The 66,746-nt window shown below is 28.2% G+C and overlaps 2 protein-coding genes across 3 annotated transcripts; both read left to right on the plus strand.

Moving 5' to 3' along the window:
- Window positions 1–12,084: 12,084 nt before the first annotated feature.
- Window positions 12,085–14,999, plus strand: SdhB (Succinate dehydrogenase, subunit B (iron-sulfur)). The gene is made up of 4 exons (XM_065512167.1): window positions 12,085–12,333; window positions 12,686–12,984; window positions 13,939–14,073; window positions 14,138–14,999. Exons 1-4 carry the CDS (start codon window positions 12,271–12,273, stop codon window positions 14,529–14,531), a joined length of 891 nt encoding a protein of 296 aa, XP_065368239.1. The 5' UTR covers window positions 12,085–12,270; the 3' UTR covers window positions 14,532–14,999.
- Window positions 15,000–17,545: 2,546 nt separating this feature from the next.
- koi (klaroid) lies at window positions 17,546–37,331 on the plus strand. 2 transcript variants are annotated; one of them, XM_065511374.1, is made up of 8 exons: window positions 17,546–17,898; window positions 23,183–23,375; window positions 28,529–29,113; window positions 29,174–29,634; window positions 29,719–29,907; window positions 33,920–35,497; window positions 35,594–35,706; window positions 37,004–37,331. In XM_065511374.1, the coding sequence occupies exons 2-8, from the start codon at window positions 23,221–23,223 to the stop codon at window positions 37,214–37,216; spliced, it is 3,294 nt and encodes a 1,097-aa protein (XP_065367446.1). In that variant the 5' UTR covers window positions 17,546–17,898; window positions 23,183–23,220; the 3' UTR covers window positions 37,217–37,331. The 2 variants fall into 2 exon arrangements, with proteins under 2 accessions (XP_065367446.1, XP_065367447.1); XM_065511375.1 differs by lacking the exons at window positions 33,920–35,497; window positions 35,594–35,706; window positions 37,004–37,331 and adding an exon at window positions 30,393–30,785 and having other exon boundaries at window positions 17,553–17,898.
- Window positions 37,332–66,746: the final 29,415 nt, after the last annotated feature.

A 66,746-nucleotide genomic window follows, 5' to 3' on the forward strand; every position in this document is an offset into this window, starting at 1 on the left:
TGTAATTGTGTTAACACGCTGACGTCATAATAGATTACAAAAACTAAACTTCGGATTGCTTTGAGACACTAAGGTGACAATTGACTTCATGCTAGATTACCTGGGATGTATAAAGTAATCAATTGACTTCTATTTGCAATACAAAGAACACATACGTTTCAAATTATCCAAAAATATATAAATTACTGTTTAATTATTTTGACTACTTTTAAAACTGCTGGGATAAATTGAAACATTCTTACATATGTATTTAGTCACATTATGTACTTTGTGGTTGACATCATATTTGACTTTTACAATATTTATTTATTTGTCTTTCATTTTATTAAAATAATTTTCTATTATCATTATTTAAATCTAAAAATTACTGTGTTAATTGAAAATCAAACAAAATATTGTTCTTTACTTTATGTCATGTTTACATGACTTTTAAAATACAATAATTATTGGAATTTAATTATTTAAAGATTAGTTTTAGATAAATAAACATAAATACATGAGTATAAAAACAAGTAAAAAAGTATAGTCGGTCCATATAATACCCTATAACGAGTATATGAACAAATTATGGACCAATCACAAACAAATTTAGTAGTTTATTGGAGTTAAATTTTATCTCGTTTTTACCTTTTGAAAATAGTGGTTTATTTCCTTTAAATAAACTGGATAATTTTGATTGCAAATAAAGGTAGTTTAGTAATTTAAAAATTGTAGCAACTCTTTATTTATTTAAATTTATACAAGAACAGTTTAAATTAGTCAATCAGTGTTTTTATAGACGTTTATAATTCGCAGAAATACACACACTTAAGTTGCACACTTTATAATGTACAAGTATACACTGGAAATGCAGTTGATGTTTACTCTAACAGCGTATATGATAAACTGACTAACGACTGCAAACTCCGCCATCTTTCAAGCAGCTTCTTAACGGACAAAACTAGTATATTCGAATTCTAGAGTTTTCAATGTTGTCATACTTACAACACAATGCTAATAACTGCATGCTATCAACATTGTTGACAAGTAGAAGCTTCTACTGATGGACATGAATGTTGCATTTTTATTTTCAAATTCAAATCACTATTGCAATACATATTTTATAAAAATTATATTAAACAAATATCCATGGAAAATATTTAAGTTTCAAACCTTTTTCCAGTATTCTTCATACAAATTTCATATTAGGCTTCGAAACGTTTCGATTTAAAATGAGTCCTTAAATTAAAATTGTTTAATTAATTCTACAAATTTTGAGAAAACAAACCAAATTTCATCTAACTAATTTCTCGACATCATTTGGTGTTGTTTAGTTTACACAATTTTTTAGTTGTTCATTTATTTGCAATAATTTGTGCGTCCACTTGTTGTTGTTTATAGAGTGGGTTTATTTGCATTTCCATTTAAATGAGTGTTTCTCGGTGTAATGTTGTAGGTCCTTTCTTTACTCTAAATAAACTTTGGTAAAACCTCGGTGTTGTGTACATTTATGGTTTGTTATCTAAATGTACAAAAGCATTTATGTATTTTGTGGTTGTGGTTGGTTGTGTTTTTTTTTTTTTGTAACATAAACAACAAATGTCAGAATTTATGTGTGTGTACTTATTAGTATGTTTGTATGTATATAAGTCCTTTGACATTTATGTGTGTGTTTGTATGACAATGTATGCATATTTACTAAACAGAGATGATGCACAGTGGGTCTATCGAAAAAGTAGTAATATATCTGAATCGTTCAACTACTGGTTCGATTGCAAAATGATGTATGAATGAATAGTAGATGAGGACATAAGTTTTAAGAAAATTTAAGAAGACAAGGTGAGTTACAGGTTATTAAATTCGACCAACTCTGGTTAGGAAAACTTTGTACAGCTTTTAAGTAAATAACTTCTGTTTATTACACTAACGGCCATTATTACAACTTGCCGTTATAGTTAAAGGTAACTTTAAGCAATAGAAAAAGGTACCCTTAAAGGTAACTTTAACTATAACGTTAAGTTGTAATAATGGCCCTAAGTTATTTATCTCTTGTAGTTTAAAATATATTTTGTTTAAATTTTGAAATGTTCGTTTTTTACCTTGAACTTATTTTGAATCAAATCAAAATCAAAAATTTTAAAATGAGTTTGAACAAGTAAGAGAGCTATATTCGGCTGTGCCGAATCTTATATACCCTCCACCAAATTATACTTACAATTATTTTTTTTAATATTTTTATTTAAACAAAATTAATTAAATAAACATTTTTTTTTTGAAAATAAAATTTAAATTTTTTTTTTTTTTCAATAAAAAAAAAATAATTTTGTTTAAATAAAAATATTTAAAAAAAATATTTTTTTTTTCAATATTTAAAAAAATATTTTTTAAGAAAAATATTTTAATAAATTTTAATTTTTTAAAAAAACTTTTTAAAAACAATTAAAAAAATTTAATTTTGTTTAATAAAAATATTTAAATTTTTTTTTAATTTTTAAAAAAAATTTTTTGTAGGTCCAACTTACTATGGCCCTATATACATTGTTGCAATGAACTTTGAAATATCTATGATTAGATAGATATCCATATTGTCTATATTAATGACTTAGTAATATAGATATGATCAAAAATAGGGCAAAAATCGATGTTGAACCGGTTTTTTCCTTATATCTAAGCCATTTATGGCTCATGTATATAAGTTATTTAGGGGCTACGGAAAGTTGATTTCAACATACAGACGGACATGGCTATATCGACTTCGCTATCTATAACGATCCAGAATATATATATATACTTTGTGGGGTCGCAAATGATGGCAGTTAGTTCTGATGAGCAGTTAGTTCTATTATAGTTTAAAATTATCTTTTAAACTATAATAGATAACTAGGGTATTCAATTAATCTGGTTTCTGGTTTAATCTGTTATTTGAGATTTAATCTGTTAATAGGACATAGTTCATCATAGAACATTCTACACAGAAAAAAGAAATTCATAATTGGAATGAATTTTGTAATAAATATTATTAATCGAACTTGACTTTTTTTCACAAACTTATTTCATTCAAAATAAGAACATGTTCATAAATATTATAAAATTTTACATGACGGAAATTTTTCTTTTTTTACTTAATTTTTTTAATAAATTGCATTATAATTGTATTATATAATGAATTAGTGCAAGAATATTTGCATAATAGCCATATATTGGCCAATATTTTAAGATGAATCAACAATATCTAAAACTTAAAAAATATCATTAAAAAATATCCATAAACATTAAGCATATCATCCCCTTAAACAAATTCAATAAATTTCACGCATATTTTCTCATTTTGTAGATGAAAATCATAAAAATAAATAAAAAAATTTCAAGAAAATTTCAACAAATTTTCAACAACATAAAAGTTTAAATGAAAATTGATATTAATTATATTTTTCAAGCCTTCTAGATTTAATTTGAAAACATAAAACATGAAAAAAATCTTAATATTTAGAAAATTACTTATAAATGTTATGAATTGAAATCAAATCATAATATTTATGTTGAAACTTTTTTCTGTGTATATTTCTATATAAAGTGCAAAAAAGCAATTTCGGTTAATCGACAATTTTAATTTGTTAATCGATTGAATACCCTGGAAATAACTTATAGTTTATATGTACCCACTTTTTTATAACAAAGTTTAATTTATTGAAAGTTTTCCTTACCAGATGTAGTCGAATTTGACACCCTGTATATAACCTGTTTCAGTCGGTCTAGGCGTTTAGAAAATTCAGATTTATTACCACTTTTTTCGATTCACACCACTGTGCGATGACTGGTTTCACATTTTTGATGTTATTTTAATTCCACTGATAGATAGTGAGTTCCTACAATCACATTGGTTCCCGCTCACAATTTGTATTCTCTGCTACTTAATTTTGTTATGCTGTGATGTTTATTTAATGTAAACATACAAATTCGCCAGCCCAGTCATCCAGCCATCGCACGCAAACAGAGTGAATATTACATACAAATATACATATGTATTTCCTTGTGGCTTTACACTAATCACTAAACGAAATGAAAAATAACACCGCGAGGGGTTCAACATCTATTTTATGCTTCGTTTACACTCACAAATACGTTTGGGGAATTTTCAATATAGACGCCAACAAATATTGCATAAATATATTTGTGTATTTGTATTTTTGGGTGCAGACTAGGATGAAATTAAATTTTTAAAATGTAAATATAAATTATAACCTTTTAAATTCTTTAAACATAATTTTCATTTCAGTAGACAACGGTGGTTTCCAAAATGTTGTCCTTAATGTCCTGAGGTCATTTCTTTGGAATTACTTTGCAGATTTTGTAAAGCACCTGAAAAAATCTCTTAAGCTTTAATTGTCTTAAAGATAAATGTTTAACTAAAAGTTTTTGTACAATGCCAAACTCAGCAGGAGAGAAAATATTGTATTCGGCTGTGCCGAATCTTATGTACTCTACAATAATGTTTTATCCATTTTGAACTTACATTTTTATATCACACACTACTTATTGACTAAATGGAAAAAAATTGTACAAATTTAATTTTATATTTCTGTATTCTTTTGTTTAATCCTTTAATAAGAAGACACATTGACCTAGGACAGCCATTATTGGGATTTTTTAAAAGTTTTTGACAATTGTAAACAATTGTGTATTCTTTTCAAAGATTTAGCCGTTTAGAAGTTTTTGATTTATTTCCCCTTTTTTCTTTAGTTCCTCTGCACTTTGCAACTCGTATTACTGGCAATTTTGTTAAAAGAAATGTTTTTTTTAAATCAGAACTATGTATTTTTAAACATTTTTTTATTTCTTTTCCAGCATAAAAACCGTTTATAGAGCTCGTTAAACTCATTATAGTCTCACTTGTAGTAGTAACACTTTTAAAAAGTTTTTGCTTGTTTCTCTCCTACACAAGTTCTTTTTGTTTTTGCTTTATTTCCCTCTCTAACTTTCTTAGCAATTAACTGTTTTGATTATTGTTGTTGAACTAACATTGTTTCTGTTTTTTTTGTTTGTATTTGTTTTAGATATTTCTCATTCTCTCTCCTATTCGTCTTCTTTCCAATATTATGTCGTCGTATCCTTCATATTCCCCATTAACGGTAATTGTCGTGTAAAATGTTGTTAAATAATGTCTTCTTTATAAATGTATGTAAAGCCGACTGTTTATCTGTAAATAGCTGTATTTTCTTTCACCTTCCTGCCTTCATATTTTGCACATTCTGTTCATCATTGTTTTTCTTAGTACTCGTTGTTGTTGTTAGTATTCTTGTTTTGTGTACATGTGTATTTATTTGTCTCCTTTAATCACCTTGTTTAGGCTAAAAAGTTTTCTTTTTTTTGTTATTGGTATCACTAAAAAAGAACAATAGCCATGGTATAAAAAAGCTGTTAAGGCAAATTGTATTTAAAGAGTTTTGAAACAAAAGAAATTTACACTTTTAAAACAAAGAACTTGTGTGTAAGTAAATAAATAGAATAAGCAGTTGAATATACAATGTAAAAAAATTACCTTAATGCCAAAACTAAAATCCTGATAATTAGGGCATAAAAAAGAACAAAAACACAAGTTTTTAACCATGAATCTTCCTGTTTTGATCATATTCGTTCGGTAAACACATACACCCCTTAGAGTCCTTATGGAATTTCTATTTGCATTCCTTTAAATTTCGAAAAACTCTCGATTTTATTCACAATTTGTTTTTAAAATCGAGAAAATTACATGAGATGTAAATTTATGTTCGTTCTCATATTTTATGATGATGTAGTCGGATTTTATTGATTTAATTAATATGTATTGGAATGATATATATATTAATTCAATTTAGACATCAAAATTTAAAAAAAAGCATATATAATATTTGTTTTAATAAGATGCACTCTCGATGCAATTTTGGAAATAGAGTAAGTACAACTTCAAATATACATAAATAAACCATTATCGAGAAGTCGGATTTTATTGGTTTACAAAACCAATGCAATAATAATAATCACAAAGTATACAGAGGTGTCAAATTTGACAGTTCAAAAACACTAAAATCAGCTTTTTTTGAAATTGTTTCGATAGAAAGAGAAAACAAATTTGCGGTTTAATACAGACAGTGGGTTAAAACAAACAACTATAAATAAGCACAAAACCAAACCAGTTGAAATTGTTTCGAGCGAAAGAGACAAATATATTTTTTGTCATGTCGCCTCTGTATACTTTGTGATAATAATAATTGCATTTTTAAATTTTCCAAAGCATTTTTTTAATTTTACCTAGAGAATTTTGAAAATTTTATAAATATTATTAAAATTTATCATTTTTTTAAATTAATTCAATATAATAATGATATTCTTGTTGTGAAATATGCATTCTCTATTTAAAAAAAAAAAAACTAAAAAATATGTGTTTACCGAATATGATAAATATCGATCCAAGGTGGAATGAATACACATGATAATATCCACGATGGAGAATACATGATATAAACTAACGATTTGCTTTACATTATTTATTTTTTAATGGGTTCATTTTACAATTTGATGATTCCAGAATTATTTATAAAAAGTTTTGAAATCAGAATTTTTTGAAACTTGAGTTTTTCAAAAAAAAAAAATCAAACATTTTTGTTTTATGAAAGAAAGCTTTTTTATCTATCTTCTACTCAATATTTAAGGACTGACTAATTTTATAAAACGAAATGACAAAAATTTAAAAAAAATGTTCATCAAACCTTTTAACAATATTTTTTATACAATTTTTCTTATGTTTAAAACGAACTTAATTAAAATTTCTAATTAAATTTTATAACTCTGTTATTTATTTATTTCAAAGTCGCAAAATAAATAATAAATAAAAATAATCTTGGAGATTATTTTCTTAAAAAATTTATGTTTTACTTACGTTTTTTGGTTAAAATTATATGAGTAATAAAACTAATAAAAAACACTTAAAATTTGATTGTTTTTTTTTAAATTTAGAGATTTATTAAAAAATAATTAAAAATTAAAAAAAAAATTCAAATAAAATTTGGTTATTTATTAATTTGGAACTACATGAAAATAATTTGTTTCAATTCATGTTATATTCCTAAATATTATTATATATACATACAGTATTGGCCATAATTAAAGCACCCCCTCAATAGATTTCTTCAAAACATAATTAATTTTGTTGATAAAAATTCTTTTTTGAATTGTGATTTGTATATATTTTATATATGTAACTAACATTCATTTAGTAAAAGATAATTTTATGAAAAATTAATTTAAAATGATAAATCATATAAAAAAAAACATATAGCGCAACGGACAAAACAAAATCACCCTCTTATAAGATGTTTAAAAATTTGACTACGCTACTGTATATTTGCATTGTGAGTTAACGGGACTGACAACGAATTGATTTAAAAATTCCTGAAGATAAAAATAAAGGAAGTGAAAAAAACAGTGGCATGGAAAAAGTAAGTAAATTAAAGTTATTGAAGACTGAACGTGTTACGGGCCGGTTGCACAAGCGAGGTTTCCGACTAACTCTTTTCTTTCGATGACTCTCAGGAGGTCCCAACCCTTCTCGCCTGACGCGTACCCGAACATAAAAGAAGAAACACTTGAAAACTGAAACTACTGATACTAGAACATAACTTAACAAACACAAGAACCAATACTATGAGACAGTTGTTATTCCCATTAATTGCCCTCCCAACCTGGTCAAAAAAGAAATTGTCCATTACAAATTGATTTTCAACCCCAAATCCCACCAGACCTTGCCTTTACTTACCGGTCTACCATTGGCTTAACCTTAATTAATTAAGCCAACATATTTTTATTTTTAAATTGTAAACTACAACATATTTTATTAAAATTTAAAAGAGTATATAACCAAAACTAACAATTTATTTCCTTTTCTTGTTTTTTTTTTTTGTTTCCTTTTTTTTTTATACTAATAAAATTCAGAATAATACTAATAATAAATTTAACGATAAATCTTACAATACAATATAAAGATATTCTTTTGTTTTTAAATTTATTTTTTTCAGCCGTTACTTTTTTTATAATTTCTAATTTGTATATATGTTTAACTTTACTTCAATCAAACAAATGATCTTTCTGATTAACAATCTCTGACTTTATATATTTCTTCCCTTATTCAGAGCTCAAATTATAGAATTTTCTCTTATATATTTATTCCTACGGTGTTCAAATTTTCTGAGACTTAAAGGAGCTCCCTGAAGTTCACTAATCAAATCTATTTCCTTGATCTTTCTTGCTATCATTAATTGTATTTTTCGCGATTAATTTGAGCACTAATGGAATCATACATATGTATGTTTTTTTTCTTTTGGGACTCGCTATATATACAAACTAATATATTATTTTTTTGTTTCTTTTCAGGCTGTTTTTTTCTTATTTTATAACACAGATACAACACACTCACGTAACACACAATATTTTCACACAATTACACAACTCACATATATTAAATCTATCTTAAAAAAAAACTAAATTCTATAATAGCTATTTTTTTTTAGATTTTTTTTTTTTTTTATTATTTCTTTTCTTATATTTGGCACCTTTATCTATACCTTTTTTAGCACTGTATCTTTGATATATTTTGTGTTTTCTTTCCAATTAAGACAATAAATATGTTCTATACCTTAATTTTCAGTGCTTTTTTCATTTTTCTTTTCAAATACTGGTAATTTAAAGATATTCCTGCAACATTTCTCTTCTCATATTTACAGTTTTGGAGAGTCTCAGGACTTTATTTAGATTTACAATAAATTTGTTACCTGGCTATTCCTCTTATGGCTGTCCTTTTCCTTTTTTGAGAACATACAACAATTTGCTCCTTGGACACAATATTTTACTTAGTCCCAGTTTATTCCTCTGTGTGATTGGGAGAATAGCCAGCTATGTATGTGCAACAGCACAAAAGAAATTTGGTCACCAAAAAAAATTCTTGTTAATTTTGAATTATTTCAATGTATTTAACATCAATATTAAATATCTATCAATGTTTTAAACACGAAATTTCTTATACAAAATTCGCAAAACATTAAGAGATATTAGTGTTGATTGTAAAATAAATATTCACATTGAAATTATCTTAAACACTTACGTTTTTCTATTTTTCTTGTTATATATAAAAAAAATTATTAAAATTTAGTTTTTACACAAGCATTTATAGGGTAACAATTTTTCTTTATGCTTCACCACACACTCGATATATGTTGATAGCCATAAGACTTGTAAATTAATACTGACCTTAACTCAAAGCATATCTCCTATTATATTATTTCTACTATATATTTCCAACTTCTTTGCCGCCTATTTTCTTTTCCAACATACATAAGTAAATATTTATCAGCCTATTTTCGCGCTGCTTTTTAAACATGGACAGCTCAAATGTTTTTCCCGCTGTTTTTCATCTTACATAGGGAGTATATATTAAATAAGGTAAAAATTTAAATATATTAAATTTTCCAAATATCCAATACTTTTTTGGCGGATTTTTCCCAATTATTTATTATTAGGCCTTTATCCCCTCCAGCTTTATTATACCGCCTACTTTTCATACTACTCCCCCTTATTCTACCAGGCTGTCAGCAATTTTAGTAACATCAGATTGATTTCATTCATAACATATAATTTAAATAATTTTCAAATTTTCAATATTATTTTCAATGATAATACAACCCTGTTACCTTTTAGTACTACTTTTTTATACTTACTAAACACGTCTACAAATATTTTTACTATCAGCAAAGATGCATTTAATAAGGAGCACAGCTGATTACAGACCTAGCATGCGATAACGTCAAACTACATATATAAAAAATATTCGGCGGATCACCATTATGTCAAACTTCATATATAAAAAAATAAGTGAATTCGCTTGTATTTATTTCAATTCGCCACTGCTGTCACCTTGTTCAATACGCCTTGCTATCAGCTGTATACTGCATTTTCTTAATTGAAGACGATTTTCAGCACATAAACATGTAAGTATCAATTATACACATTAATTCTTTTGCATTTATTTTTCCTTACAGGATTTGGACCAACTATTCTGGCCTTCGGAATCAAGGTGGTAGAAGGTATCGTTCCAGAATTATTGTTTCTCCCTTAATTAATATTTTTCTTCCCTTTTTCTTTTCTTCACAGGTAAATTCACATCAAAAATCCACTGGGATTTGGGCAGGAGTGGTGGCTCCATAGAAATAGGCCCTTTTCCATTAATAATATTAGAAATCCACTGGGATGTGGCAGGAGTGGTGGCTCCAGATCAATTAGCCCCTCCCAAATTAACATCAAAAACCACTGGGACTTGGGCAGGAGTGGTGGCTCCAGAGAAATAGGCCCTTTCCCATTAATATTATTAGAAATCCACTGGGATGTGGCAGGAGTGGTGGCTCCAGGTCAAATAGCCCATCCCTAGAAAATTTATTACCATTTGGGGGACATTGAGGCAATAGGTGTCTCGTCCCTGGCGTTCCCTTATGGTACCCCCACGCAAAATTTTTTTTTAAGGTCAGAGGCGGGTGCCTAAGGGGTAAAGCAACGCCTCCTTGCCAGTGGCGTAGCTGCCAGACGGGTTTGGCTATCCCACCCGCAACAAACGGGCTTATTATCACGACATGAATTGAGTAAAAAATATTCAATTAACAACGGATCAGTTTTCTTTCAGGCTCATTTCAAAGCATTAGCAGACTGCTCGCATATCAACTGCAGGACGTCCGCGGAAAAAACACGATATTATTTATGATTCTGATCAAAAGAGCAATTCAAAAAGATCATACAGCATCATCAATCAAGTATGAACAAGTTTAAGATTATGCGTTAGCGAAAGAACAATCCGTAGAAGAGCAAGAAGTCGAATTATTCAGTTGACGACCAGCAAAAAAACCCTTTATATATCAGTCAGCTAAGAACAAGAAAGCTAGACTGGAGTTTGCCAAAGCGCACACTAGAGTGTCCAAATATGGAATACAGTAAGTACGAATCTCTGACGAATCCAAATAAAACTTAAAAAGTTCCGATGGAATAAGGCGTGTGCGCAGACCAAAAGGAGAAAGACTGAATCAATAATCCTAAGCAGACAAATTTATATATATAGGGCCTCCTTTAAGAGCCTCATTTTATAAAACGCAACGGCAAATCATTTTCCCAGTATTCATTGTACAAATTTCTATCAAACAAATTTTGTATGCAACAAAATTCAAGTTGCTTTTTTATTGTTCCCAGTATTTAAAGTTTAAAACCTTTTTTTCCCAGTTTCATCCTACAAATTCAACTTCTTCCAACATCAATCACATACAAATAATATTAGGATGGAAGAAAAATAAAAAAAATTCCACGAAAAACGCTGCATACTTTTGGGATGCAAAATAAAAACTTTCGCAAAAAGTGATGCATACTTTTAGGATGGTCGTGACCTTGAAATATTTGATGACATAACGGAATTTGTGGTGAATTTCTTTTTTATTCACCACGATTTTTAATTCACCACCATTTTTATATTCACCACCATTTTTATTCACCACTCTTCTTTAATCAACCACAAACGAAAAAAAAATTTTTGGTAGCGCCGCCCCGACTACCGAATTTTTTTTCTTCGTCTCCCCTCCACCCCTCCTCCTCCTTCCTCTTTCTTCTTTCTCCATGGTGACCTTTTTTTTTCTTCTCTTCTGCTCCCTCCTCTTTCTTCTTCTTCTTTTTTTGTGGTGCGGTTTTTTTTTATTACAAAAACTCCGGTTTGGGTATTATTTATGCGGAATTTTACAAAAAAAAGAATACGGGAATTTTTTTTACGTAACAAAAAAGTGTCATCACTAAAACGACAAAACGAACGAGTTGGATGTTATCGATAACTGTTAGTTAGAGCAGCATATACAAATATGTAGTCAATTTCCTAACCCAGTATTTGTATAACCTTTTAATTTATCCAATTCTTTAACCTTACTTTGTTTAAAAACACCTCTGCTAGTTTTTATATTATACAAATACAACTCTGTTTATTTTCATTTGACACATTTTGACAACTGTCAAATTGCAAAGCAAATGAGAGAGCAACATTATTTTTTTATCCATTTGGCCAGTCTGCTGTGAGAGTTTTTCAATAAACAAGTCAAAAAGTTTTCCACGGGAAAACAAAAAAAATTTCGAATTATTTTCATTATTCGATTCGTAAATTGTAAACGCAGTGACGTTTCAATTATAGTTATAAAACAAGTTTAAAGTATAAAATTAGTCTATACTAAATAAACATAGGACACAATGTTGGTTAACGAAGCCCGTTTGATGTTGAGCCGTACTGGTGCTCTGGCCGCACGTCAGCAGGTAGGGATTGGGTATCTTCTGCAACCACCAAAAAAATATAAGTGGGGTCTTCTTCTTAAGAATAAAATTTTCTTACATAAGCATTTAATATGGGGAAAAATAATAACAATATTAAGAAAATATCACGCAAATGCAACAAAATTATAATACTTTGTATTAGTAATTTGAATTTTGCAATAAAAAATTGTTATGTAAACCCTCGATTATTTTGTGCTCGTATAAGAATCATGTGCAAATTAAATTTGTCAAAAGTTTAACACCAACCACCCCCTCCATCTACGTAGTATATTAAAATTATATTTTTATTAATTATGTTTATTATATTTATTTAATTGGTTGAATTTTTATTTAGTTGCGTGCTCTAACCTCTGGCAGTAAACAAAACCAGCAGGCTCAGGCCCAAGAAACCCCTGAACCACAAATCAAAACTTTCCAAATCTATCGTTGGAATCCCGATAATGCTGGCGAAAAACCATATATGCAAACCTATGAGGTTAACTTGCGCGAATGTGGACCCATGGTTTTGGATGCTTTGATTAAGATCAAAAACGAAATGGACCCCACTTTGACTTTCCGTCGTTCATGCCGTGAAGGCATTTGCGGCTCCTGTGCCATGAATATTGCTGGTACCAATACATTGGCTTGCATTAGGTAAGTGTTGTGTTGCTCTGTTCAAAAATATGCTGAGGAAGAAAATGTGTGTTCTTTTGTTTTTAACAAAATGTTTTAAAGACTGAAAGAAAGTATTGTTGGATTTTTTGTTGTTTTAATTTAATTTAGTGGAATTTTCCATGATACAAAAATATTCTAAATCAAGCCAGTTTCTATGGTCGACCTTTTTAGTAGGTATACAACACGTTTAACATTAGATAGATACATATGATAATATAATTGGTGTTTTCCTTTACCTGTATGGCAGACAATAAATTTTATTTAAATAACTTAAGAAAACAATCAATAGAAAAACTAAAACTTAGATTTCTCGCTTATTGTAGACGATTTTAAAATGTTTGCTTGGAATATATTCAATCTTTTTCATTTGAAAGCTCAATGAATTGTATTATAAAGTCTATATAGTCTTTAAGATATTTGAATTTAAATGCTTGCACTGCTCCTTAATGCATATGCTGCATCTTAGCAAAAAGTTCTTTATTACTTCCAGTAATATTGAGTCTGGAATTGAAACTATTGTCGCTCAAACTTATTCATGTTTACAAAAACCCCACAAGAAAAAATCCGGTGGAGTTAGGTCAGGCGTCCTGGGTGGCCAACAAAAAGTTAAGTTTCTTGAAATGAGACTGTAATATGAGGACTTTGGATAACCAATTTTAACCACAAACAGACAGAAAGCGGAGCTCTTAACTTTTTTTCAACAGCTTTTTTATTAAGCAATACTTTTCTTATAAGTTTAATTATCAATACCAAATTTTAATTCAAATTTTAGTCTTTAAATAATTTAAATAACCAAACACATTCGTTATCTTTCTAAAAACATGAAACCACAAAAATATATAAACACACATAAATTCTTAAAGATAAGAAATCTCATTTAGAGTGAAATTGATAATATTTTAAAGAATAATTTTTAAAACTATGTATTTTTAGCAAAATCGATACCAACACCTCGAAATCATTGAAGGTTTATCCTTTGCCCCATATGTATGTGGTGCGTGATTTGGTGCCCGATATGAATAACTTCTACGAACAATACAGATCTATTCAACCCTGGTTGCAACGCAAGTATGTCTTTAATTTCCCCATCAATATTTGAATATTTTACTTATAATATAATAAATCTTAATAGGAACGAAGCCGTTGAGCAAAAGGGCAAAGCTCAGTATTTACAATCTGTTGAGGATCGTTCCAAATTGGACGGTTTGTATGAATGTATTTTGTGTGCTTGCTGCTCTACCTCATGCCCCTCATACTGGTGGAATGCCGAAAAGTACTTGGGCCCTGCTGTACTCATGCAGGCTTACCGTTGGATCATCGATTCTCGTGATGAGAATACCTCGGAACGTTTGGGCAAACTTAAGGATCCCTTCAGTGTTTACAGATGTCACACCATCATGAACTGCACTCGCACCTGCCCCAAGGGCTTGAATCCCGGTCGTGCTATTGCCGAAATTAAGAAACTTTTGTCTGGTATGGCTTCGAAGCCTGAACCCAAATTGGACACTGCAGCTTTGCACAAGTAGATGACTGTTGGAGGAGATTTTCTTTTGCAAAATTATGTCATCGCTTAAACGATGTGTTTCCAGTTTTTCCTTTCAATTCTCTTTGTACTTATAAAGTTTCCACAAAAAGAACAATGTTATTGTTTGTCAAGAAGCATTCTGATTTCCTTTACTTTTCTTTTAAATTGCTGTAGTTTGCGATTTAATTTCACAACAGCTGGTGTGTTCTTGCTTTCAAACCCTTTCTTATGATTTAAGTTTTGCAGCTTTACTTTTTTTATTTCCTCTTTTTTGTTTGTGTTTTTCTTTTATATCTTAATTCCGCTTTTTTATTTATTTGTTAGACATTTTTACCATTTTGACTATATATTTTTCTTAATTTATTTCCGAAGTTAATTTTAGTAAGAGAGAAGTTTGTAGTAAAATAGTAAATAGTTATATATCGTATCGTATAAAAAAATAAACTACAGTTTATAAAATTTAATTAAAGGAATTAATAAATGCGTATAAAAAACATATTAAAATAAAAAAACGTTTTGAACATTATTTTTAAAAAACTGGTAATTTTATGATTTCGAGTTTTGAAATTAGGAAATGAAAAAATTAACAAACTCAACGGGAATCTGAAGAAGCAAAACAAAATCGATTGGTATAATTAATAATTTCGGAATATAAAACATTCGAATGGAGAATAAAGCAGAATATGGGCATTTGCGCAGTCACGAACGAGACATTCATACGCCTTTGAAATTAAAATAAATTGAAATTTTTTTCTTAATTACATTTTTCAATAGCATATTTGTATCACTATGTTTTTTGCAACATATAGGTTTTGACAATTAGAGTAACTTCGGGTATTGTGGACTATGCGTCTAATGTGGACCAGTGTCTTTTTTCAGAAACTATTGAAGGTATGATAAAACTGATTGGTCGTACATTTTACAATTTGTTTGAAACGACAATTGCACATTTGCTTTCATGAGTTATTGATATGTTGACTTTTTATTCTTGTATTGAAATTAATGCGCCTGCTCAACATTTTTTTCGGCTCAAGAAACAAAATTTGGTACAGTTACTTGGTAGAATTTAATGTTTGGTTGTTTTATATAGTTAAAGTGGACACGTAGTTTTGCATATATTTGGTAAGAATTTAAGCACATTTAGATTATTAGGTAAAAATAACTTTTTACCACTGTAACCCAAGTTCGTGTAATGTGGACCACTTAAATTACTTGATTATGTACTACTGGTCCATATTACCCGACAATAACTATGTACTTTGTAAGCAATCTATCTAAGCCAAGAACGCGACTTTTTAGTTTGTATTAATAAAAATATATTGAAATTAAATTTTTTAATCATTCATGATTAGCTGGTTCATGAATTTTATGTATTAAATACTAGTCCACATTACCCTCATATAGTGGTCCATATTACCCTCCAATTTTTTTAATGCTGATTTTTGGGTTCCTTACAATATTTTCACATAAATTGTTTATCCTTTAACGGAAAAAATATTCAACTGCAAAAACCATTAGAGAATACATTAGCTAATTTATTGCTTCACAACTCTTTTAATATCCATATATATTGTGGCCAAAATTTAGAAAAAACAAAACGGTAGTCCACATTACCCGAAGTTACTCTATATGTTTCCAATATACATACTAGCAATATACCTTATTGAAATTTTGCATAGGTTTTTGTTTTACAACTATTAGGATGATTTGTCACGCGAAAGACAATTAATTAAGTCAATCAAGAATTTATACATACCCTCATATTGATAATCAAAATTTAAATTTACAAATCTACCGACGGACAAAGGCCAACAAAACTTTGTTGACCCACAGTGATCAGATTATTATTATTACCAAGGTTGGCACCGTTACCTCTGAATTACATTTTCAGCTCAACTGCCGTTACCGATGCCGAAATAAGTGCAATTAGCGTTACGGCTAAAATACCGTTATCGATATAATCGTAAATACAGTTACCGATATTCTATAAATAATTTCAATTATATACATATATACTAATTATTGTTTTCAATAATAGAGTTTAATGAAATCTACATATCGATGGCTTAATATAAAAAAGGCATAACTCGATTTTTTGTTACTTTACAGGAGAAGGAAAAAAATTAATAAAATCCATCAAATTTTAGACACAAAAAAAGTTTAAATGCAATTTTTAATAACAAGAGACATCACATTTATTTCTTATTTAAAATTAATTTTTTTTTTATTTTAATGAAGTTATTTAATATAATTCTTTTTTCATTGAAATTTTTTAAAATAAAAAATTAGTTACGCCTTTTTTATATTAAGCCATCGATATGTAACTTAAAATACCATCTTGACCTTTTTATTAAACTTTAAAATAATATTTATTTAAGCTTAAGGTTTTATTTATAAAAATTTATAATATTTAGCTACATCATTTTGTGTAGCTTCTTGATGAAATATTTTTGAATGAATTACGTAACCCTAAAATACCGCTACCGACATAATCCAAATTAGCGTTACCGTTGATTAAACAGAAGATATTTTATATTTGAATACACATTTTCTGCAATCTCATCAATTGAGAAAATATCTGAGAATTCCTCAATGGTCTAGATTCTATTAAACTTAGGGTTATCAGCGAAGTATTTTGACAATTTTCCCTGATAAACTTCTAAAAGAGTAACAACAATTCTTAAAGCGATGATCAGTTTCCAATTTAAAACAAATTCTGGTACTTGCTCCCTAACCCGCAATATGAATACATACCTAACAATACGATTGAACGTTAGATTTTTTGCTACATTGTTTGTTATAAAAGATCTAAGTTAAAAGTGGGAAAAATAAATAAAATAAGTAAATTATAATTTGTTTAAACCGCAAATATCAGTTATATTTAAATTCCTACAATTGCCTCATATTCACCACACATACAACGCTGTTAGTTACTAACATTAAATACAACTCTGTTTGGTATTTGTCAACCCATTAACGCTTGTTCTGCTTTTGCGTCATTCGCATATTTAAAATTGTAGCAAACGGACGTTCGTCGTACAACGCGAGTGTTCTCTGCAAAATAAAGAATCTTAGAAAACTATTACAAAAAAAAAAAAAATATTTTGCATAAATAATTTCAGTGACTAATTAATGTTTATTTTTAATTAAACAGCTATACAATAAAAGAAAATACAAGTGTGTTAAAAGAAAATATATAAGAAAAACCAACAACAACAGTGTGAAACAAGAAAAAACACCGCAAACAATTTTTAAAAGGTGAAAAAAAAAATGTTGAAAAATTAAAACAGAAAATAAACTAAAAGTTTTGTATGAATAATATTTGTAATAATTAATAAAACAACGTGTTTATTATCCATAAACAAAAAGTAAGTGTATTTGATGTTTTTATCAGCAATCTTAATCAATTGTGTCCAAAATCAGCGATGACCGCATTTTTAGTGCTTCATATATGCCTAGATGTTGTTGTAATTAATGTATAAAAAAAAAAATTTGTCTTATTGTTGGAGGCCACCGCGTCTTGTTAGAAATGAACGAAGAAAATTAAAAAAATTGTGGGAAAAACTAGTTTTTCTCCTGTATTTTCATTTGATCGATAATTTTTTTTGTTTATACTCATATCTTGTGTGTACGTGTGTGGAAAATCCAAGCAAATGTTTTTACAGCTTTTTATGTTTGTTATTTTTCCTTTCCTTTTTTCCCTGCATATTTGTGTTTTCATGCCGTTTCTTTTTTTGTTGCCGTTTTCCTATGGAGATTTTTTTCAACATGTGTGTTTTTGGAATGTGTCATAGCATTTGTTGTTGTAATCGTTATTGTTATCGTTTAGGGGTGGGAAGCAAGTAAATACAAGAAAATAAACAATATTTTTGTATTGTACGTTTTACAACAATTTTAAATTATTGCAAATCGTAAAAAGCGGGCGTAAATTTTATTAAAAATAAATATAAATTTAAGGCTATAATTTACAACTTTCCATTCAACCTTGTATAATTTGCTATTTTTACGTTAACTTTTTGAAATTTCAAGTACAGTTGTATACACGGTTGTTCGTTCACTTTAGTCACATACAATTTGTTGATGATAGATATTTTTAAGAGATTTCGTTTTTTGTTCGAAAATTATTTTATTTTAATGTTTCTCATTTTGGCTGACTAATTTTTGTTTAAGAAATAAGTTTAAATTTCTCTTATTTACAGAAAAGAAAAATACATTCTAATTATAAATATTTAAAGGTACAGTGTTAGCCAAAATTTTAGCAACATATTCAAAATTGCGAAATAAGGAAATAATTGACATTTAAAATTACTTAACCCAGATATGCCGATTGCTTGAGCTTGATAATTTTAAAATTACTTTTATATTATTTTGGAAGCAAATGAGATTGGATTTTTGCCATGAAAACTGCACATGTGTGTACCCTTATGTGTACCCGATTGTGAGCAAACGGGGCAGCGATCTTACGGAAAGCTTTCTCATACCCAAGTGATCATTCAAAAGTTAAACTTCTGAACCTTTCAAACTGCGATCACCCAACATCATATCGTGATTTTTTCAAATCTCAACTGGCGTCCAGAGCGTTCTGCATTTTTCGTGCTTGTACGGCCACAATGAAATTCAGTAAACCACTTTTTACCATTGAAATTGATGGTGCAGAGTTTCCATAGTATTTATGAAGCATAACCTTTATTTGATTTTTTCCTCAAGTAAAGCATATGGAGTAGACGAAATTCACTTTTTTCCAATTTCTCCTGAGTCTGATAGCAGTCAATAGGAGGAGCAGTGTTTCCTTTTCCGTTAAGAGGCGTCATTAGGATAAAAAACGTCAAGGATTTTTTGAGATATCATTTACTCAAGAACGATTTAGTATGTTATCCTATTTTGATGAGAAACGGATTTTTAGAAAAAACTTTAAAATCAAATTTCGGATATCGAAAATGAACTAAAAAGTTATTAACATGGAAGACATGTACACTAAATATTATCAACTTCATAAGAGTAATGATTCAAAAATAAAATTTTTTCGATTAAAATTTTTCGAAAATTGTTTTTTTACCATTTCTGCATTGTTTTTTTTTTGTAAATTTTTCATTTTCATCAAGGAATTTGTTTTTGTTATGAGCCCAAGTTGTGCTAATTTCCGTGTTCCCAATTTTATTATATTTTCAAAATCCCTGCAAATAAAATTTAGCTTACAATCATTTTTTATACCTATTTACGCGTATTTTTTTCTTTAAATTGTGCCAAATTTTAAATTGCATAATATTTGTGTATGTGTTTAAGTTTGGGGAGGTTTGCGTGATGATTTTACGCAAAATTTATTTTAGTGCACATACATATATTCTGTTTATTTTTGCAAACGACCTAAAATGTATTTTTATTATTATTTTTTTAAGATTGCATTTAGAAAAATATGTTTTTATTCAGCGGAATATTTCTATTTTATAGTCATATACTAAATAAATAAAAGCCTTTGAATGATGCTAAATGAATGGCTGACATTTTTCAATTTATTAATTATTACGAAGCTCTGAAAGCCATAATATAGTAAAAATATTTTTGCTTACATATAACTCGCTTCTATTTATAAAGTAACAAACACGTGCCTAGTGCATATATAACTTTAAATCCCACTAGATATACTAAGTTTCCAGGCAAATACTCTTTTGTTTATTATTTCGGTTTAACAAACATTTTTTAAAAACAAATAATTCCGCAAATAATTCATTATTATGTATCTAGCTTAAAAGAAAACAAACACATTCAGAAATGACATCATAACTTAATAAAAGAACGACTCAATCTTAATATTTTTATAAGATCCCTTTTTGCATTTATGCTTTGTGATTCATATTTATTAAATATGTATGAATTTAATAAAAAAATACGTTATTCATTTCTTTTGCTCTCCAAACTCAAACATGTCTTATCAATTTAAATATTAACCGGCAAAGTTGTTGCCTCATGGCGACATTGTCACCCACCCAACCAACCAGCCAACATCAACAAAACGTTGCGCCATTTGCACTGAAAATGTATCTAGAAATAACTAAAACTTTATCTCTTACAAAGATTTAAACAATTTAAGTTATTTTCCATACTTAGTATTAAAATCTAATTAATATTCCTTAAAGGTATTTCAGTTTCATTTATTTTATTTCTACATTCTTGTTTGTTTTTTTTTTTAATAAAACAATTATACATTTTATGAGTTTGCATTAATTTTAAGTGTTTTTAATTTATTTCACAATTATAAAGCTATTTTTTAATTAATTACAACAAAGCTTTTTCAACATGTAAACTTGTTTGACTTTAAGTGAATTGTTCCCCCCTCATTTTACAAATACTTTATTATTTTACATATGTACATAAACATTTTACATACACGAACTCGTTAGTTTACTCTTTATAAGGGTAAAAAGATTTTGTCTGTCTAGCCATGTGGCAATTTAAGCACTTTTTTTATCATTCTATATCAATTGTCTGTTTTTATTTCATTTGTTTTACATATTAGCATTATTAGTTTTCTAAACTCTACGATGGCGTTTGTTATACATATGTAAAATTAAACCTTAAATGATTGTATATTTTCTAATAAAGTTATTTGGATTCTTTTATTGTATTCAACATTATAAGGTTAATATCGAATATATTTGCTCAACATAAACATAATAATCTAAACAAGACACTCCTTTTGTTTTCTCATTCACAATTTGATTACCCCACCATATTTTCTGGTGTACTGACTGGTTTTGCTTATCTTTCTAAAGGTACTCATATACACATCTGCTCAAAATAATAGATACACCAAAATTTATTTTTTAAAAACGAAAAAAAATAATGGTATATTGTAAAATTATAAAAAAAATTCAGTCGATTTTTATTTATAGTTAAAAGGAGAGTAAAAAACAAAAACAAAATATTTCATAATTAATAATAAATATTATAAAGTAAATTAAATTTCTTAAATTTCGAAAAATTTGGTGCTCATAATAATAGATACATTTTTAAAAATTCTTATTAAACAAAAGCTAATAAATTTTATCTTAAAAAAATTAGTTTATTATTAAAGTAAAGCTAGTATCCAGTATATCCACCTTTGTTTTGTAAAACTTTCTCCACTCTTCTGGGCATACTGGATATCAAGTTCTGACACTTCTCCAATGGAATCTCGTACCATATTTTTTGCGTTTTCTCCCATAAATCGTCTTTATTTTTGAAAACTTCCTTCGAAAGCCTTATCTTTAATTCACTCCACAAGTTTTCTATTGGGTTTAAATCAGGGGATTGGCTGGGCCAGCTTAAAACAGGTACGTTATTCTCCAAGAACCAGTTTTTAACTAATCTTGAACTATGTTTTGGGTCGTTGTCCTGCTGGAATGTCCATATTAATGGCATATTTTCCGATGCATATGGAAGCATTACATTTTCCAATATGTCTCTATACCCACTAGCATTCATGGTATCTTCTATTCGGAATATCGGACCAACACCATTCCATGAAAAGCAACCCCAAACCATTATGTTTCCCCCGCCATGTTTTACCGTCTTTTTTGTAAATTTAACGTGGAATTCTTTTCCTTTTGGTCGGCGTACATTTCTTTGGCAGTCGTTTCCAAACAAATTTATTTTTGTTTCGTCGCTCCATAAAATATTTCTCCATTTTTTTTCGCCTTCACACCCGGACCATTGTAAGTGCTCTTTAGCAAATTCTAATCTTGTCTTGATATTTTTTTGGCGCATTAGTGGCACTTTTCTGGCAATTCTTCCCGGCAATTTAGCTTGTAAAAGACGACGACGAACTGTTTGTGGACTGATTTCGTTACATAGCTCCGCAGAAATAGCTTTCGATGATATGAAAGGGTCTTTTTTAACCATAAGGACGATCCGCCTATCTGTTTCTGGACTGGTTTTCTTTGGTCTACCGCGAGTTTCTCTTTTTTGTTTTTTAGATAGAGCATTTTGGACAAAATGTAAAGATCTTCCTATGCTCTTTGCTATTTCCCGTAATGATTTTCCTTGATTTCTCATCGTTTGAACAATTTTTTTCTCATCTTCGGTACAATGATGATTTCGTCCCATTTTCTTCAAAAGAGTCCTATTTTTTATAAAATTGTTGCTAAAATTTAAATTATACTTACTGTTTCACGTAAATAGGAACAAAAAATTGCACAAAAAAAAAATTGTATATAAACAAATTACAAATTACTGATGTGTATCTATTTTTATGAGCAAATAATTTTTTGTAATTCAAATAAATTCGTTTTTAAAAATCAACATGAAAGCAAATAGTTGCCAGATTTTTGACTGACATGACATTGCCAGATAGAAATTTTAATATGATGTATTCTTAACGCTTGCGAGGAAATTTTCAATGTTACCGCCATTTAAATTTTTTCCAATTAGGTGTATCTATTATTTTGAACAGATGTGTATGTACAATGTATGTTTGCATATGTAGGTCTGAATGTAATCTATTATCAATCTTTGTGGTTAAAACTTCTGTTATTAATTTGTTAAATTATGTTGTATACAAAAAAGAAACACTGGACTTGTTTATTATTTACTTTATTGTTATGTTTACATTTCTGTTGAAATAATTTTCATATACGATTTGTTTATTAAAAATTTTCATTTATTTCTTCCCTACAGTTTCATTAAAAAGAAAACAATTTCAAAGTGCATAAAAGATGAGTGATTATACTATAGAGACAAGGCGTCGATCTAGATCGAAAACGCCATTTTTACGTTCCAGTTGTGATCATGAGAATTGTGAACATGTTGGTGATGAACCACATGCGCATCATCAGAAGAAAAAAATTTCTTCCTTGGCACCAAATGTAAAGTAAGTAATCGTATTTTTTACTTATAGACTTAAATTATTAATAAAATTGACAAAAGTTATATAAACTGAATTTAAATGATCATAAGAAAATTTATCGGGAATTGAAGTAATAAAATCATTCGATTGAAGTTCGAAAGATAAATGAATCATGATGGTTCGATTTAATTCCATGATCATTCCAAAATACAGCCTCTACGAATGATAATCTCTCACCGGAATAATAAAAAAATCTGTTCAATCGTACAAAATTCAAGAATATTTATACTTTTATTTAAAGATTTCAGAGGTATACTAAGTTAAATCTGGACGAAATGCGTAATTCGTTTCGGAAGGGAACTTTTTCGAATAAGAATTGATATAAGTAAATTTAAACATGTATTATTGTCATTATTTGCTTTAAATATGAATATTCTTAAAACTTCTAATATAAATTTAAATTTGTGTTTAGCCGAAAAGTTAATTTTCATATTTTAAATAAATTTTTTTCTGATTTTGTCTCACAGAGATAGATAGTTTTGTTTGTGATAAACGAATTTCATCCAATTCAAATGATTCAGTCTTAATGACCGAATTTTCTTTCTGTTGTGGCTGAAAATGTTTGGGGGGAGAAAACATAACGAGATTTCTGAAATATTTTTTAGAAATTCCCGTGAAAAATTTACCGATTATGAAACCTAATAAAAATCAAAAAAAATTTTATTAAAAAAAAAAATAAAAAAAAAATTTTTTGGGAAAAAAAATTTATGAATAATAAATTTTGAAATTATTTAAATATTGAAAAAAAAATAAATAAGACAAAAAAAATCAGGTTGAAAAATATTTTTCCAGATTTTGACCTATTGCTGGTCCGAATTTCGATATGTTTTTGGAAAGATCTTTCAAATGTCTATCAGTAGATATCCATATTGTCTATTTAAATGACTTAGTAATTCAGATATAGAACAAAAATAGGTAACAAATTAAGGTAGTCGAAATTTTTTGCATATATCTCAGCCATTTGTTGGCTGTATAGAACATAAGTTGGACTATAGCCGATATATTTATGTATGCGTTTGAAAGTTATTTGGGGACTTCGAAAAGTTGATTTATTAAAGTTAAAAATTTGGCTGTGATGTCTTTTCTAAAGTTTTGAAGAGGTTTAGAAACTTTAATTAAAATATTGCATTGTCTTAATTTCATTTACAATTTTTTTTGGGTCAATTCATAACCTTTACTGCCTGTTCCACGATGTCCAATGAAAAATGAGTCGATCAAATTTGTATGAACAACACTCAGTTTTTAAAATTCTTTCGAATACTTTTCATACAAATTTCTTCGAATTATTTTTCTTTCGACATCGTGAAACAGGCTTTTAGTTCAAGAAATATTCGAATGCATAAGGCGTAAATAACAAAAATATTTCTTTTGTCATTCTTCAAAAATAAATCCATCGTTATATACTTAAATATGTTTGCAAAATTTTAAACACTAATTTTAAAATTAAAAGGTTTTGATTTCGTGTATAAAAGAAAAACGTGTGGTTTCGTATAACAAAACGTTTAAGCACTTTTACACCTTAATTATCAAACTTTTACCATACCATACATATGACGTAACATGGAATATTTCAAATTATAATTAAAACACTTCTATTTATATGAATAATTTTTTTGGGAAAGTTTTTTTTTCGATATGATCTCAACTATGTATTAAACAAATAAATTAAACTCTATTAATATTTTTTTTTATTTAATCATAAATCATATTTAAATCTTATCAAATATGTGGTGATTAAATGAACAAAATTAGAAACAAATATAAGACAATAAAAACAAAATCTTCTACAAACAATTCTAACATTAAGCAAAATTAAAATATAAAAATTTAATCTTTCAATATTTATATGTATATTTTTTAGAGTACGACAGAAACCTACCCTAATATTCGGCCAAAAAAAAAAAATCATTCGGCCTAATACGAAACCAAAAAAAAATTATTTTAATTTTAAAGCTCATGTTTAGGTACCTTGCCATCTGTTTTTCATTTTATAATTGTAAAATTGCTTAATAAATAATTAGTTTTGACTGATTTATTTTTCTACGTGTTTTCACTAGCATTCGAAAGTATTGAGATTTAAACTTAAAAATATATTTCGAATAATTTTCAATTTAATATTATTTCAACATTTCATTAACAAACTAAAAAAAAAGTGATTAAGTCTCTAATATTTTAATAAATTCATAAACAAATGCGAGCATATAAAGCATATATAAACACACAAATCTAAATGTTATAAGTTTTTCCTAATAAAAAATAAATAAATAATCTAAAAATATTTTCAAAATTTAAATGTGTACACATAAATTTAACGTGTTATGTGACCTTCAAATTTATTTTTTTTTTATTTTAACAACAAAACAAACTAAACTGAACTCAACTCAACACAACACAATGAACAACAGAAAATCAAACGCTCGTCTATTATGATGATGTTGTTTAATGTGGTTGTTAAAAGTTATAAAACCAATGACGGCCAAAACAACACATTTTGTTATAACGTAGCTGGAAAAAAAATAACGTCATCATTTGAACTGAGAAGTCATGAAATACCTACAATACGAACGGAATACATTTTGGAAAAGGGAGTGAATAACACAATATAAATTAAATATACAATTGTAACATACAAACACGTTTATTAATTCGTTTGGTTTCTCTGAAAAATATATTAAAAACAAAAAAAATAAAACTAAAAACAAACAAATAATATCGCGCCAAATGTTAATAAAACAAATTTAGTCTACCAAATACAAACAAACCTCCAACAGAATATAATTAGTGGGCTTTTAAGTTTAGTATTTATAAGTGAGTATTAAGTTTTTGTTGTATTTTACACCATTTCCAATTTTAAAGATTGTTTAGGTTTTGAATAATAAAAAGTGTTCTAATGCTATTGGGTATATAACTTAAAAATGTGAGGTTTTTGTCTTTAATAACTCATATGTCTTTTTGAAGGGTATATGTATATCTGCCATTTATTCTCAACTATTTGATCGCCCCGGCTTCGCCCGGTAGCATTTACTAATGTTAGTTCTTCAAGTTTCTCCAACCCACTCACACCAGCCTGTTCTTATTTGCAAATAAAATATCTAAATTTGTACAGCATACTTTAGGGAGCTTTTTTTATTAAAGTTGACTGGACTCACAAAAAAAAAATTCCGAGTTTTACACGGAATTTTAACATTTTTTTCTTTAAAAATTTTTCGAGTCGAATAAAAAAAATCAGCCAAATCGCTCCAGCCGTTCTCACGTGATGACATTAGATACATGGACCATTTAATTTTTATATATATAGATTAGTTATTGAACGCGGAATCAATATGTTGCCAGAATGATGGGAAAAGGTCATAGCTAAGAATAGCCAATACTTTGAATAAATTTATATTGTACAAATGTTTTAAAATTTGTATAAGCTAAAATTTTTAAAAAATTTAAATTTATATATATTTGATGTTTGTTTCGATGTAATCAACATTTTAAAAGTTCGCTTTATATAGTTTTTACTTTTTACGGCTGCTAATATATAATTGTATTACATATTTTAGGCTTTGTCTGACATACATATGTTGTGATTTATCTTTACAATTGTTTCTTTTTATGCAATTCAATAACTAAACTATAATAAATTTGAATTCCTAAATAGTGACGTCATTTGTAAGGTTATTTTTCGGAAGCAATTTATTAAAGTGCTTTATGACTTTGTGTTGTTGACAACTTTTGGGTTGATTTTGCATGTGGAAAGATGCCAAAATTTTTGAAAGCCAAACAATTTTTACTGTTGTAAATATATGTAAGACTGTGATAGAAAAGTTAAGAGGTGTGTAATAAATATAAGTCATTCATCTAAGACCCAAAAATATTTATTCTTGATCCTTAATAAATTCAAATTGAATTGTGGTACAACCTCGAACAAAATTGATGACTGTTCTTAAAACAATTTCCCTCATTCGATTGTAGAGTTTGATCGAATTATGGTTTCGGATTATGTATGAAATGGGGTTTCCGAACTTTGATAAAGAACATTGACAACTTTTCATGCGATAAATTGCAGCAACTTTGTTGTAGTAGGAAAAGTTGTTCGATGTCGCATGGCTTGCGATTGTAGGGGATTTTTCATGTTTTCCTTTAGAATTATTGTTAGTTGTCAAAAATTATTTTATTTTGAAAAGTTGAAAGTTGATGTGTGAAAAGGTGAAACTGAAAAGGGTTTCGAAGCAATTTTAAAAGAAAATGGAAATACTATTTCTACAATTAATGTCCAATGTAACTAGGCTCTTACATTTTAATAGATACTCAAGTATAAGCTCCTAAAAAAGCTGAAAACTTAAAAAAGTACCTTTTTAAAAAACTACATTTTTAAGAAAATACCTTTTAGAGTACCCTTTTAAGAAAGTACCTTTTTAAGAAAGTATATTTTTAAGAAGTATCTTTATAAATATTTACGTTTTTAGGATAGTACCTTTGTTCCTTGTTAAAAAAGTATGTAATAGAGTGTCCAAAAAACCGCTAAATTAAAAAAAACGGTTTCCGCTTTAACTGGAAAAGTGTGTTTTTGAAAAAATTGGTTTCGATTATTGTCTTTAACAAAAACCGGTTAAGCTGTTAAGCTGGTTTATATTAAATTTTTATTTAATGGAAATTTAGCATTTTTGAATTCTTTATGCAATTATTTTATATCTTTTACGAAATGTTGTCAAATACTAATATTTTCTATAAAATAAATCAATATTTTTAAAAATGGTATCAAAGTTTTTTTCATAAATATGTTTGAATGAGCTTTAGAAAATATATTTCATTAAAACCGGTTAACCGTCATACATAAATCGATTTGTCAAAAAACCGAAACCGGTGGATTTTACAAAGATTTTTCATCTTTCATCCAGTTTTCGGTTTCAGTTTTGGATACTCTAGTATGTACCTTTTAATATTCGCTTTTTGATTATTCCAAAAATACCACTATTCGATTAAAATTAGTTCGGTCATTTTTAAAATATTGTTATGATGAAAAAAGCGGCAATCGCTGAAATTCCATCCAATTATTGATATATTATCCCGATTTTCAGTATACAATACACGGAAATAATATATTTTATTGATTTTATTATATTTTGTAGAACTATTGTGGAAGAAACCGTGGAGGTAACATCATCATCATCTTTGGGAACTGGCAAAGACAGCCCCTCTAAAATGGCACAAACTAAAATCAAAACATCAGATTATTCCAGTGAAGAAAGTCCAGATAATAAAAACCAAACTTCCACACGAACTGCAACATCGTCATCGACTCAATCACACCAACAAAAACAAACACTAACCGAAACACGTACATCAACAATGGTCATATCAAAGTCGAAGAAAGTCAGTGGTGGTAGCGTAGCTACTTCAACACCCAAAGCCAGTAACTATGTTACAAGTTTTGCGTCACAATTTGCTTCAAGAGGTGGCGGTGGCAGTGCAAGTGGAAGTGGTGGGAGTGCAAAGACAAAGACCAATGTTAGCAGCAATGAAGTGCAATACCAACAGCGTAGATACAAGGAACACACACAAAATGTAATGAATACTGAAAAAGAGCTAAGTACCAGTAAAAATAAATCCTTAAGCGGTTTCCTGGGTAATTCATTTGGTGATAGAAGCCTCAATCTAGATGCCAGTGATCACATTGCTTATTTGGAATACAAAAAGGCCGGAGAATACTGGAAGTAAGTTTTATTTTCATAAAATAAATAAATTTCCTTTCTAAACTTTACAAAACTTTATAGGACCACCCCCAAAACAGATTACACATATTCCGAATTATCCCCCCATCGACGTGAATTGGCTCCTGGCGTTGTGGCCATGCCCAATATGTCCCGCCAATCATTGGAGAATCATCATGAACGCATCAATTATATGATACAGCGTAATCCTGCCCAAGAAGAAGAAATTAGACGTCGCTATGAATCCACAAAATACAGCCAAAATAGAAGAGCGGCTGAAAGATTAGCTTACGATTCGGGTGATGAAGTAGATTATTCACAATATCAAACATATGGCTCAAACAGAAATGTATATAATTACAAGGCCAAGCAAGATGAATCCTGGCTCATGCGTTTCATAACAACAATTGTTACCACTATAACATCTACATGGTCCACAGTAACAGGCTCCAATAATGCAGGTGTGGGCATGTACACTTACAGCAATAGCATGTATCGCACCAAGTTAGCGGAAGAAGAAAGGGGTAAGTTTGTTTTTCTTTTCATTTTTATTATTTCAAATACTAAAGTTTTAATTGCTTTGATGTTTACATTATTTTTTGTTACAGGTTTCTTCGGCTCCATAGTTCATGGCATTTCCTCGGCCTTCTTAGCCATAGCACGCAATCTGTATTTGTTTATATCTTCCGTTTTATGTTTGGACACTTGGCTGTTGCAATCTTCAAATGCTGAAAGTAAAAACAAAAAACGATTTTTATTATTTTTGTTGATGCTTTTGCCATTATTATTGTTAGCGGGTGAGTTTTACTTTTTTTCTTTTATGTTCATTTTATATTTTCTGTGTATAATTTTTTGTTGTTGTAAATATAACTCAGTGGATGGGACAGAGAGAGTAGAGAAAAATTTCTTTGTATTTTCAAATATTTTTATAAATTTGGTAAATAATAATTTTTGTGTTGTTAATATACATAATTATTTTAACAATAATATATTTTTAATATTAAAGTGACCTTAATTTTCACACAAGGCCATTTGAATTTAAAAGATATTATGTGTGCTTATTTTTCTTTAAAGAATGTGTCATTGATTAACGTCAAATAAAGATTATATATATTTGAAAAATCTTTCAAATCCACTGAGTTTGTTGACAGCACTTGCCTAATCTGTTTAACAAGTCTACCCCCTCTTTGTAATTTTTTGTATTATAAGAAATTTTTTAAAGCAATTTTATTTATTATTTTCTTTGTTTATTTTCTCTTCTATTACATGGTGTATATTACAGGCATTTACTATTATCTCCATCCCAATGAACCCTTCCCACCCAAATCATTTTCCGAATATACTTTTACTTTACCCGAATTACCTAAAATCGACATGTCCGAATATGTAAATCAGGAAAAATACAATGAATTAAAATCACAAGCCTTTAATCATTTCGATGATTTACGCGATTGGTCTAATGATTATTTCTTGTATTTAAAAACCGTAACACAAAATCTAGTAGATGAGGGCCGTAAAATGTTTCAACGCGATGAATATTATGAGCGTATATAGGAAGAGAGAAAATGTTTCATTTAAATACTTTTTTTTTATAATTTTCTTTTAAACGGAATGTTTTTTAAAACGATTGTATTAGTTGTGTTATACCATTTCCAATCGTAATTTAGAACTATAATATATTATATTGTTTAGAATTTTGGAAAACCATTTAAATTTTTTTTTTTATTAAATTTCATAGGTCCATATTTTCAAAATCCCCACGCCAAGTGATAGTTTTATATAGAAACAAAAAGAAAATATCAATATTTAAAATTTTTTTTTGGAAAATTCTGGCGTTGATTTCATTTTTAATATCCATTGAAAACAAAAACAAATTTTTGATATTTTGTTTTTGTTTTCCATACTATTAAACTATTAATTGTTGCCGGGATTTAGAAAATAAGGCCCATAATTTTCAATTTATATACATATTCGAATTTTCTTTATGGTTAAATTCTGAAATACATATTATAAGCAAAGTTCTGAAATGCAAATGGAAATGTTGTATAATAATATTATTTGAATATTTTTATTTTGAAATCGTTTCTTCTTTGTAAAACTTTGTTCGTTTTCTAAAATTTATAATTATAATTAATAGTTTTTAATTTAGATTTTTAGTTAGATATTTCATATCTTCACTTTAATTTTCAATTATTATTACATAGTTTTAGAACAAGCGATTTATTTTTTTAATTAAATGCTTTTTTATTATTAAATCACTTTAATGAAATTTTTGAAAAATTTCGTTACTATTATTATTATATCATAATAATTTTCTTCAAGAGTACAAATATTTGGATAAACTACATACTACTTACTAAAACTAAATTTAAAAATATTTTTCAAATTATAACAGCAGCATTTAATTAGGAAATTAGTAATTTAATAAATCAAACATTCTAAATCTTAAATTTGGAATGTTTAAAAATTATTTTTTTATTTTTTTTTAAATATTAAAAATTTCAATACAATTTTTGTTGGAATTTTCATATTCCTGACTTTTTTTATACTTGTATCCATGTAAAACCTACTGACATTTTCTAATAATAGTACGGAAATGTTCCACACATAAATTTAATGTATTTTTTAGTACATACTATTTGATTTGATAAAAAGTTTGAGGTTTTGTATGGCTATACATACAAAAATAGTCATCTCGAATCTGAAATTTACCGCTAGTAAGAGTTCCATTTAATTAAATTAGAGTTTAATTTTTTTGGAAAAGTTTTTTATTTTTCTTTTGTATTATTTTTGTTTTTTTTTAAGTTTTTTTTTCGTTTTATTTTAGTTTTAGTTTCTTTTTTGTTTGTTTTATTTTTTCTTTTTTGTTATTTATTTTTTCGTTTTGTATTATTTTTATTTTTTTTTATTATTATTTAATATAGATGTGTATTTGAAAAAGAAAACTGTCGATTTCTGTTCTTTATGTTCTTAATAAATACCATTTAAATTTAAAAAACATAAATTACTATTAAAAATGAAACAAATTGAAAAGGATTTTTTTGATTCAACTTGTTCATAATTTTCAAGAATTTTTATTTTTCGAATAATAATTTTTTAAACAGCATTCATGAAAAATATTGGGGTTTTTTGTGAGAAATTGGCAATATCACACTTCGTTGTAATATAACCTTGTTGAATGCAGCCAGTCTAGCAAATAGACATGAGTTTGCTTAACCATTGCAACAAAATATATACAACTGCAAGCTACCCTGCAAACCTTGCATATATGGCAAATCTAGGATAAGTGCTATATTTTGTTGTCTAGCATATATCCTGGATTTGGAAAATATGCCAGGTTTGCAGGTGTAGTTTGCAACGAAGATTGATTTCCGCTTGTGATTATTAAGGCAAGTTTGCAATACAATTTGTGTCCTCAATTTAACACAGGGTGATAATGTTATCATTTTAACAAACTTTTTATTTGTTATTAATTACAATCGGTTCTTTTCCGGATGTTCGAATATTTGAAAAGACATTTATTCTCTGTAGCAATCATACAAATGTGTCTTTTCTTAAATATTGCTCTATAACACGTATCGTGTTTAGAAGAATAAGGCAATCTGTTTAAAATTTGTTACTTATACATTTTTGGAGCATTTTGAGATGTGAGTTAAGAATTTGAAAGCGTTGCACTATAACATGTTTTCAAATATTTGTTTGATGAAATAAATTCCTATGTTCACTTTTAAAGCATTCTCAAAATTTAAGGTTATTTTGATTTTCATTTATTTTTTCAATTCTCTTAAATTTTTTCAATACACAATTAAGATTTAATCTAAGAATTTAGTTTTTAGTTTAATTTTTATATATATAATTTTTATGTTACACCGCATTAAATTAAATTTCAGAATGTTTACCCAAAACAAATTTTTATAAAAAAATTAAAAAAAAAATACTTTTTTAAACAAACACTTTCTGAGACTCAATATAAACATGGGTGTAATTTAGTTATAATTTCACAAAAACGTACAAATTTAAAGCATTTTTTTCGGCTTGTCGATTTTAGTTTATTTCATATTCCTTTAAATATCACCCACCCCATCCTTTCAATAAAATCCTTTTTCCCCTACAAAATTAAAATCATTGAAGATAAGGGATAAAGCAACGTTTAAACATACAAAATTATAACAAATTGGAGAAGGATAGAGTAACAACAAATCGCTGCAATAACAATTCAATACAAATTTAGCTATAAAATATATATTTTTTTATATAATTAAAAAACAAAAAAAAAACTTTAATCATTTTCCTAATCAATGTGTGTCTTTGATTTAAATTCTTTTAGTTGTTAAACAACATAAAATATTTAAAATTTGTTTGTCTATATACTTTTGATTAATAACATAATTTCATTAAAAAAAAGAAAAAAATTATTAATAAATAAAAAAAACTTTGTTTTTGTAACACTTTTAAAACCACCCCTTACACACAAAAAAATTAAAGAGTTTTATTTAATGTTATGTCCAACAAGGTGAGTAGTTTTGTAACACACAAAAAAGGGAAACGTTTGAAATTATGTTTCTAACCAAAAAAAAAGAAAAAAAAAATACTCTATCCTTCTTCATTTGTTTAAATTTGTTTGTTAAGTGAATTTAATTTTAAACGGAAAATATTTAGCGTTTAGTTTGTTTATAACCAACCAAATTTACCTTAATCATGTCTTATCCTTTTAACAAATGAAGAAGGTAATATTTAGAGTATTTTTTTATAATCCAACTTTCCCTTTTTTGTTTCTTCTTTTTATATCATTTTATTATTTACGTTTAGCTTGGTGGCTGTTGGATGAACCAGATCGTATGTTATATGCACAACGTTGGCACTCATTGGTACCACTTTCACTTATCACCACCCTTAGGAGCTCACTTTATACCAATGTCCATGCACTCAAAAGCTTCTTGCCTCTATTCGCTTCATCAACACACAGTACTACTAGTCAAAATATGGAGAACTTAAAATTATCTTTGTCCAAATCAATGGCACCTGAAGAATATGAAAATATCTTAAATCATATTAATTCGTACATACACAATCTGGTAGATATTAAATTACAAGAGCAACAGCAAAAACAACTAGAAAAAGGCTCCGAACTTAACACCAAACAAACTCAGTTGATAGTACAAATAATCAAAGAAAACCTGGAAGCTTTATCGCGGCAAAAACGTTTTGCCGACAGCTCTGCTTCTCTATCAGATAACGATCTAAATGTTATCATACAAAAAGTTTTATTAAGGCTTGAAGATACACAAAGCTTTGAAAAACCATTGAAACTTTCGGCTGACAATATAGAAGAGATCAAAAATTTAATATCACAAACTATAGAAGTTAACAATCACTCTCATTATAAATTAATTGTAGAAAAATTGGATTTAGATGCCTTAATTGCTAAACTATTGAAGGCTCCTCTATTCTCCAACTATATACAAGCCGAAATTTCTTCACAGCTTAATGATAAACTACAAGAAAAGCTTTTACTTTTACAGCAATCTCAGTCATCGGGCGATGATCACTATAAATTGAGCCTAGAGCAACAAAAACTAATAATTGACAATTTAAACAAAGATATAGCATTTATAAAACTTGCCTTCCATGATAAACTTTCGGAAAACGAAGACTTGCATTATTCCATCAAACAGTTGCAGCAAACTCAAGATGTCTTGCTGCAACGTTTGCAGGAATTGGAATTCTCGACCGATCAAAAGTTTTCGAATCTATTACAGGAAATCACCCTAAAACTCAGCACTCTCAAGGATGAACAATTCAAGTTACTCAATCAACAAGTTAAATTATCGTTAATTGAGATTTTAGGTTTTAAAGAGACAACCAAAGATGGTGCTCAACTCTCGGAATTAGATCTACAGAATTGGGTACGCAATATGTTTGTGGCCAAAGATTATTTAGAATTACGCCTGGCAGAAATTAACAATCGTACAAATGATAAAATCAAACAGGAAATTGATAAATCCGGCATGTTCTTAATGCGTGACATTAGCGATCGCCTGAAACAGGAAATTATTATAAGTGTAGAAAATAAGCAAAAAGAAACTCAGGCTACTCTTCAAGGACAAATAAAGGAGGCCTTATCCGAGCATGAAGTTCGCAATATTGTTAAATCCGTTCTTGCCATCTACGATGCTGATAAGACTGGCTTAGTTGATTTCGCTTTGGAATCGGCAGGCGGTCAAATACTCTCAACACGTTGTACGGAGAATTATCAAACTAAAACCGCACAAATATCAGTATTCGGTATACCTTTGTGGTATCCCACTAACACGCCCAGAATAGCCATATCGCCCAATGTCCAACCGGGTGAATGTTGGGCTTTCCAGGGTTTTCCTGGATTTTTGGGTAAGTTGTGTGAAAATTGGAAACATTTTTCGCTTGTTATTAAGTGATAAATTTTAATTATTGTGTTATTTTTTTTTTGGATATTTCAATATTTAGTTCTTAAATTAAACTCATTGGTTTATGTGACCGGTTTTACGTTGGAGCATATACCAAAAACGTTGGCTCCCAATGGACAAATTGAGTCGGCACCAAGAAATTTTACAGTTTGGGTAAGTTTGTTTTTTTATTATTTATATAATTATAATTCCTAAAGGCTTTACTCATAATCAATTTTTAAGTTTAGGATTATAAAACAAATTTTGTATGTAAATTCAGTTTTATAAACATTGTTAAAATTAAAAATTGATTATGAATAAGGGGGTAAAAGTGTGCAGTTGGAATTAACTGTTGAAAAAGTCACTGTGGTTTAATTTATAACATTATTTTCTGGCTGTATGCAACTTATATATTTAAGACGGCCCAGCAAACAAATTTTGAAGTAGTTAAAAGGAATGTAATTTTCACGATTTCTTAAGCAATAGTAGTTGGAGTGTAACTTAAAAATGCGGGATTTTTTTCAAAATTTTAGCTTTTATTTTGAATCATTTGTACAATATAAATTTATTCAAAGTATTGGTCATTGTTAGCTATGATCTTTTCCCATGTTTCTGGGAACATATGGATTCTCCCTTCAAACGAATCAGTTGCGTTCGTTACAGGTTCCCTGTGATGGTCTGGCCAGATTTCAACAGCTTATAACTATAGGACCCCTTTGCTCCCACCAAAGAACTATACTACGGAGAACTATATTAGCGCCATGGATATTTGGCGTTGGTGTCGATTCGGCTGGTTGGCCGGACTTCACGTACGATCTCTTACGCTTCAGGTTACCGTAATGGATTAATTTTTCATCGCAAGTAATGATTCTTTTATAGCGTTCAAGCATAATTTCGGACATGCAAAATCAGCTTTCAAGGTCTCTCTGCTTTTGGATGAATCCTGCTGCTCGCAAACGTCTTGAAATTACTGCTTGAGTAGCTCCCAATGATTTTGTAAGCTCTTGTTGGGTTTTACAAAAATGTTCATGCAGTAATGCCTCCTATTCTTGGGTTTCAAACTTTTTTGGCTGGACTGGGCGATCGCTGAAACCATCTCTCTCACGTTGAAACAGGTGGAACACTTTCACCATAAGCTTTGGTGAGCAATCGGAGTGCTTCAGCGGCACTTTTTTCAAATTAAAGAAGTAAAGCAAAACTCCCCGCATATAACGCTTCTTTGTAGGTAGAAATTTCGACATTTTTGAAGCTAAAAATTTTATTGAGAATAAATGACAGACAGATATGTACCCTTCAAAATGACATATAAGTTATTAAAAACACAGTAGGTAGGTTACCTCGAAAACTAGTCACGTTTGTCCATGGGCGCTGTGATAGACGTAACATTTATTCTTTTAATGGTTTCAAAACATTTAAATAATAATTATCTACAAATTTTTCTTTGTGAAATCCCCACTAACTCTTCTTGCAGGGTTTGGAGCATGAAAAAGACCAGGAACCTATACTATTCGGTGAGTATGAATACACGGATAATGATGCCTCGTTGCAGTATTTCCCTCTACAAAATAAAAACATCAAGCGACCCTATGAAATTGTCGAATTACGCATTGAATCCAATCATGGTCATTCTTTGTACACATGTCTCTATCGTTTCCGTGTACACGGTAAACCACCGGCCGCCTAATGTTTTAGAAAGTCTCAGTTTTTGCCTCAAGAAGCAGCACTCAACCAGTCCATACACATCAAAACAACTTAGCCATAATTGATACATTTAGTTAATTAAGTATAAAATAATAAAAGCACAATTCTTTTTTTTTCAATTACCATGAAAATAACATGTAAATATAATTAAAAAACCACTAGTATGTAACGTGTGCCTTAACAAAATGTAATCAAACATTTTGCAAATGAACAGAATTCCTATAAAAAAAAACAAATTTTAAAACAAAAAGGCGCTTTAGTAATAAATATTTATATTGCTTCTATATAAATTCTCTAATAAATTATATCTAAGTATATTTATCAAAATATTTTTTGTCAAGTGTTCAATTTAGTTTAGTAAAGTGTTAAGAAGTTAATTTAATTTTTTATTTTATTTATTGCAACTACTTAATCCTACTTAAATAATCTATTACTTAAGTTTTGTATATAATTCCAGTTATTTAAGAGATTTAATAAATCTTGATATTTGTGCTTAAATTTATGCTCTCCCTCAACATTTCTTTTATTGAAATGAATTCTAATAATAATAATTTTATGTCTTGCATGTTTTTTTATAAGTGTACTAACATAATCATAACATAACATTATATTTAGTCCTTACTTCTCCTCGTATTATTCAATTCAATTGTTTCCTTAATAATTTTCTAATCAAATTAGCAAACATGACTTGGTATTGTATCTCTATTGTGTGTTGCTGCTGGTGTTTGTTGTTAGTAGTTCTTTTCATTTCAATTGTCCATTAAATCTAATGTATTTTTTGTGTAATATTTGTTATATTATTTGTGTTAATTTTAATGTATTTTATTTTTTAATGTGCAGTGTTTAAAAATGTTAAAAATAAATAATAAAGAATAGATTTTATGTTTTGTTAAAATCTTAATCAAAATTTCTGGTTTATTATGATGTTACATAAATAAGAACGGCACGTAAGATTTACAATTTTTTTTTCGATTTTTTTCTTTTCGAAATTGTTTTTTATTTTTTTAAAAAATTTTTTTTCCAATTTTTTTTTATTTTTTTCAAAATTTTTTTTTAACTTTTTAAATTTTTTTTTTTAACTTTTTAAAAATTTTTCTTTTTTTGAAAAATAATTTATGACAAAAAAAAAACAGTTTTGATGAAAAAAAAAAATAGGCCAAAAATAGAGGTTTTTCCGGTTTTTTCCTTATATCTCAGCCATTTGAGGGCCGATTTTGTCGATTTTAGCCCGACGAATTCCCGACATATTGATGTATGAATCATGTATTTAAGTTATTTAGGGGCTACGGAAAGTTAATTTCAACATACAGACGAACATGACTATATCGACTTCGCTATCTATAACGATCCGGAATATATATACTTTGTGGGGTCGCAAATGAAAAATGTAGTAATGACAAACTTATGTATATATACCCTTGCCACTCATGGCGAAGATTATATACAGTATCGGTCATAACTCAGTGAATTTTTTTCATTTATTTTCATATTTTCTTTTATAAAAACAATGTTTTAAATTTCGATTATGTATTATTTTCAGTTGTTAATATGTTTATTATCGATAAACAAATACTTTTAAAGTTAATTTTTCCATAAGTGGTAACTTAAAATCAAAAAATATTTTAAGTAGAAAATGAAACGGACAAAACTAAAGCACCCCTTGATGGATATAATATAACACTAATTTTAATTACTATTTTGTTGCAAATCCTTTGCATTGGATGACACAAGCACATCACTTAGGCATAGAAGATATTAAGTTTTTTATCTTGTCTTGCAATATTCCTTCCCAGGCTATTTTAACGGCTTGAAATAAATCGTTCTCAAGTTCTCAATAGGATTGATATTAGGGGATTGAGGAGTCCAATGAATAACTTGAATATTATTGCTCTGTAGCCAAGTCTTTTTTGAGGTGTGCTTAGGATCTTTATCCTGTTGGAAGCTCCCTTTAAGTGGCATCTCTTCACTGGCATAAGGCAAAATTACATCTTTCATTATATCACGTTACATAAAATGATCCATAATCTCATTAATTTTATGAATTGGCCCAATTCCTTGATCAGAAAATCAACCCCAGACCATTACATTGCCTCCTCCATGTTTAGTTGTTCATTTACAATACTTAGGATTCAGTCTTTCTCCTTTGGTCTGCGTACACGCATCGGAACTTTTTAAGTTGTATTTGGATTCATCAGTGAACAGTACTGTCTTCCATTTTTGGACAATCTAGTCGATCTGCGCTTTGGCAAACTCCAGTCTAGCTTTCTTGTTCTTAGCTGATATAATGGACTTTTTTGCTGGTCGTCAACTGAATAATCCGACTTCTACTACTCTTCAACGGATTGTTCTTTCGCTAACGCATAATCTTAAAAAAACGCATAATCTTAAAAATTGGATGCTTTAGTTATGGCCAATACTGTATAATAAAAATGGTCAGAGGCTGACATCAGACAGTTTGGCTGACGTCAGCCGCGGTGTTGCCACAAAAAGTCGAAACAAACAAAATTTGAAGTATTCCCAATTTTATCTGGCAATACTGTCTCTCAACAAAATAAATAAAAGATGCATACCTTTAGGTGTTTAATTTAAACTACATCAAATGCTAATATGCATTGTAAATTAATTTGATCACGTTAATAGTTAAAATACAGAATGCAATTGTGTGTACAAACGATTAAATAAAATGTATTGTTTATACATAATTTGTATGTATAAAATAAAATTAAATAAATATGTTAAGTTTTTAAAATCGGCTTCGGATTCGGCAAAAAATTTATTACCAATATTCGACATTCATTTTGCTTAATTTTTATATCCCGAAGTTCGAATATTTTTTTTATTTGTAAATATTATTATGTAGAATATATATATAATTATATAATTTGAATTGGTTCAACGTCACTTTCATCACCAGATGATATAATCATATTGTCATCATATGGTATAATATAATTTTTAGGAGCTTCAATTGCTTCTTTTCTTACAAAATAATTTGTCATTAAACTTTGCGATTTTCAATTTTTAAGTTGCTTATGCAACTCTTGATATCCGGAAAACAGATCAGTCAGTCCGCGATGAATCTTTAATTCTCTTTCCGTATCTGAATCCATATTAAAAATTTGATTTTGTAAAAAACTAACTATAACCATTATATCAATGATGAAAAATTTTGCGCCCTTAAGGGCTCGGTTATGTAAATGAAGACTTAAAAAAAAACTTTAAAAACCATCTAAAATTTCAAAATCTTTTAAAATTCCAAAAAAATACTAATGACATTTATGGGCTCAAAATGTTGTGACTTTTAAAATAAGTTCGAAATAACCTCAAATTCTTACTGAGTGGTACTGTAGTAGCATTAATTCAAACTGATAAGTTTTACAACAATGTCAGTGACATCTTGAATAAGGAATATTTGCGTTATCTAGTCACTACCACTGACATTGTAAGGAACGATTTCGCAAACATTTGTCTTGTGCGCATCGGGTCGTACTGTAAATTAAGTGGTTTCAAAAAAGTGCGATTTTCAAAAACGTAAGTTTAACAAATTGATGTTCTGAAAATTGTGCGGTCTTGTAAATTTAAACAGGTTGTTTTACCCGAAAGTAAAATGAATTAACCACGATTTAACTCGATTTAAAGAACGCCAAAATATGTGAATTCATTTTAAAAACGGATTCGGTTTACAGAACAGAGAGGCAATATCTTGAAGATATGACCAAATATTAAAATAAAGTAAGAATATACAATTTACATACATGGATATATAAAACAAACACACTTTATGGTTTTGTACAAAGACGAAAAATCACCAGAGATTATAAAACATGGGTTAAACCGCATACATTTTGTAATTAAATAATATTGAATATTAAATTTGAAATTTTTTATATAAAATATTTACAACATTTTAAAAACCATATAAGAGATTTGTTAATTCCGGTGATAAATTAACATAAAAACATCTCAACTAATTTAGTGTTTATTATAAACAAATAACGCATCTATTAACAAATTTTGTCACCAGAAAATTTTTTAATTAAAAATTGTTTTTTTATAGTGTATGGAATTGATTTAGTTTAACTTTGATCTTTCACTTTTTTCCACCAAAAAAAAATATATGGATTTCATACATAAATTATTACTTCATATGTGTATATTTATGGATATTTAATAGTGATGATAGATGCTAAATTAAACGCTGCTATAAAATGGTAATTAATAAGTGATTTGTTTTAGGTTGTGTTTCAGGCAGAGTATTAAGGTTAATGTAGATGAAAAACATATAGCCAAAAACTTATGCTTTGATACCCTTCAAAAAGAGCTGTCACAATCTGTATAATCCACTCAATATCTAGGAAAATATCAATGCTATTAAATCTGGTTCGAAAGAGGCGTTGTCTGGGAACTTCCATAACAATTAATTTTGGATAATAAATCAAGGTAGTTGTGACTTATGTCTCAGTCTTGTTTGGTCCAATTTTCTGATTTATACCACATGTAGGTTTGCAGTAGGGTTCCTAATTACCCGGACTTTTTTCATTCCCGGGAATATTAAAAAAATCTGTTCATTCCAAGGAATTATTTAATACTAAATTAAGCCAAAAAACAGTAAAATGTTTTTTTTAAAAACTAAGTAAATTCAATAATCCTTTATTTATTATACATTTATTAAAAGATTTAAGAGCTCCGACTAAGTTAAATCTGGAAAAAAATTGTAATTTGTTTCGAAAGAGAATTTTTTTTTAAATCATAAAAAACATACAAAATATAATAATGAGTCTTAAAAAATTCTTCTAAGTCGCCCTCATACTTCGTTTAAAGTGGGAATAGTTTTTTAGAAAACTTAAAAAATAATGTACCTATCATTAACAGTTTTAGAAAAAGGTTTATTTCCGTTCCTCCAAAGTTTATAAAAACAGACTTAACCCATTTTCACACTAAGCTAACTATGTGTATAATAATATATCTTTTTAAATTGTCATAAATAATTTTAATGTAGCTGAGAATGCATGTTATTTAATTTAGTATCTTATTATTTTATTGGTTGTTAAGATTTCTATCTCAATACATTAATTAATTAATTTATTTTTCATGGGAGTTGCACTCATTTTGTCAAATACATTTTTATATCATTTTTAATTACATAATCTAATGCAATACTTTCGCTAATTTATTTATTTTTATAAACTTATTTTAATACAATAATATATTAATTTTTGTGTTTTTCTGTTTAAAAGGCGGTTGATTATTTGATATTTATTTTCTTATTTCTTAAGACATGCACTACCTTCGATGGTGAGTATGTTAAGTTGGCTGTATTATTTATAATATTTGTTTAAGGAGAGCTCAGAAATATCTTTAAAATCGCAAACTGTACTTTCCACACTGCCAGACGGACGGACATCGTATAATCGACTCAGAAAGTTATTCTGGATCGATCGATCGGCATACTTTAAGGTGGGTGTTAGACTAATATTTTTGGGCATTAAAAACATCAGCACAAACGCCCTACATACTATGGTGGTGTAGGGTATAAATATAACCAAAATTATAAGGCTATAAATTTATCAAAAAATGCATCAGAAAATTGCATTTGCATTATAAATGTACTCGTACTTTAAAATTAAAATGTTACTTTTTAGCTGCAAGATTTAAAGAGATCGCCATAACCTTTCACATCAGGGACCGTAAATAGTGGTTATCCAGAAAATTTGAAATCAAAAACTCGCTATATTAGAGTCAACAGAGACCTATACTGTTATATACCAACAGATTCGTATTGACGTTCTCTTTCAAAATCTATAAAAAAATCTCAACTCAACAGTTAACTGTTATTTTTTAACTTGAAAATATAAGTTCGTATGAAACTCTTAAAAAAGAGTTTTAAATAGCCATCCTTTGAGGAGTTTTATTTTTCTCGTCTGATAAAAAACTCATTTGAGGAGTTTTATTTTTTCCGTCATAAAATAAAAGTCATTTGAGGAGTATTATTTTTCCCGTCAGAAAAAAAAACTCTTTTCATTTATTTTCTATTTTTTTCAGTATCTTTCTTTATTGAGTCTATCTGATATAATGTTTGCAGTAATTGTTGGAATCAAACAATATAAAATAAAAATCACATTTGATTATATTTTACTGCAATTTATTCAATTACAATGCAAGGGGCTTTACAAATTGTAATGATCTGACCAACGGCAAGCTTTAGGTGTCAATTTACATAAAATGAGTTTTATTTTCCGACGGAAAAAATAAAACTCCACAATTGAGTTTTTTTCTGACTGGAAAAATAAAATTCCTCAAATCAGTTTTTTTATTACGGCTATTTAAAACTCTTTTTTTAAGAGTTTCATGCGAACTTTTATTTTTACCGTGAATAATAACTGTTTTAGATGGATTTTTATTTTTAAAATCACAAAATAACTGTTATAAAATTACTTTTTTGACATATGGGCAATTCCACGAGAATCGCTACCACGACTGAAAACACAAAAAAAAACCCTTGAAACTTTTTTTCAAGATGATTTGAATAGAAGAAAATAATAAAATGTTACTATCTGAAACTATTTAGATCATATTACAACATTTTAAAGACAAAAATAATAGTTTAAACTGATTATATTTAATTTTTTAATGTTTTAGGCTAAAACTGTTTTAGGCTAAAAATTTCCCAAACAAATTAAATATTTTTGTTTTTAAAACAATTCTAAAAAAAAACATATGATAAAATGTTCATGTTTTTGAATAAAAACAAGGTTGCATACCGATTCGAAATAGATAAAAGGCAACGGTAACGCCAATATGAGTTATTTCGGTATCAGTATTTGTTTTTATTTCGATAACGATATTTTCACGATAACGATGTTCCATTTAAAACGTAGGACCATCAACAATTCGCATATAACTCAAGAAAAAGCTTAACTAAGGTGTATTTAAGTATTTCAATTTGTCTGGAACATTGTTATTGTTGCTTTTTGTTACTTTAGACATTTAGCCGCTATACTAATTAATTGGTTGCTATTAATTAAAAATTCAAAAAATAAATAAACAAATCTAAGCGGCACTTTTTAATACAATACAAAATACACAACATTTTATATGTTTTATTTTGTTTTTTATTTTTTTTTAAAGAAAACGTTTGATTTTTAAACATAAATACAATACATATGTATGTATTGAACGAGTAACTAACTAACTATGTTTGTAGTATAAAATGTGATTAACTAAGAGATATGTATGAATACATCATCTTGTAGTAGACCTATTTTATTAAAACTTACTTTTATTTCATTAAATATTCATACCCCTGCTAGTATACATAAACCTTTCGATGCGAGTAAACGATAAATAGATTTCTGAAATTAATTTGGTCAATGAACCTGTTGTCTTTGCTACATTTGGGAATTTCTTTATGTAACTTTTTATTTTGGGTTGTCTGAGTGATTATTATGTAATAATTAGATCCACATATGTTTTCGTGGAATAAGATAAAACATTGAACTTAATAACACTGGGCTACAGTGAAACAATTTTTGGCTAAGTGACAAAGTGTAGGTGGTAGGTCTAATTGACAACTGCATATCGTCAAAACAACGTAACAACAAAAATACCGAAACCTAATTTTGGATACATAATGAATTTGGAAATGTTTAAATATAAAATTGAAGAAATTAAGTTTATATCACAGATACTTTTAATTTTGCAATGGTTTTTTACTCATCACTTTAAAAATTATTGCAATGATACGTTTTTTGAATTGAATCAGGTGAAATATTGAAAATATTTACAAAATTTTGAGTTTACAAAAAACACAGTTATTCAAAATTGAACGAAAAAAATATACAGAAATTCTCATGTTTTGTTGCAGGCCATGAGTACGAGAATATTCTCTCTGTTTAATTGAAATATTGGTATTCGTACAATTGCAACTTCAAAACATCACAAATATGTATGTTCTTTTGAATCAAATTTTATTTTTTTTTGTTTGAAAGATATGAGTTTTACCTTTTAAACATAAAAATATTTGTAAAAATCGGTTGGAAAATGGTTGAGCTGAGTCAGTCGTCAAGACCGACCATATAAGTAAGCCTTATATGAAAGCTATGACTAATAATGGGCCGATCATCATTAAATTAAAACTCAAGATTTCCGTAGATAACTTATTAGTGGATAATTTTGTGTGGATACCTTGATTAAAAAGGCAAAACTAAATTTATAATGCTTTGAAGTTATAACTTCAATAATAACGTTATTGCACTAAAACGAAGTGATCGAGGAAAAGTATAAGTATTTTCATAATCTCCAACTCCAACAAAACATAATTGCTACGTTCACTTTTGTATCACTGTGTTATTTTATTGGGCATTTTTAACTTGGTAATAATATTTGTTTTTTAGTATTTAAATCTGTATTATAGATAAAAAAATGTTCAATATTTGACCTTGATCCAATTATCGACCACGGTTAGTTCATTCAATTACTAAATATTTTAAAGCACTATTTAAACGTCATCATTTGGGGGTAAACTACTTAAAATATGGGTTTGATTGCGATTTTTATATTTCTATTTTGAATGTGACAAATCTACTATTTTATGTTACACTAAATTAATAGTGCATTAGAAAATACTTTTATACACAAGAGTTTCTATAGAAAAGATTGATATACTCAAGCTTTTCTATAGCAAATTCTGATATAAAGAGTGGGTCCAACAAATTATTATTTTTTTAATCACTTTAGCTTTCGAAAGTATGACAAATATTTGGGGTATTCACATGGTCTGCTATTAGTCATATTGTCATAATGTCCTAATATATTATAATACTTGTGTTTTAAACAAAAAAAAGTATTATTTTATGACAAAACAATAAACACAGTACAAAAGTGTTATTAGTTTAGAACTTTTTGTTTAAAAGACAACAAAAATTTGTTTAAACTATCAAAATATATTAGGACATTATGACAATATGACCAAATAGTAGACCGTGTGAATACCCCAATTATCTTTTCTAAATTTATTTACAATAGTTATTTCGGTCAAACTGAAAAAAAGTACGTGAAAAAATCAGAAAAGCAGTTCGTAAAGTTAAATGCTCTGATGCTGGGTTGATGTCGTATAAAGTTCAGAATGTTCCAGATCGTAATGCGGTAAAGAACTTGGAAGCAAAAGAACGAGCGAAAAAATGGAGGTAAAATTTTATTAAAAAATACAACTGTAACAAAAAGCAAAAAAAAAATCCCCAAGAAGATTCTTGTGTGACAAGCCATTTACAGTTGTGGCAAAAGAAGCCAATAATTTGTGACATCAGCCGTGGCTCGGCGCTACGAACTAAGTCTCCAAAGCTCAGAAAAGTTGCCAATTTTTGATACACACCAGAGGAGAAAACCTTTGCGTCCGCCCGAATGCCGGCAATGCAAAAAGTTTTTGGTTGGGGGTTTAGTTCCTTTGGTTGGGGATTTATTTCATTTAGAACTTTTGGGTTTTAATTCATAATGAATTAAGTCCCCAATTTTGGTGTTTTAATTCATTTGTGGTTTGGGGACTTTGTTCGTTGGGGACTTTGTTCGTAGCGCCACGTGGCTCTTGTAAAAAAATAATTAAATGACACAGGAAAGGTATCACAGGACATGTACAATTTTAGGTCCACTTAAAACGTTTAAAAATGTAACGGATGCGACTATAAAATTTTTAACGAGAAGATTTCCGGAAAAAGTGGATAAATAATTTAATGTTTAATGAATGTGTAATTCATGGACCCAAGTGAGCTGGTTGATACTGTCTTTATGACCTAACCTAACTTAATACAAGTAGTATACGTTTTTTCCGGCTCATTCTTTATGTTGCTCTTAGATTATGTTTACCATAACCATGTTTTTTTCTCTGCGTGGGCTTCTAGCTAAATTTTTGTAAAACTAACTTCAATACAAATTTTAAAAACTATTTTTAGTGAAAAAAAAAAATGGTTTTGGTAAAAAAAATTTTAATGAAAAAAAATTTGTGGGGCGATTTTCCAGAATTTAAATAGCAACCTAAGCGGGACATACTAATGTATGTTAGTTATTTGGGGGCTTCGGAAAGTTAATTTCAACAGACAGACGGACAAACAGAACTGGATAAATCGACTCTGCTATCTACAACGATCTAGAATATATATACAATATGAGGTTGCAAATGAAACATGTAGAAATTACAAACGGAATGACAATCTTATATATAACCTTGCCACTCATGGTGTCTTTTAACTTTTGCCATTTTATATGACGTTTAACTCGTGTTGAATCAATACTTTCGATAATAATTTCAATTTATTTAAACTTTTTTATATCTTTTCTTGAATTCTTATGCAAATAAATTGATATAATTTCTAAATGCAAAACAAAGAACATATAATATATTTGGCTTAAGTGCATTTCTATGTGAGTAATGATAATAAAAATCTTTATAAGAATGCAAAAAGCATAAACTAAATGAGAATTGTTATACATAATTAAAAAGCCATAAATCTAGATTTTTATTTTGTTTACTTTATTTGTTGGAATGTTCAAAAATTTAAATTCCAATAATAACAAACAAATAAAAACAATTTGTCTTGGTTTTGAAATAAAAACAAAAACGTAAATTGTTACTTTATGAGTTTGCTACTTGTGTTTAGATATAAATCTGTATTTATCTGTATGATATACATATGAATTAATGTATATTTTATTATTTAGGTAGATGACATTAAATAAACTAAATATAATAATAATAATCTTGGCAAATGTTTTTGTTTTTTTGGTTTTTTTTAAATAGTTTTTTTTTTGTTTAAGGCCAGTAAAATACAATTATCAATGCTTAACATTAATTAAACCAAAATTTACAATGTTAAATGTGTATTTTTACTACCGTATTCTGTGTGTTATAAAAAAATATTTATTTTTTTTGTCTTAATTTGGGAACTTTTTATTTATTTAGGTTTTTTTTCGTATGAATAATGGGTGTTAAATTTTATTATTATTATTTATCATTATTATTTGTATATCAGTGTTTAATGAATTATATTTTTATTCATTTATTTCAAAGTTTATGTTATTGTTTGTCATTTTGACATTAACGAATTCTACACACAAAAGATTAATCGTAAAAGGCCTTAACGATCATGTATCCAAAAGGCTACTCAACTTCAATCATCATCATCATCTCTACCATCACCAACACTCGAGTGTTTATACTTAAAGTTACTTATGCTAAATTTTCAAGTACTTTCAACAGTAATTGTTTATTTGAATAGAAGAAACATTGAATAGTCATACGGATTTTAAAGGTACATACGAATACTTAAGAACTAAATATATACTACAACTATTAATGAGGTTTTTTTTGTTGTTCTATGATTTTATCTTAAAGGTCATTTAATAATTCCTAATTTTAATTAATTATTTGAAAGTTGGATACAAATCATATCAATTCGATAAACAACACAATTCAAATATTTTTGACTAATCGTTTCAATTAAATAAATATGATAATCATTGATTTTGACAAATGATTTAATTGAAAGTTTGATAAATATGCAAGATAAGATACTAGTTACTCGAATAAAGCCAACAGCGTTTTAATAATACATGTGTACCTACATATATTAAAAACACTTTGATATTTTAGATTAAATAAAATCTGGATGTACAACTACAACACGATCCCACGACATTGTGTCAACAATTGGATCTCTGCTCCGGAACGACCCGAGTCTTATGGACAAAATATTAAAATCTTTAATGGGAGGACTTTTATATTGAACGGTTTAAGTTTTATTTAACTTAATACAAGTATAAGTTTTTTCTGACTCACCCTTTATGTTAGTTTAGGTCAAACTGTTTAACTGAATTTTGAATTTTGGCATTTATGCATATACCTGGCGGCAATGAAAATTCGAAATTAAGATATGATATAAAATTAAAATTTTTTTTTAAATTTGGAACGGGTGAAGTCCGATGCCTCGTCGAACAATTTTTTTCCTCCCTATTATTTATTAAAACGAAACTTTAAATTAAACTCGTTCTTATTTTCAAATCAACAAAATAGTTAAGCTGGGTGAAAAAAATCGAGTTATATCTCAGACTCTTAATAATTTATATATGAAACTAGTTGACCGGCTTTGCCCGGTAGCATTTACTAATGTTAGTTCTTCAAGTTTCTCCAACCCGCATACACCTGCCTGTTCTTATTTATTTGCAAATAAAATATCTAAATTTGTACTGCATACTTTAGGGAGCTTTTTTATTACTGTTGACTGGACTCAAAAAAATAAATTCCGAGTTTTACCCGGAATTTTTGAATTTTTGTCTTTACAAACCATCTCCTGAAAATTTCGAATCGAATAAAAAAAAATCAGCCAAATCGCTCCAGCCGTTCTCACGTGATGACATTACATACATGGACCATTTCATTTTTATATATATAGATATAAAAATATAAAAATAGCGAATTTTTATTTGAATATTTAAAGCTGCTGGTAAACAATTTTTTTTTAAATTCCACAATTTTTTGATTTTTTTTTCTGAATTAACAAACATTATTAGTGGTTACTGATTTCATCACCAGATAATGGGTCTGCTTTTTAAAATAGGCGTATTGGAATTTTTTGGTTTATTTAAACTCTATATGTGTGAATGTACATTTAAATATTCACACTTTAATTATAATTTGCGCATATTCATATTGTAATTTTGTAGCTCTTTAAACAGTATTTAAAATAAGGCGTTAAAACGCGCTGCGCAACTGTTTAATTACATGATCTTTTTTATGGCTTTTGTGTTTGTCTCTCTAGTCGTATTTAAAACTATTCAACTCTATTATAATTTAGTAGAGTTTTTTTTTTTAAAAAAAACTTGCATTAAAATATTTAACATTTAAATCGTTTGGCTATTAACACAACGAACAAATAATGTCCGCCCCATCTGATACAACCAGCACGGGGCAGGCAGTCACCTGTCAGTTAACTATTCATACATCTTTTGATATTTCAATGATGAGCTTGATTTTATTAAAAAATTTGTATGATGATTTTGATAACTGTAGTTAAGTTTTGTTTTAAGAGTATAAAGAACTACTTTTTAGTAGTTTTGTAATTTAAATCTAATGATTATAGTTAAAGAATTTTGGTAATAAGGCTTTAATGAATTACAGATTCATATATTTATGAAACTTGTTTAGTGATTCTTCTTAAATCGTTACCCACATTTAGAAATTTCCCCAAAAACTTCCCATTAATTCTACAAAGAGCTTAAATGCACTATTTCATATCTCTTCAAACGGATATATCGAGCAAACCAAAATAATACTCATTTAATTACAGGGGCAGTGTTATGAAGTAAAGCTATATTTAGCAGGGTCTATGAACTATTCGCTCTAGAACTTTAATTAATCAAAATCGTGAACTACTGCACTAATAATCATATGTGAATCCATAAAAGTTAAAAGACCTTCAATTTTGAACTTTAATTCACGTTAATAAATCTGTTTATTAACAACATAAGAAATAAATTTCTTAGTTTTGCTACTAATGAAAATAAACAAAATAATTTAACCCAAAACTACTAATTAATTATTATAAACCATAATAAATAATATTGCTTGTTGGTTTATTTAGAACAAATGTGTTTCTGTTCGTCGTCATAACAAACAAATTCATCGACCTTATGAGCAGTTTTCATTTGTTTTGTACAACATTATTATTATTTATTTTATTAAAGGAGTTACCGGAAGATTATGAAAAACAAATGTTCTAATATTTATATTAATTAACTTCAGTTTTATGTTGGCTGTTGGTTGTTTCTGTTCTTGTTTAAAGTTGTTGAGTACAAGTTGAATAATAAATAGTTTTGCTAAAATGTACTTATTAAAAATCTATTTTTCATTATTCATCTAAACAATAGCTAATTAATTTTAATTTAGGAAAACATAGTAACAACTAACTAACATCGGAATATATTTTTTTTTTTTGGAATAATAAACAGAATTCAACCTGCGTTAAAATTTATAGCGTGTGAAATTCGAAATGAATATTTTTGTGAACGATTTATTAAAATCAAAATTTAATCGATTTAGAAAACAACAAATATTATTAACTTATGTTTGGGGAAATATTCTGACATATATTAATTTAAAATCATTTAATTTTTAAATTAATCATAAATATGTTAACATTTTGCTTATTGTTTTTTAACTGAAATTTTCAACAGAACTGAAAGACATTATTTCCTATTTTTAGTATTTTTTTTACACATTTTTTGTACTTAATTATAAGATATACAAAATAACTAAAAATAGAAACTTTTGAAAATGTTGTCGGCAACATAAATGACCAATTAAAAATACACATTTCTGACAGGACCAAATTATAAGTATTAATATGTCAGGTATATGTTCGATAATGTTGGTATTGAATCGGTCCACAAATGGCTAAGATATCATAAAACTATTAAAAATAGTATATTCGGCTGTGCCGAATCTTATATACCCTTCACCAAATTCTACTTTAAAATAAATTTTTTTAAATATTTTTATGTAAACAAAATTTATTTTTTTTTTAATTGTTTTTCAAATTTTTTTTTTTTGAAATTGTTTTTTAATTTTTTTTTAAAAAAAGTTTTTTACAATTTTTTTTTTTTGGAAAAAAAATGTATGAAAAAAAAATTTTTTGATGAAAAAAAATTCGGGTTAAAAAATATTTTTCCCGATTTTGACCCATTGTAGGTCCAACTTACTATAGCCTTATCTACATCGTTGCAATGGACTTTGAAATATCTATCATTAGATATCCATATTGTCTATATTACTGATTTAGTAATCCAGATATAGATCAAAAATCGAGGTTGTCCCGGTTTTTTGCTCATATCTCCGTTATTTATGGACCGATTTTGCTGATTTTAAATAGCAAACTTTTCGAAAGCATGTCTGACAGAATTATTGAAGATTTGGATCCCGAAGATATCTGGGGTCTTCAGAAAATTGACTTCAACAGACAGACGGACATGGCTTAATCGACTCCGCTATCTATAAGGATCCAGAATATATATACTTTATAGGGTCGAAAATGAAAAATGTAGAAATTACAAACGCGGAATGACAAACTTTATATACCCTTCTCACGAAGGTGAAGGGTATAAAAATATATGTATAAAAAATTTTTTTGTTCAAAAAGAAAAAAAATTGAGGTGAAACAAATTTTTTATTCAATATCCTGTTATATACCTCTCTCCAAAGTATACTTTATGAAAAAACAAAAATTATAAAAAAAAATTTTGGTTCAAAAAGAAAAAAATTGTGAAAAAAAATTGTGGTGAAACAAATTTTTGATTCAATATCCTGTGTTCAAAAGAAAAGGAGTTTTTGGAAAATATAGGGTACATAAGCATTACTAAGAGTAAGCCAGAAAAAACATATACTAGTATTAAGTTAAATAAAACTTATAAAAATTCTCAAGTATACGTAAATTTATTCAAATATTGTAGAAATTCATTAAACATTAAAATATTGGCATATTACTCAGTATTTATAAATTAATCCACTTTTTCCGCAAATCCTCCCATTAAAGATTTTATAGTTGCTTCCGTTACCTTTTTGGACAAGGAAAATCGGACATGTACTGGAATACCTTTCCTGTGCTCTTTAATTATTTTTTTACAAGAGCCCAAGTATGGCGCAAATTGAGAAACATTTGTTGCTAGTCCCCATACTTATATTAATTGTAAGTGTGTCGCTGATTTTGATGAATCACTTCATATTTATTTGAAATAAATTTAGAATTTCTCTTGTTTTATTAATGAAATATTCAGTAAATAAAACTTGATATTTCTATTTAAAAAATTCCCAATAATAAACTAAATAAAATTAAGAAAATAACTGTTCTAATGCTTAAACTATTTTATTTATTAATTTTCAAAATAGCAACAATAACAAAAATAATAACAACTACATGAAATTTGTGTGAAGCGGATGTTGTTTGTTTTGGGTTTTTACCCCATCCAAAGAGCAACACAATAAAAAAATAATTTCAGTTTTTGTTTTCAAATATTTAATTTTTTGCTTGCGGTTTTTTTGTAGCAGTTTTTTGATATTTTGAATTTGTGTGAAATTTTCAAATTCTCTACCTCTAAATAGAGGGAGATAGTAACAGTAACACTAGGTTTGATACACAATAATTTATGGTGACAATCCAATAATTTAAAATTTAAATTCTAACCTTTAGTCAGGCGCCGATGCGGTGAAATTTGGTATTGACCTTTTTCCATCTTTCTGGCAATATATGGATTCCGCGCCAATAGAAAAACTATTCATCTTTTGAGGTCACGAACAAATCAAGCCCTGACATTGGCTCAGTTCTGAAGTGAAGCGTATCCCAATGAGAGTGTTCTTCATCGATCAAGTAAGCAAAACTTCCCAAATACTTCTTTCTAAATAGTTTTTAACAGGTATTGCAACATGTGGCCGAAAGTTTTCACGATGGAATATTAGTCTTATATCTGGCCGCATATTGTGGACGTTTTTCGGCCAATGCTCGCTTCAAACGAATCAGTTGCATTCGGTACAGGTTCCCTGTGATGGTCTGGCCAGATTTCAGCAGCTAATAATAAATAAGACCCTTTTGGTCCCACCAAATACAAAGGATTATCTTAGATCCATGGATATTTAGCCTTGGTGTCGATTCGGCTGCTTGGGCGGGCTTCACATACGATCTCTTACGCTTCGGGTTATCATAATGGATCCATTTTTCATCGTATGTATAGCGTTCAAGCAGCTCTAGTTGAGTTTGACAAAAATCTTCATGGAGTAATGCCAGCAATTCTTGGTCTTTACCCCCTGTCTATACTTGATAAATTTTTATCATGATAAACGTCAAAATGGTTGTCAAGATAAAAAATTATCAGGTATAGTCTCCATTTATTAGTATTATTGCTTCGTTATGACAAAATTGTTAGTGCTTTTGCTAAGACAACTTTGTCTTGACAACAAATGTCATTTATTGTTATGATAAATATTTGTCAAGTATAGACAGGGGGTTAAACATTTTGGCTGGCCTGGACGATCTTTGTCTTCCACTTCTGAACTCGCACCTTGAAACCGATAGAACACATTCACCATAAGCTTCGGTGAGCAATCGATGAGCTTCAGCGATATTAGTTTATAGTTTTTTAGTTTTTAATCGTAGTGAATATAATATTCGTTACAACCTTAAACATCACTCTTACTTTTCAATAGTATTGATTTTTTTGTTTTCCAAAAATGAAATTGTAAATTTAGTGTGAATCTTGCTTGAATTCCAGTCATGTCAGAACATAATCTTATTGTTTTTATCTCAAAGAAACATTTGTTTAAAAGCATCCAAAAATCTCAAAAATAAAAAATGATGATGATTTTTATGTTAATTAATTAAAGTGAAATTTTTGTTGCTGTTCGCTTATTTTTACTATAAATTATAGACTTTAAAATACATTTGTTTGTTTTGGAAATTCATAAATTTAATGTAAAGTTATCCCCATATTTGTAGATGTTTCTGGGTATTTTATTAAAAGTAGTTTTCTCTTTAGATGGCCTAAAGCAACTTGTAGAGACATTGATGTTTCTTTTTTTAATTTTATAATCATTTTGTTATTTTTGTAATTTTATTTTATTAGATTAGTCAACATATTTTATTTTATTTATGTTGTGGGATTTTCCAATAAAATAATAGGCCATTTAACACATTAACAAATAGTTTAAAAGAGTTATGTGTTAATTTACCCAATATGGGTTAGAATTTTGAAGCAAATTTTATTTTAGTTAAGTAACTTTTAGAACAAATAAGATTTATGTATATTAGAGGGACTCAAATTCATTTTTGATCAGTTACAATTAAAAGTACTTAAATTAAGAGTACTTAAACCTCAAAAGTTTTTTAGATATTTACAAAAAGTAGATGTGATCAAAGATCAGCCAAAAAAGTTTGAAGACCAAGTATTGCCGGCATTACTCCATGAAGATTGTTGTAAAACTCAACAAGAGCTTGCAAAATCATTGGAAGCTTCTCAAGCAGCAATTTCAAAACGTTTACGAGAAGTAGGATTCATCCAAAATAAATTGGGTACAATATGAATTAAAGCCGAGAAACCGATTTTGCATGTCCGAAATAATGCCTGAACGCTATAAATGAAAATCATTTTTGCACCGAATCATTACTTGCGATGAAATATGGATCCATTACGATAACCTGAAGCATAAGAGTTAAGCAAAAATGTACTTATATTTTCACGCAATTCAGTGGTTTATATATGTATAATTTTCCTAATAATATCATTTACCTTTAACATATTTGAAAAATATAACATTTCTCCATAAATAAAAAAAATAATTATGAGGATATCATAAACCGTTAAGAAGATATGCCCAAATCTATAAGTCTTTAAAAATTATTTTATTTTTGATTTTCCATGGAAAAAAAAAGGTAGCCCCACTTTCCCCCAAGCTGTTATTTTAATAAAATGAAAGTTGGGAGTGTCTTGTTTCGATTAAAAAAAAATAGTTTTCGGAAGTTTTCGGAACAGGATGAAAATTTATTTTTTTTGTCGAATAATAAACGAAATATCAAAAAAATTCTCATCTATGTATGGATTTCGTGACCGATTTTATTGAAACTCAGCATTCGTTCTTTGGTTTCAAAAAATATATGTAACAAATTTCTAGACTTTTACATGGATAGGAAAAATTTTATACGAAAAAGTCTATTTGGATTGTATGGGCAGTGGGCGTGGTTGAATTTGATAAAATTTTATTTTTTTCTTAGTTTGGTCCATATAATTCTCGATGCCACATTTCAGCGCTCTACGACCACTCCTTATAATTTTTGCCAAAAAATGTATGAAGTCATCCCTCTGTGCATCACAGGGAACCATTACCGAATGCATCTGATTCTGGCCGAAAAACACCCAGAATATGCGGCCATACATGAATCCATTATGAGAACAACGCACAGAAAGAAGTGGTTGTGAAGTTTTGCTCACCCGTTTTATTTCGATCGAAGCAGGACGCTCTCTCTGGGATACGCTTCACTTTAAAACAGAGTATTCGATATTGGCTTGATTCGTTCTTGGCCTCAAAAGATGAACAGATCTTTTGGATCGAAATCCATATGTTGCCGGAAAGACGAGAAAATATCATAGCTAACAATGGCCAATACTTTGAATAAATTTATATTGTAGAAAGGTTTCAAAATAAAAGCCAACAATTTTAAAAATCGCGCATTTTTAAGTCATACACCCAATACAAAAATATGAAATGATTAAGTATTTTTTTTAATAATTATAGACATAGAGCGGAAACTCTCTTGTCAAAGACCTAACTCAGTTGTCAGAAACCTAAGTGGTGAGAATGTAATAGTAGAAAAAACTATGTTTTTTTTTATTCAAAAATCGAGGTTGTCCCGGTTTTTTGCTCATATCTCCGTTATTTATGGACCAATTTTGCTGATTTTAAATAGCAAACTTCTCGAAAGCATGTCTGACAGAATTATTGAAGATTTGGATCCCGAAGATATCTGGGGTCTTCAGAAAATTGATTTCAACAGAGAGACATACAGACCGACAGAGGGACAGACAGACAGACGATCATGGCTTAATCGACTCCGCTATCTATAAGGATCCAGAATATATATACTTTATAGGGTCGGAAATGAAAAATGTAGAAATTACAAACGGAATGACAAACTTATATATTCCCTTCTCACGAAGGTGAAGGGTATAAAAACTATGTGAAAACAAAAACTATTTTCAGCAATTTTTTTGTTTGAGTTTTTTTCAAGATTCCGATTTTTGAAAATAAGTGTTATTTCAGCTCGAAGAAATTAAAAAAAAAAAATTTTTTTATTAAAAGTAAAAGTGATCACAGATTGAGATTATATTGTCTAGAAGTTTAGAATAAATATAAATAGAATAACGTTTTAACGATTTATTGACTTTTTCATAATAAATCGAATGACCTTTAAATCCTTAAATCTTTCGCTCCAAAAATGTTTTTTTAGTAAAAAGTTCATCAATCGCAGATCGATCTTATTTTTTTAAAGCGATCAGATTGAATTACTGACGATTTTTGTTACAAAATTAGAAGTGATCCATTGGGAATTTGTTTTTTAAAGTTTTATTTACAATTTCTTCAAAATTATGGATTTGTGATTAGGAGTATTTAAAATTAAATTTTTTATCGATATTTTCTTTAAAGAGGTTAATTTTTGATCAAAAGTAGAAGAGATTACAGATTGAGCTTATTTTCCCTAAAATAAAGAGTATTTACAGAGCTATTACAATTTTCAGGTGTCATTGACTATTTCATAAACAAATTTTTCTTTGCTCAAAAATGGAAGTGATTACAGCTTGACGTTTTAAGGTTTTAATGAATTTTTCAATATTTCTCACCCACAATTACAAATATATTTGTTTTGTTGGTCTTTGTCTATTAATATTTTAATACAAATGTATGTCATTTGATGAACATACAAGAACTTGAGTTCATTTGTTTTGGCTTTTTCTGCCTAAAACTTGACTGGGTTTTATTTAATTCATTAATAAAATTTAAGAATCTTTTAATTTTATTAATATTTTTCTTGAAAAAAAAATACAAATAATTTTTGTTACAAGAATTTTGCATATACAAGTTAAATATTGTATTTAAATAATAATTTATTATTGTTATTGCATTAATTTTTCTCAACATTGAAAATTTATCGACATTTTAGCATGCGGTGATGTGATTTGTTTTTTTAAACTAAAATCTTGCCAATTTCTATAAATTTATATTCATATTTACTACTTATAATGTTTTGTTTGGTACGTGATGCAGTTTGAATATTTTGGGTTTTCGATAATTAATGAACAATAAAATTTATTAATTTTATGATGAGGTTAAAAAAAAATGTTTAAACTACAGGTGGTGGCAGTTTGCGGTCAAATCTAGTTGAGAGACTTGCCAAACAATTCATAGACGTTTTATTGAATCCGTCTCTGGTTGTTAAATTAAACTGGCGTCACAAAGATCAATGTGAGTGGTTTTTTTGTTGTTCGTGTTATGTTGGATTTTTTTAGTTTTTGTTTAATTTTTAGTAACAAATTAATTTAATATGAAAATAATTTGCATACATGAACAGAGTGACAGAAGTTAAGTGAGACACATTAATTGGTAACAGAGCTTGGAATTAATCTATTCTTAAACTTAATTTACTAAAATCTTAATTCGTAATTGAAATATGTTTCAATTCAATATTCATTTCATAAATTCATTCCCCACAACTAATTCTTTAGCTTAATTCAAAGGCTTTTATTTAAATAGAATTCATACATGGTTGAATTAATTCATAACAGAATTTATTAAACCTTCGAATGATAACATTTTTGTTAATTAAAATTTAATCAATTTTAAAATATTTGAAAATTGTTTTCCTTTCGTGTTTCTGAATCAGGCTCAAAATATTGCGGTATATCCAGAGTTATGAACCTCAAAAAAAGTTGACATTTTCAGGGCCAGCCAAATAAGTTTGAAAACCAAGTATTGGAGGCATGAAGATTGTTGTCAAACCCAATAAAAGCTTGCAAAATCATTGGGAGCTAGTCAAGCAGAAATTTCAATACGTTTGCGAGCAGCAGGATTCATCCGAAATTGGGTACCATACGAATTGAAGCCGAGGAGAGACCTTGAAAGACGAATTCGTATGTTTGAAATGCTGCAGAATATGTGGTCAGACATAAAACTGTAATACTCCATCATGATGCCATCCACATGCTGAAATACCTGTTATAAACTATTTAGAAAGAAGTACTTGGAAAGTTTTGCCTCACCCGATTTATAGTCCAGACCCGATTTATAGTTCGCCTACTATTTGTTTCGATCGATGCAGAACGATCTCTCTGGAATACTCTTCACTTTGGAACAGAGTATCCGAAATTGGCTTGATTCGTTCTTAGCATCAAAAGATGAGCAGTTCTTTTGACTCGGCATCCATATGTTGCCTGAAAGATGGTAAAAATTCATAGCTAACAATGCAAATACTTTGAACAAATTTATGTTGTACAAATGTTTCAAAATAACAGCAAAAAAATTGAAAAAGTCCCGCATTTTTAAGTCATGATAGATAAAATTCCACACGTTCATGTGTAGTGGACTCGAAAATCAATAAATTAATTGATATTTTTATACTGTATTCTCTCATTTGTAGTGAATAAGAAAAAAATGTTGAGTAGTTAAATCAGTCAATCATAAAATATATTGAGGAACTTTTTTCTATTCTCAAAAACACAAATATTTTCAGAAAAAGATGTTTTTGTTTCTTAATGTTTACACTCCACTGTGGAACCATAAAGCAAAAAAAAAGCCAAAGATGATAAATTGTTATGTTGACACTTTAATTTATTAGAAGTAAAGTTAAATGTTTTTTAAAGGTTTCCATAATATTGACATTTAATGTCACATAAAGTTCTGCAAATTTTCAATACCATTTTCAACAATATTTCGCATCTTCTAGATATAACAATTTTGTAGCTTTAAGCATTTAGGCCACTGTATAAAGATACATATATATATATTTGATATTGATATATATTATGTATCTGATAAATTATTACAGTGACAAGTTCATTTACAATACGAGACACGTTATGATTTAATTAAATATTGTTTTGATTCGAATTAGTCACATTTACAAATAAAATGGTTTGAAGTGTATCATTTTTTTTGGTTTGCATTTATAATTTAGAGGTTTTATTGTTAATAATTCGATAATATTTAAATTTAAATTCTAGGAATATTTGTTTTCTGTTTGTTTTTGGCTTTTGTCTAATTTAAATGTTAGTTGTCCATCATTGTTATGCTAACATGATCATCATGATCACATCATGATCATGATTATCGTCATGCATATTAAAATATAAAGTGGCTACTCACTCACGTACATAGTCATGCTTCTAAGTGACAAAAGTGACATAAGTAAGTGACCGACCACCATCTTCATGAGTGACTGGCTAATCGTCTGTATTTTTTTTTTGGGGTGACTATTCATTAAATTCATATTAGATCAGGTTTTGTATTTGCTTTTTTATTATATTTCTATTGCTATTGCCAAGTGCTTGTCTTTCTATTATTAATATAATTAATTTTTAATAAAAAAAAATAAAATAATAATTTAATTGGTTGGTTGGTTGGTTGGCTGTATACTAGTTCCTTTTGTATTAACTTTATTTCTTAACTCTTTGGTTAGGTTCATCATGTTTTCTGTCTTTTGTGTTTGCTCCTATGGTCGTTTAGACACATTAACAAATAATATCCATTGAATACAACTTTCTTGTTTTACTCTTCTTGCAAACTATTAATTTATTTTGTTAAAAAAAACCTCATTCTAAAATTAACAATAGACATTTTTGCTTTTATTAGGGAAGTTTGTAGCTATGAACTCGTATAGCTATAGATGTTGCCGTGTCTTTTTAAACAAAACAGATTTTTATTTATTTATTTATTGAAAAGAATTAAGTGTGTCTCATACTTGTGTATTAAAAGAAATTCTTGTTCATTTACATAACAAAAGTTAAGATACTTGTATTTTAATTCAATAATTATTTAGAGAGCATAACAAATTTAACTTTCGTCATACTCAAGATAAAGTTGAGTTTTAATTTAATGTTTGCATTTTATTGCAAAAATCCGGAAAAACTAGAATTGTACTCAAATCTCAAATCTTTTACTATAAAATTTTGTAAATTATTCACAAGAGATCTCAAACTGATGCTCAAATGGAACTTTTTGTTGAAAAGTTTTAATGACATAAATAAAAATAACTTATGGAGGATAATATTCTTAACATGTGTGAATAAATATTAAAAATGAATCTTCCTGAGACAAATATTTTAATAATTGTTGTTGGTGCAATATGATAATGATTATAGACCTGCTTCATCTCAACTACAAATTGGAGAAATTCGATCTAAACTAAATATCATAAAAACGCTTTATTTAAAATTAAAAATTACTGTTATATTTAGATTTTTAAATCAAATTACATTAATAAAATAAAGAAAACATTAATATTGGCATCTCCAAGTGTTCATGCATCCAAAGACGTGTTTTTATTTTGTCGCGTTGTTGATTACAAAAATAGTTAAGATTTCTTTATTTTTTCCCTTCAAAGGCGTAAGCATGTCGCGTTCTTAGCCTTGTCTTTTTGAAATCAATAAAATTATACATTATTTTTGTGAAGAAAATTTTTTTTATTGAAAATATTGCTAACGTTTTGCAAATGTACTTTAATACTTTTGTAAAAGGTACTTTTGGTACTTTTTTATTATACCCTTCACCTTCGTGAGAAGGGTATATATAAGTTTGTCATTCCGTTTGTAATTTCTACATTTTTCATTTCCGACCCTATAAAGTATATATATTCTGGATCCTTGTAGATAGCGGAGTCGATTAAGCCATGTCCGTCTGTCTGTCTGTCCGTCTGTCTGTTGAAATCAATTATCTGAAGACCCCAGATATCTTCGGGATCCAAATCTTCAATAATTCTGTCAGACATGCTTTCGAGAAGTTTGCTATTTAAAATCAGCAAAATCGGTCCATAAATAACGGAGATATGAGCGAAAAACCGGGACAACCACGATTTTTGACCTATTTTTGATCTATATATGGATTACTAAGTCATTAATATAGACAATATGGATATCTAATGATAGGTATTTCAAAGTCAATTGCAACGATGTAGATAAGGCTATAGTAAGTCGGACCTACAATGGGTCAAAATATTTTTTAACCCGAATTTTTTTTTCATCAAACATTTTTTTTTGTCATACATTTTTTTTAAAAAAATTTAAAAACTAAAAAAAAAAAATTTAAAAAAATTTGGAAAAAACTTTTTTTCCAAAAAATTTTGACAAACAATTAAAAAAAAAATTTAATTTTGTTTACCTAAAAATATTTAAAAAAAATTATTTTAAAGTATAATTTGGTGAAGGGTATATAAGATTCGGCACAGCCGAATATACATAGCTCTCTTACAAATAATTAGCAAAATAATCTAGTTTGGTACATTTTGCAAATATGTACTACCATTTAAAAAAGTAGTAAAAATACTCCTTTTTTAAAATAGTAGTAGAAATACTACTTTTTTAAAATAGTAGTAGAAATACTACTTTTTTAAAAGGTAGTAGAAATACTATAATTTGCAAAATAATCCAGTTTGGTACATTTTGCAAATATGTACTTCCATTTAAAAAAGTAGTAAAAATACTACTTTTTTAAAATAGTAGAAATACTACTTTTTTAAAATATTAGTAGAAATATTTCTTTTTAAAAAAGTAGTAGAAATACTACTTTTTAAAAAAGTAGTAGAAATACTACTTTTTTAAAATATTAGTAGAAATACTACATTTTTAAAATAGTAGTAGAAATATCATTTAAAAAAGTAGTAGAAATACTACTTATTAAAAAATTAATAGAAATATTACCTTTCAAAAAAGTAGTAGAAATACAACTTTTTTAAAAAAGTAGTATAAATGCTACTTTGTTTAAAATAGTATTAGAAATACTACTTTTTTTTAAATAGTAGTAGAAATACTGCTTTTTTAAAAAAGTAGTAGAAATACTAAAATTTACTTTTTTAAAAAGTAGTAGAAATATCATTTAAAAAAGTAGTGGAAATATTACTTTTTAAAAAATCAATAGAAATATTACCTTTCAAAAAAGTAGTAGAAATACTACATTTGAAAAAAGTTGCGGAAATACTACTTTTTAAAATAGTAGAAATACTACCTTTTAAAAAAGTATTACTATTACCTTTATTAAGGTAGTATTACTACTACCTTTATTAAGGTAGTATTACTACTACCTTTTAAAAAAGTAGTAGAAATACTATCTTTAAAAAGTAGTATTTCTACTACTTTTTTTAAAAGGTAGTACATACATAATTCTTTTTTAAAAAAGACAACACAACCTATGCCATCGGTCCAATTCAGCCTGATTTTTGATCCAAATTGAACATTTCGGACATTTAAAGCGCTTAATAAAAGACCCTTTAGATTAAATTCTTAAAATGTTTAAAAACGGTTGGAAAACACACAAATTAACAACAATAGTTGAGAGGAGGGCCTGGAAGAAGTAAAACAAAAAGGCTAAGGGATAAAGAAGCTTCTGAATACATAATCTCAGAATGTTAATAACGAACAAGACTGTACATTTTTTTTGAACTATAATCGATTCCTATCTAAAAGACACCAGTAATGAGACTAGTTTTTTATTAGTTCCCTTCCCTCTATAACAATTACGTGAATCTTTGAGAAAAAACATATCCGTAGCACCTGTATTTAAAGTTCACAAAACCATTTCATCATAATATATCAAACAAGTTTATTTTAAGAGTGAATTTCTTAAACAATTTTGAAACATTAACTTCTTTTAGGCCATAAAATTTCCTATAAAATATTCACAAAACCAATTAACAAATAATAATAAAATGCATATCAAATTACTTGTGAGTGTGTCATCATAATCGAAAAACATAAAATTCCAATTAAATTAAGTTGAAAATTTTCACAATTTCTTGAAATTCAAACAAGCGGCCAATGACACTAGACGAATACATTATAAATTTGAACAAGGTCAAATTCTTGAAAACAAAAACTGTATTTATAACATTTACCATTTGCTTTTAAACGCATACAACATACATAGATATTTCTAAATTGAATCATATTATTGGGTAACAAAAGCTCAATAAATAAAATGTTGATGATACATTTAACCACAATTCAAGTTCCTTAAATGAGTCATCATCAGCTAAACTAAACATACAGCTTTAGTACAATCAAATGATATTAACAAAAATAGTTAATTACTTATTGTCTATCTTTTAAAATGCACACACAATGACCGACCGACCGATGAATCCAGAAAATAAAACTCGAATACAAAAGAAACAATAAAATTTTCCACACTCTGCTAAAGATCATCAACGGCTGACAGTCAGGTGAATAAAATGCAAAACTTAAAAGAAGAAGTGAACATTAAATAAATGCAGCATCAGTATACAAATGTATATTTGTAGTATATGAGTTTAGTTAGTAAATATACAAGAATGTAGTAAATGTACTATGATGTATGAGTGATGTATTTAGTTAGTGCGTCATTTAGTTTTTTGTTGTTTGCTGTTTGTTGCAGCAAATAAATACATAGCACTTGCATGACGCGTGCTTTAGTCAATCATTTATGGACGGATGTTGAAGACTTTTAAATAGATATATTGTTGGTTGGTTGGTTGGATGGATAGGTGAGTAGTCTATGAATGGACACACACATTGAATTTTAAGACAGACACTACTGTTCGTAGACAACAAAATACGCATGTTCGTTATTCATTTGATCATTTTTGAAAACAGCAACTCATCAGTAATTCAACAACAAACAGACAGACAGACAATCAAACAAACATACCAACATGAAGAAGTTGAAAAAAATAATGTCTTGGGGAATTTAGTAGCAAAATTGGTTTTTCTGCTGCACTTCAAATGACACCTCACACAGTGTGTGCGTGAGTACATATTTGGTGTTGGTGCTTGAAAACAGAAAAACAATTACATACTTTATTTACAACAGAAGATGAAAAGAATTCAGTCTTTAGTTAGAGTTTTAAAAATGTGGTTAATCTGAAGATATCATTTGACTTATCCCCATAACTATTCATAAGCAATTTTTAAATTTATCAAACAAAATTTCCATACAAATTTATTATGAATATGGGGGTTAAACTTTGTGGTTTAATAAAAAAAATTTAAATCACAGTTGATCTAAAATACCCCCAAATCAGAACAATAAACAGTGGACAGATCGCAAACAGTGGTAAAAGGAATATTATATTCGATGTACATATAACTTAAAAATGCGGGATTCACAACAGATGACGTATCATTTGAACGAGGTTTTTGTCTTTAATAACTGATATATTCATTTTGAAAAGTACATATCTGTCATTTATTCTCACTTAGTTAAACAACAAAGCTTTTTTTTGCTTGAATTTGTCCCAACAAAGCGTCATATGCGGGAAGTTATGCTTTACTTCCTTAATTTGAAAAAAAAAATTAAGCTGAAGTACACCGATTGCTCACCGAAGCTTATGGTGAATGTGTTTCATCGATTTCAATTTGCGAGAGATGGCTTGTGTGGTTCAGAAGTGGTGATTTTGACATGGAAGACAAAGATCGCCCAGTCCAGCCAAACATGATTGAAGACCAAGAATTGGATCCATTACTCCATGAAGATTGTTATTAAACTCCACAAAAGCTAGTAAAATCATTGGGAGCAACTCAAGCAGCAATTTCAAAACGTTTGCGAGTAGCAGGTTTCATACAAAATCAGGAAAATTTGGTACCATACGAATTGAAGCCGAGAGACCTTGAAAGTAGTGATTTGCACCGAATCAGTACTTGGCTTGAAAAGCGTAAGAGATCGTATTTGAAGCCCGAATCGACACCAAAGTCAAATATCCATGGCGCTAGGTAATGTTCTGTATTTTGTGGGAGAAAAAGGGTCCTATCTATTATGAGCTGCGGAAATCTGGCCAGACCATCGCAAGGAACCTGTACCGAACGCAACTAATTCGTTTGAAGCGAGCATTGGCCGAAAAACGCACAGAATATGCGGCCAGACATGAAACCGTAATATACCATAATGACAACGTTCGACCAAATGTTGCAATACCCGTTTAAAACTATTTATAACGGAGGGGTTAGTAAGTTTTGCCTCACCCACGTTTTAGTACAGACCTTGCTGCGTCCGACTACTATTTGTATCGACCGATGCAAAAAATAGAGGGAAATAAATATGTAACTTCTAAACGGTAAGTCCGATTTGAATGAAATTTCACATGCACAAATATGAAGTGTTGTCGAGGTTAAGTTTTGAAATTTGACCACATGGGCACACCAGGGGCGCGACCAAGTGTCCTCAAAGTAGGACACCTCGGGTATGTTACATTTTTAAAACGATCATATTCGTTTGTATTTCGATTTCTAAAAATTACACATATAGAATCTCCTCATCGAGCACTATAAAAAGCTATCAATTATCTCTTATAGCTTAGGAGATATTCGCACTTGAAAATTAAATTTTCAACATTTTTACCCAAACTACTCCAGTTTTTGAATAACAGCGGATCCAAATATTTCCCGATTTTCTCCAATAGAAAAATAATTGTTTAAAAATAATGTCCAAAGTCCAAAGTTATAATCATTCGAATTTAAAAGATTTTAAAAAGGCGATTTTTCGCTAATGTTTTGGAAAAAAAAGTACTTTTTATTTTTATTTATACTTTTTGAAAAGCTAACATCTCATCAAATATTTTAAATAAAATAAAAATTTAAAATTGTTGATACCGAGGGGTCCAGGTCCATTCAAAAAACGTCTATTTTTTAAGTAAAATTCAACTTCAAATTCTCAAATCGCATATCCGATATCAAAATATAGTAACCGATTTTAG

Source organism: Calliphora vicina, chromosome 5 (genome assembly GCF_958450345.1).
Source record: "Calliphora vicina chromosome 5, idCalVici1.1, whole genome shotgun sequence".
In the NCBI taxonomy this organism is placed as follows: domain Eukaryota; kingdom Metazoa; phylum Arthropoda; class Insecta; order Diptera; family Calliphoridae; genus Calliphora; species Calliphora vicina.

Coding starts and splice junctions, on each gene's coding strand:
- SdhB (XM_065512167.1), top strand. CDS start 12,271: ATGTTGGTTAACGAAGCCCGTTTGATGTTGAGCCGTACTGGTGCTCTG. Junction 12,334..12,685: donor CTCTGGCCGCACGTCAGCAG/GTAGGGATTGGG, acceptor ATTTTTATTTAG/TTGCGTGCTCTAACCTCTGG. Junction 14,074..14,137: donor CAACCCTGGTTGCAACGCAA/GTATGTCTTTAA, acceptor AAATCTTAATAG/GAACGAAGCCGTTGAGCAAA.
- koi (XM_065511374.1), top strand. CDS start 23,221: ATGAGTGATTATACTATAGAGACAAGGCGTCGATCTAGATCGAAAACG. Junction 23,376..28,528: donor TCCTTGGCACCAAATGTAAA/GTAAGTAATCGT, acceptor TATATTTTGTAG/AACTATTGTGGAAGAAACCG. Junction 29,114..29,173: donor AAGGCCGGAGAATACTGGAA/GTAAGTTTTATT, acceptor AAAACTTTATAG/GACCACCCCCAAAACAGATT.